The 52,447-nt window shown below is 44.5% G+C and overlaps 1 protein-coding gene across 1 annotated transcript; it reads right to left on the reverse strand.

Moving 5' to 3' along the window:
- Positions 1 to 5,450: 5,450 nt before the first annotated feature.
- SMS (spermine synthase) lies at positions 5,451 to 51,562 on the reverse strand. The gene is made up of 11 exons (XM_081126846.1): positions 51,453 to 51,562; positions 29,941 to 30,061; positions 26,413 to 26,503; positions 25,607 to 25,671; positions 21,040 to 21,215; positions 20,138 to 20,292; positions 19,371 to 19,460; positions 12,606 to 12,720; positions 11,742 to 11,821; positions 7,864 to 7,979; positions 5,451 to 6,001 (listed from the first exon to the last, which is right to left on the reverse strand). Exons 1-11 carry the CDS (start codon positions 51,499 to 51,501, stop codon positions 5,962 to 5,964), a joined length of 1,098 nt encoding a protein of 365 aa, XP_080982972.1. The 5' UTR covers positions 51,502 to 51,562; the 3' UTR covers positions 5,451 to 5,961.
- Positions 51,563 to 52,447: the final 885 nt, after the last annotated feature.

The raw sequence follows: 52,447 nt of genomic DNA on the forward strand, positions 1-52,447 counted from the left end.
CCTCCCTTTTTCTTTTTTTCTTTCTTACTGAATTTATTGGAGTGACACTAGCTAACTTCCCTTATTTTTCTTAATGCTTTCCTTGGAAATAATTTCAAACTAAAAAAAGTTGCAATAAAAATCTCAGTATATTTAATATTAATACTTGTATCTAAACTCCTGTCCCTGTCCCAATTTGTCAGTCTATATGACGATGCCTTTTACAGCATTGTCCCTCCAATGCAGGGTCCAGGGTAGGGTCAGGTATTGCATTTCGTTGCCGGGACTCCCCAGCACCCTTACAGGCCTTTTCTTACTAGAGCGTCTTCCACTTGGTGCCTAATGTCCCCTCCCCATCACGTCCAGGTGACACATTCTCACCCAAGACTGCACAGGCGGCGCCGGACGCCCGAGTCCTGGAGGCACGGCTGCACGATTTCTCCGCAGTAAGTTTGCTTCTTCCAGTGGGGCCTGGGCTGGATAACGGCCCCCAGAGGATGGCCACACCGCACTGTAATCCCAGAACCCTGTTACCTTATATCACAAAAGGGACTTTGCAGCTGTAGCGTGGGTCACCAGGTGGGCCCAGCGGAATCTCCAGGGGGCCTTACAGCAGGGACGCGGAGGGCTCAGAGAGAGGGCAACGTGACAGCGGAGGCAGAGATCTGAAGATGGCATGCTGCTGGCTCTGAGGCTGAAGGCAAGAGCAAAGAACGCCGCAGGCTCTAGAAGCTAGAAGAGGCAGGAAACGAATTCTCCCTAGAGCCTCTGGAAGGAACCAGCCCCAGAGACACCGTGATTTGAGCCCTGTAAGACTCATTTCAGACTCCTGACCTCCTGAACTGTAAGAGAATGCGTGATTTTAAGGAACTGTTTGCAGTAAACTTGTTTGAGCAGCAATAAGAAACAGATACACAACTCATAAGCAATCTGTGGGAGACTTAAAACCACATCAATATGCTCCTTGTCAAAATTCTCAAGATTTTTCACCAGTGGGTGATTCTTGCCTGGTTCAGTCTTCACTGTGACAACAAAATGCTATTTCTTCAAATCCAGCACTCCCTTCCCCTTGGCTAGTTGGTAACCAGCATTCTATGGTAAGCATCTTATCAATTTTGTGTCCCCCATTTATTTGTATATTTGTTTTTCATACACCCTCATGACTCACAATTTTTTTTCAAAGGTTTATAATTCATTACTATGCTTAAATATTTTATTGCACAAACCATCCTGGATATACCCAGTTAGATCCAAGGGTCAGGCTCAAACTGAGCACAAGCAGCCAGGATCAGCGGCCTTGCTGTCTGACCTGCGTGGGCTGGTACGGGAACCCAAGCCACAGGCCTCTGTAGGCTGGCGGGGACCAAACTGGAGGTCGTGTGCAGGCATCTGTCCAATGGGTGGGGCATCACCAAGGGTGGACACACCCAAGAGTGATGTAGTTGACAGTGGGGCGCAAACAGGAAAGAAATGGCCGACACCAAAATGCCTAGAGATCCTATGCTTTTGGTTTTCTGGTCTGAACATTGTACACCCGAGTTTCTGCTGCTCTTGAGCCCTTAGGGGCATCAAGAAGGAACCTAAAAGACGTAAACCCTGGTGAAGAGGACCCCTTCACCAGCACAGGGGGCACATTCTTGCTCCTTGATGCATAAAGATGCAGGCATGTCTCCCCTTTATCGTCATAGACTATTTCTTTTCTTGAACATGCCCAACAGTGTGTAACTTTTTCACAGCAGCCTGTTTCCTCCATGTTCCACTTGGAAAATATAATTCTCAGAATTGCCTTTTACAGTGCACTTTAACTCCTAAGTGCCTACTACACACGCAAAGCCTTAGACAAACAATCCTGGGCTTTCATCTCTAGGCTACCTCTCTGCAGATATTGGAGGGCTTCTGTCAAAACAGACCAGGCTTGTTCAGCTTCCTGTACCTGGGAGAGCCCTTGACTCACTTATTCGGTTACATTCCTGTGCAAAGCTGCAGAGGGGCCTGGTCCCTAATGCTTCACCATAAAGGACTCACTCACTGAAATGACTACGTCGTTGGGTCTGTCCGGGGACACCATCTGCATTAATGAGCTGGCCAGGGTGTCTCCAGGACCCCAGTTCAGGAGATGAGCCCACCTGTCCAGTCACATTTATCATCTGATTTTCCAGGGAAATCACATCCAAGAGTACTCAAATTGCTTTTCAAAAGCACTGGACTATTTTTTGCCCATGATCTATTTCTCATTTTTGAAATAATGAGTAAAGCAGAAATCGGTGGAATGACTACACCAAGTAATTGAGATTTTAAATGGTCCTGGCCGAAGAGAACTGATCTGCCAGTACTGATTTGAGGTTCTGACATCAGGGTGGGAAGGACCCAGCTACCATTCCCCACCGCCTAAATACGATGAAAGCAAAAACTGTAGGTCAGGGGTTCTTAACCTGGGGTCTATGGACAGAATTCTGTGTGTCCCTAAACTTGGATGGGAAAACATTTCTACCTTCATTTTCACTAACCACTAACTGAAATTCTGCATTTCCTTTAAACATGAACGTAGGTGGTCAACCATGTCAGTATTGGCAGCACCTATGACTCTGCCAACAGAAATCAGATGCGTGATTACATTTCAGTTGCTGCAGATCTTACAAATATTTGTGCTCATTACTACTTCAAAATTACGGTATTCAACGCACCACTAGTCCAGCTGCGTAACAAGTTCTTAAAGCACAAATACTAAATCATAAAGTTTTGAAAAACAATGTAACTTGTTTCCTTGTAATTACTTCTTCTTTATGTACTGAATAAGCTGTTTCTGAGGAGGGGCTCACAGGTTTTACCAGGGTGTCAAAGGAGTCCAAGGTGCAGGTAACGATAAGCCCCTGGTGTCGGCTTCCAGATAGCAAATTCCAAATGCTAGAATCTAGACTCAAGTGGTAACCAGCCATTGGACCCAGGAATACTTTACATTTTCACTGCTCGCCTACTCTATGATATTAACACTGAATTCACAAAGATATCTTAAGGCTGAGCAAGATAATGTAAAGGAAAGTAGTTTATTAACCCAAAGCAGAGCAATGTAAAAGATTATCTGCTACAAAAAGACACTCAGCAATAGGGTGATAGAAGGAGATTAAGGGTTTCCTGAAGGCCACACTGCAGCTAATGTGGCCCAACAGCAAAGTGTTGTTCCAAGACTGGGGAAGGAATTTGAGCCACAGTATCAATGAACTGCTTCCTTCACAGAGAAAGCCTTGTCAGGAACAAAACAGTTCAGCAGAAGGAAAAAAAAAAAAGTGCTTAGGGCCCGGCTGGCGTGGCTCAGCGGTTGAGCATCACCCTATAAACGAGAAGGTCAAGGTTCAATACTGGTCAGGGCACATGCCCAGGTTGCGGGCACATGCCCAGTAGGGGGCTTGCAGGAGGCAGCCGATCAATGACTCTCTCATCATTGATGTTTCTCTCTCTCTCTTTCCCTTCCTCTGAAATCAACAGACATTTTTTTTTTTTAAAGTGCTTAGAAAACCACCGAAGGACTTCACTTTCAGCAGCACTGCTCTAGAACCTCAAATATAGGCCAATGGTATATAACACCACTCACACCCTTCCTTCACCCTGCCCCACGCATCGTGGGGGCAGAACGAAATTTATCAATGTATCAAGACAAATGTGAACTCTTATGTCAGCAATAGCTAATGCAAACTAGGAGGGGACTATTCAACTGCATGGGAAACTAGCACATTTTTATTATGAAACCAGCACTACTCCAGCCCAGTAAAAGCACCATCAACCCAGCCTTCCTCCAGCCCAGTCACACTATGATTAATCACATTTTTAAAATATTCAATCACATTTTCAGAAGAAAACACCATTTTCTTTTTTTAATAAACCAATTTTTTATATTTGCTGATGAGTTGGATGGAATTTAAACTACAGCCATATTTGTCTTGTCTTTTAAAAAGGGGCTACATGATACTACAGCATATTCGATTTTAGATTATAAAGGAGACTATAACACTATAGCCATTAAAATGTAATACAAGTGCTTAGATCTTATCACATTTCCTTAAAAATGCAGCAAAAGTAGAGGTGGTTTCTAATGGTCAGAATTTGCCTGTTTTTCTTTTAAAAATAATTACAAAAATGTTCAAAAACAATCAGGTATCATCCTTTCTCCAATATGAAGAAATGGGTAGGGTGAGAATTTACTTCTCACCCAAAATAAAAATCTCTCTTTCCATTCCTTCCTCCCACACATTCCTTCTCTCTCCCTGAATGCATCTTCCATGGTCTGGTACAACCTGATCAACCTCATTTCTAACTCTCAGCTCCTGCTTGGCAGGACTTGTGTGTCGCCAGATATATCAGTGGATTTAGCCTTGGCCTCAAGCTAGTCTTGAAGCACAAAGCCATGCCCACATATTAGTAACCACTCTATCCAGACACCAGATATACTTGGTTTCTTTTCTAAAATGGGAACCATCCCATTCTATTAACCCAAAACAAAACTCTAACAGTAACAGCACCGTTATTTTTTAATTTTACAGTTCACAGAGCCTTTGCAAAGCATATAGAAGCATTTGAGGGGTGAGTAGGATTCTTAATGTCTACCAATGCCATTTTTAACTTCTATACACAAGAAAAATATTTGCTGAAAGCCAATCTAGTTCCAACATGATTTTAACTCCTCTTATTACACTATTGTTTCTTCTTCCATGCCAATCTATTAAGAAAGGAAAAAAGTAGGCATACGCTCATTTTTAAAAACCATCTGCCAGATACCATGAACCTGTCTTGGGAGGAAGAATGTTCTAGGTTGTCACTAATTCTATCTCAAAAGGGACACCGGATATTTCATTTTTAATGCTTTGCTTACTGCAAATTCACCATAAATGAACTTTTCCATTGATAAAGCATAAACCTTTTATATAAAAAAAAAAACACAACAGAATAACCCGGTGATGTCTAACAATCCAAGTCAATATACTGTCACCTCTGATGTGGGTTGTTTCCCACAAATACACTACCAAGCTAGGCACTTCCTTAGGGGAGTTTAAGTTGCTTTTGTTGCAGGCTCTCTACAAACTATCATCTATTTGTGCATCGAAAAATCTTCTCAAAGCTTCAAAGCAGCGACCCAAAATGATCTTTGTTTCCACACCTAATACACAAGCAAGAGGGGGAACAGAAATAAGCTTTGACTTTCAACTTCACAGTAAGGCCAAATCTTTTCCTATCCTCAGGTCAATTTTATAATGAAGAACTGGTGGATGTAATAGGTTGTGTGTATCATTTACCACAATGGTAAATGGAAGTCATTACTACTGTTCAAAAAAGGCCCTAAGGCCATCCTATTGTAAAGAGATAAATGACACCGGAGTGATATAAGGGAACTAAAAAAAGACCAGCGGACACCTTTGTTCTGTGCAGTCAGAAGTGAGAAAAAGGGGACCTAACTGAAATAAAAGAACAGACACATTAAATTTCTCATTTGTAATTTTAATCAAAGCCTTGCTAATTCATTTCTTTTAACTTTCATATCAGCACCAAATTTTAATCATGTAAGTCAATTCACTTTTTGGGAAAGAAACACCATCAAGAACTCCCGTCCAGAAAAAAACAAAAAACAAAAAAAACAACAAACAATGATGTTCATTCCTCCAAACAACCAAATTCAAAGTCTACCAAAACAAAACAAAAACAGCCCACAGAGAAGGAAAAAAAAGTAACGAAAATCACATTCTAGGGGTTCAGTGCATGTAGCAGCCTTTGCTATGCTAGCTAATCATCCTTCAGCTGACTTTCAAAAAATAACACCCTAGTTCATCAAAATATACATTTTCCATTTGCTTTTTTAAGTTAAAAAAATAATAATTAAAAAAAGAAAACTTGAAGGAATTCGTGATCAATTGCCTGACTCGTTTTGATGGCATGTACAGCACATGAAGGTCAGGAAGGCTATTTGTAGCACGCGTAATTGGGGGATACTGATCTTCACGGTCCAGCTTTCTTCCAAACAGTGTAAAAGACCCACCTGGACAAGGAGTCAAGGAATGAGAGCGGGTAATTCAAAGAACAGGTATCACTTAAAATTAGTTTGCTGGCCTACAAATTGGAAGATGAAGGTTTCATAGCTTAGAGCAACGATTTTCAACCTTTTCCATCGCCTGGCACACATAAATTACTAAAATTCTTCAGCACACACAAAAATATATTTTTACTGATCTGACCAAAAAAAATAGTATAATTCTGATTCATTCACACCAGATGGCTGTTGTTAGCTGTTGTCTTTTTTTTTTTTTTTTTGACAATCTAAGGGAGAAGAGGTCAGTACCCCTGACTAAACAGTCAGGTATTACAGGTTTTATAAATTCTTGGGGCGCACCAGTTGAAAATTGCTGGCTTAGAGCACTGTGGCAATGAGAACGAAGGCCCAATAAGCCACTTTGCAGCCTCAACACTCACTGCCTGGGACACTGGGAGGGGGGTGGATGAAAGGTGACAGTATTGCGCTCGAGATCTCTAAGATGTTTTAGGAAATTCATATAAAAAAGAAGGGTGGGAGGGAGGGACAAAAACAAGAGGGAGGTGAGAAATGGGGTGGGGGGGATGTGGGAGGTGGGAGGAAGAGAAGGGAAAAAAAAAGCTGCTGCCCGGCCAGCGTGGCTCAGCGGTTGAGCATCGACCTAGGATCCAGGAGATCGCGGTTCGATGCCCGGTCAGGGCACAGGCCCGGGTTGCGGGCTCCATCCCCAGCAGGGGGCGTGCGGGAGGCAGCCCATCAATGATGACTCTCTCATCACTGATGTTTCTCTCTCTCTCCCTCTCCCTTCCTCTCCCTGAAATCAAAAAGATTTAAAAAAAAAAAAAAAAAAGATGGAAGAAGGGAGAAGAGCCTGAGCCTTTTTCCCAAATGCTGTCAACTGATTTCTAAAGTCTTTCTACAGATAAATACAGACCTGACTGTAAAAATGCTCTGGAGAGGAACCCTGATGAAGGGAGACAGTTGGTAGGGGGAGAGGTGTCCAAGTTTGCCACAGACCAAGGAAGAACATGGCCGCCAAGCAAGCACAGAGCACTCAATGCACCCCAGGGAGGACCCTGGGGGGGGTCACGGCCTCCTCTCTGTCAGAACCTGCAGGGCCTGCACCCGGGGCCTCACTGCAGGCCAGCAGCAATGCCAGGAAACTGCCACCGCAAAAAAGGAAGCTTGTGTCTGCAGAAGGAAGAAACAGCATTGTAAATGTCCAGTGACAATGCTCTCATTCCGGTTTTTCCTAGGTCCTTTTCTTATTTCTCTGGACTAACTTTACTAAATGGCACTAAGGGTGAACACCGACATTAACTTTGAGATCCCCTGCTTTATTTTTAGCTCTAGATTTCTACTGCCAATCAGAATCAAGTGAAGTATGGAAACTAATTATTAAGGTAGGATAATCAGAAAATAAAAGTGGAATGCATGCCTTCAGTCTTTTTGCCTGCAACTGCTGCGGCAAGCTTTCAAGTGCACATGGATCCCCTGGAGGGCTGCTTTCGGCCAGTCAGCGGCCCCACCCCTGGCTCTCCTCACCGGGCAGCAGGCTGGGGGGTGCTTAACAATTTACATGGCTAACTAGTTCCCAGGTGACGCCAGGTCTGGGGACTGCCCGTGAGAATCAGTGGTGCCTGAACACCAAAACCACCTGGGCAGCTGTGGCAGGCCACACCCCAGAACCTGAGGGTGGGACCCAGGAATCTGTAGTTTTAAAGTTCCCAGGGGATTCCAATGTGCAGCCACATTTGAAAACTGGGGCCTTATATACTATGGTGCTAATAATGTTGATTTAAAATGTTAAACTCGCATGGGATTTACTTGGCCTTCTGATCTGGCAACACAATGATATGGTCAAAGGATACAATTCCAAGTATGAAGGGACACAGACGATCTCCTTTGAGAATTCCACAGGACAATACAGGTTTCCGAGCTGTTCTTCATAGAGTGACAGGGCTTCTGTCAAATTGACACAGTTCCCCTAAATTAAAGAGAGAAAAGCAAACAATGGGATGCTTAAGTCCACTGAGGGTCCCGCTCATTGGAAGGTCGCTAATAAATGGGAACAATTCTGGCTTCCATAAAGTTCACCTTTGAAAATGAGATAAGGTTTCTGTACTTTCACAAATTGCACTGAGCTCTATTTCTACATCCATTAGCTCAATATCCTTCTGCCTCATTTACCAAGCCATCTCAAATGACGAAAACATGAAGCAATAGAACACAGGGAGACCAATTTCTCATTAGTGACAGCCATTGTATCAACACCATGCAATAGCAAAGATTCACACACATAACCCATTCAAGGTAAATCTTCCCAGTAGTCGCCGCTGCATTGAGAATAATGTATAAAAAAGATAATATCAGAACGGCTTAAATTACGACCCTCATAAGAGTCTAAGATACTGGCACAGAACTATATTCACACCCCCCATGCTTTCCCCCAAATAAGACTTAAGGCATAAGAGAGCAAAAGTCTATTCAGGATATATACACTTAGGATAGTGCCCAGTTCCACTCTTATCAAACATTTTCTCGACTTCATTGTTCTAACTTTCCTCCCTTTCTTGCCACCACTGATCTACCTCCCCAGTAGATCAGGGTGGTCAATGAGATATAGCAGAACTGTCCCCCTTCTTGGGGGTGAGGGCTTCCTGGGGAAGAGCATGAGCTTGGAGCAGTATATGTTGGTCTGCAGGGACTCGGGGGACTTGTTCCACCTCCTTGTATCCACTGGGATCCCAATGGTCCAGGCCGCCCTTTTTATGTATGCTGGCCACCCTTACCTCCTCCAAGCTGAAGCCCCTGCGGACTCACACTTTGCTGTGGTACCTCACTGTGGGGCATCTCACTATGGGCCATATGGGTCTGGATGCAGGGCAGCTTTGGCTGGCCGGGCCTTGCACCTGCGGATCTTCTATGCGGACTGGTTCAACCACATGAAAATGCATAGCTGCCAGTTCTTGTGGAAGTGGGGTTTCAGGATCATGCCATTTGGGGCCTTCTCTGAAGGAGAACCACTATACTGGAAAACAGTGGTTCTCAATCTTTAACGTGCAAATGAATCATAGGTGATCTTGCTAAAATACAGATTTTCATCCACAAGGCTGGGGGAGAGTCTATCATTTTAGCACAATTTTCCCCCAAGCGCTTTCATAATGGATTTAGAAAAGAAGATGCGCATTTAGCACCACCTATTTTCTTTTTTTAATGTCACCTATTTTAACCACTGAAGTTCTTAACATTTGGAGGACTAATGAATGTAATGAATGAAATGATGCCATTTCTTCAAAAGAACTTCACTATCCATTTGCCTGAAAATAGCCAAGTACAATGTAAGATGAAAATTGTTCACAAACAAAGGCAGCCTGTGATGTAAGCATTTTTGAGGATGGCCTTGCAAAGCCAATCAACCAGCCAGCCCCGGGCAAGCGGGTAGACAGAACTATTCTGAGAGCCAGCCTTGGTGGTTTTAACTTAGCACATTCGCTCACCATGACGTCGTCCTTCAGCGCCAGCCAGTTTAGTAACCCATCATCTAGGGTCCTGCAGTGGGATTTGGCCGAAGCGTCCTTGGCCAGCATATAATTTGGTTTCAACATCAAGTTCAGCATGAGAGCATATAAACACCACATGTGTAATTTAAGACTCACAAATAGAAAACACTGCCTGGCTGTTTTTAGAGCACATCCCCCCTGGGGAAGCTGTAGAATGGAAATGCCACCAAGGCGCACAGTTCAATGGTTTCCCTTGCCATCCTAAAATTGACACCACGCTGTCTCTTGATAGAGGGTACATGGGAGGACCTCCTTACAGAGAATGCGGTAAGGAAATAGGATACTTTCAATTTGTTCTTCCCCAACACTGTCAAAAAGCAGTTTAAAAAAAGAAAAAAACTCACCACAAATAGAGACCTACCCAAAAAAGTAACATAATGCATTCCACTTTCCTGTGTATTTAAATAGAACTACTTTTTTTACCCTTTTCTTAAGACAGACACATGGGAGATATAGAACAAAAATCTAGTAGCAAAGAATTAAGCACCTATTAAGGACGAGAGAAAGGAAATAATGAGGCAATGGTGGGGGGGCACCCCCGGGGGTAAATCCCAACTCAGGAGCTTCGGTTCTAGCAAGTGCTCCTTGTCCCATGTTAGATGTGGGTAAGTGACGGTTGGTCTTTTACTTGAGATTCTGTATTGCTTGTGTCTTTCAAACCTAACAGTTAGCATGTATTGCTTCCATAATGTGGAAAGCAGGTGCAGAAGTATACATCCTTAAGCACACCATTCTTCTCTCAAGTTCAAAAGCAAGCAAAACTAAATACAATGACTGTATATCACGCATATGTGAAACATCTATAAAGAACAGCACAGGAATTTAAAAAATGCCCAACGACACTAAAGGCAGGTTACTTCTAGAAGGTGGGCACAGGTTAAGGAAGAATGGAGATGTGTCAACAGTACTAATTTACACGAATGTCACATACTTTATAAGAAAACCTAGTTTTAATGGGGAATGAATGGGAGAGGAGGGAGGAAGGGCAAGCCCCGGGATCTACCTCCTAGCCCTACGAAAGCAATTCTTCCCCAGGTTCAGACTCGAATCCCCCACCCAGCAGAGCCCAATCCCAGGCACTCCAGGATGCTTTCCTCCGCTTTGTGGCCCACTGACAAGGTGGTCCTCATGCAGCCACAGTGACATTATGAACTTGCTACTATGATGCAAGCAATTTTAGGCAGGAACATTTCGCTTTTGTCAATCACCAAGTAACAGGCCAAACAACACTTACATCCCATCTTTAACCTTACTCCAGTTCTAAGCGACACACTTAGGGAAGGGAGTTGGGTGTAAATCAAGAGTGTCTTCGGAGCTTATCACTTGGCAGTTCAAAAAATATTGCACTGTGGCAACTACATCAGTACGTCCAGAATCAAACCACCTTGCACTCTGACTCGACCACCGCTTCTTCCAAGGCCTGCGCCCCCTCAGTCCACAGGAATGTCACCTGTGCCATCAGACACTCAACCACCGAATGTACCGTGTGATCCTGGGTATGACGAAATGAGATCGCCTGGAGTCTCCAACTGTAATGAACGCAGGGACCAGAAACACGTCTTGATACATCTTTTGGACAACTCTTGGAAACTGGCACAGCGCTGAGCATATAATTCGACTTTTCGTAAAAGTCAGTTGGCAAAGGCAAGTTAGTGAAGCCTGGATCGCTAATATTTAACGAATGGGCTGTGCTCTGTTAAAGAAGTGTTTTCATTAATCCTCCATACTGAGGCAGCAGTTCCCCAAGAAGGCAGTCTACCGGACGAATACTCTCAACGAAAGAAAACAGTCGCACTTTCTTCCTAACTCCGCTTGTGAAAATCCCCCAGCTCACTGAATTTGGGCTGCTTCTACAAGAATAAGCTAACTTGGTTGAGCAGCTTTCGTGTCGAGTTCCTCTAAAGGGGGAAATCACAATCTGTGTCTCCATCTCGTGGCAGCAGCTCGTACTACAGCCAAAGCTCAAGGTTGACGAACACAGAAGGTTAAGGTAACAAGACACAATAGAACTGATCAATTCCCAGCAGATGCCAGGTCGGCTATTTACGAACGTACTGCTTCAAAGAACACAATCCAATTCTGCTGTTCTATCTTTAACAGACATAAATTTCATGAATGTGCGTTCACATTTCAAACTAGAAAATGCTTATTGGGAGTTTGAGAGAGGAAACGGTTAAGTAGCCTACCTGTGTGAAATATTTCCCATCCTGTTTCAGTACTTTCATGGACAGGTCAAGAATCAGTCTGAGAAACTCCCATGTGGAATCTGGACGTTAAAAAAATTTAGGTTTTATAAATATAGGTTTGCGTGCAGCTAAAGTCAAATGCATCAATACTCAAAGAAAGAGCCATGAGTTTAAGACCTAATATTCAAGAGCTTAGTAATAAATGAAAATGTATTGTCATTTATGAATATACAAATTGGGTGTCTTACACATATGTGCACCTACACAAGCAGGTCAAAAGCAAATGTGCACGTACTTAGCACTGCTCAGTCAACACCAATAAAGATTCGACACAGGGGCAGTGGTTGAAATCTGCAAGACGTCAGCTTTAAGGGGGATAGCAGCAGCATCCCAAGAGAGAAATTGCAAGGGCCATCAGGTAGGGACCCAGCCTGCAAGCTCAGCAGGTAGACAAGGTTACAGCAAAATCATTAACACTGAAACCCCAAGCCAGCAGCAATTTAGAGCGTGTGGTTTGAGAAGGGAATCGTCTCTGGTGCTGCTTAGGCAGGTCACCCGTTTGTCCCATCACCAAATGCAAATAAATTATCAAACAAGCTCATGTCTTAATGATGTAATTATGAGTTATTTTATTTCATGTTTGTTTCAAATGACTGAGTTAATTTGCTCATTTAGGGGCAGGACAGGATTTGACCAAAGCCAAATACAGCCATCTTTCCACTGTGGGCCTCAGTTTAACTACCTTGAAAAAAATGAAGGATCTTAACTAGATAATCTTTAAGATCCCTTCATTCTCATATGGTGCCAACAAAAACATTTCCATGAACATTATTTTGGTTAAAAACAGAACAAAATAAAATCTACCTTCTTCCGGAGCTGTGGAGATTGGAACAGCTGTCAAATCATTAATCACATAATCAAACTCTCTCCCTTCTTTGGCGTACCTCTTCAGTACTGGAATACAGTCCTCTACTAGAACCTTCCAGAAAGAACAGGAATAGACATGGGTGAGCCAACACATATGGAAGTAGTTAAACACTTGTAGAGGAAGGGCAAATGCGAGCTGGGGCTGACAACCACAGCACCTGCCACGCGAACACAAATGACTTCCACCCAGGCCTGTAAGTGCTTACTACTTGCTTCATGTGCCTTCTCGTTTAATCTAAACAGCTCTACAAGTACTACTATTATCCCTGGTTTTAAAAAATCCTCACCCAAGGACATGCTTTTTATTGCTTTTAGACAGAGAGGAAAAAGAGGGAGAAAGAGAAACATCGTTCGGCTGCCTACTGCGCCCGCCCTGGCCGAGACCCAAAGCCGGGACCCTCCGGTGCGTGGATGACCGCCAGTAAACTGAAGCACACCGGCCAGGGCTGTTATTCCTGCTCTCAAAATGGAGAAAACCAACCCGTGAGGTCATAAAGCTGCCCAAAGGCACCCAATAAGACAGAGCCAAGAAGTCCACCTACAGCCCTCTGAAAGCCAAGCTCATGCTTTTAACCCTCCATCACCTGCACTGCCTCTCCTACTAGCGGTGTATTTTCATCTACTTTTCGTTTTCTTTCACACAAGGACTGAATAACTTCGTTGTCTATTGGTGCTTTTTTTTTCACCTTACTCCAAACTCTTAACCTACGGTTTTTCAATTTCCTCTAACACTTTCGAGGGCTGCCAGTAATAAAGCCATGTAATAAATACCAGCTCCCAAACCAGAATTATTAATGAGGGGAGAACAGCAGGTAAGAGCTGGGATTCTCATACAGATGCTTTACAGTCAACTCAGGAACTAAGTTTGGGCTTTGCCTTTTTTTGAAGCACTGAAGCTGGGAACACATCTGCTTCTAGGCAACATCCTGAACTAGACAGGGGTTATTCTCTTTGTCTTTTATTTTTCTAGTTACAAAATACATATGTAAAAAAATTCACATATAACAGATAAATCAGAAATCAAGCTTGCCACAATACCCTTAAATAATCTATTCCAGGTTTTTTCCTATGAATGTTCTCACACATATCCTCAAAGTCGCATTTGTTAAGTAACTGAATCTTACTGGCCTAATGTTTTGTACTGTGCTTCACTTAATATATAATTCAAGTACAACCATGCAAAGTCAGAGAAGGCGCTGACACCCCAGCTGCCTTCAATCTACTTATCAATCCCAGTTGACACGCTCAGATTTTCCCCCATGCTCATGCAGGTTCTTATAAACACCCGCAAATAAACACAAGCGCTTGTTTTTTTGTAAAACTGGGATCACACACACTGTTCTGAACTTGGAAATATTTACCTAACACCATTCTAGGTAATGATGTTTGTAAAAACTGTATCATTCCACTAAAAATGTTCTACACTTAATCATCTTCGAGCTTGGCCTCTACAAACAGCCACCACGGACCTCCCCGTATAGATGCCTGTCCGTCTGCGGGCCGGATGCTCAAACACTGGATTGCTGACATAAAGGCACGTGTATTTAAGTTTTTACGGCAATTCACACTCCAACCAGCAACGTATGCGAGCAACTGTTTCCTTTCATTCTTCCCAGCACTGGTCGTTGTCCCTCTTCTTATACTGTTGTCAAGTCTCTTGCTAATATTTTCACACGAACTTCCTGGGCCACCAACAGGGGTAAGCACCTTGCCCTAAGTTTATAGATTATTTGACTTCTGTCTTCTGAGAAGCACCAGTCCACACCCTTTATACCATTTTTATTTAATTTTTAAATTTAAGTTGCAGGGGCTCTTTGTGCTATGAAAGGAATTAGCTCCCTGTCCTGTTTGTTGGCAATATTGTTTTCAGCCTGCCTCTTGACTTTGTTTACAGTATTATGTTGTCATTACAGTTTCGGAGGCTCTTGTCCTTTTTAAAAAAGGTTTCCCAACTCCTATATTTTCCTATATGTATTAGTTTTTATATCTAGAGCTTAAATCATCTGAAGTTAATTTTTCTATGGCTTCTAAGGTTAGTTAGCTTTGTTCTCATGCAGATGGACAGCCCATTATGTCAGCATCACTTATTAAATCAACTAAATCTCCTCTTCCCAAGCAAAATGATGACTAGTGTAAAGGAATAGTGAATACATAAAATGGAGTCACTATGGTCAAGCTGCTAAATTAAAATAAAGTAGGCTGAGACACGAAGAAACAATTCTACTCTTGCCTTAACTGGCCTGGGAACTAAAGCTTCTGAACTTCCCAGTCCCGCGCCGATGCCTGGATACACGTCTGTTGGTTGTGCATCAACGCCGGGGCGCACATCACACCCTCAGCTGACCGCCTGAGCGACCTCAAGAAGAAATTGTTCCACTGTCCAGATCACCGGACATGTGAAGCTTCCCATCCTGGACCAATTCATGGACTAAGAGTGCAGGACTGATTCTCCTTAAGAACATACTTTTTATTATAAAAACTCAGCTTTTCTTTCCGCTTTGGAAAAGTTTCGGTATTGCCTACTTGAATTTCTGGTTTGCAAACCCTAATACCCTTGAACACATCTGTCATTTATTACTGGCCAGAACCTTCTGACTCTTTTGAGCTGAGTCAACACACCTTAGGCCACACTTTAGCTGTATGTGTTCAAGCCTCTGTGACATTCTTATCTGTCTTTTCCTGTGTCAACATCATACTTCCTATTTGATTACAAGAGGGCAAATCTCCCTTCACTATGACTGTTTTAAACTTTTTTCTTGGCTAGTTTTAGAAATGCTGTTACAAGTGAACTTCCAAATCACTTAGTCTAATTCTAAAACCTCCTTTGGGATTCTGATTAGAATTATCATTAGGAAGAAAGATATTGTTCTGATATTTTCATCTGCGAAATGTAATCTCTCTCCATGGATTCAAACTTCAGTTGACGTCTTTCAATAGATCTTAACATAATTCTTACAAGTCTCACAATACTCATGATTCTTGTTCAACGTATTCCTAGGTATTTAATAACTGGTCATTACTCTGAATAGAATTTCAGACCTACCCTCCACTCCCAAATTCCATTCAAACAGTTTTGCATTTAGTATAGCAGAAGAAATTTGTAGTCGGCCTTTATCCAATCACTTTACCAAATTCTCATGAATTCAACTAGATTTCTAGATGAGTTTCCCGGATCTTCTAAGCATTCATATAATCTGAAAATAATTTCCTTCTATATTTATATTCTTTTCATTTTCCAACCTCGCTGAGTTAATTCGGTAATGCCTCAAAAACAATGCTGAATCAAGGTGATAAGCATCCTCACCTTGTTCCTAGTTTTAGAGAAAATGCTTTAAGTATTTTGCCTTGTGGGCGAAAAGGGGCCACACACCAAACCTGCCAAGCTCAGGGGAGGCCTGCAAGGTGGCCTTACAAACCCAGAGACTGAAAGTAACCACAGAGCGGGGTCTGAAATGAAAGCCTCCTAGGGAAAAGGGAATCATGGTGGGTAGTCATGTCCTAGGCCAGCATCTTCCCTGACAAAGGTCAATCTTTACCTTAACTGAGCCTGTTTTCTTTTTGCACCTCATAACATACCTTTGGAATGTCAGGGTAATATCTTTTTTTTCTGGACCTCTCACCTTACCAGAGCAGAGACCACAAACCCCCTCATTGTTACTGTTATGTTAGCAGTTAACTATCCCATGCCCACCAATGTAAAAGAAGAATGGTCTACTTTTTATCCAGGCTCAGAGATCGCCCCCTCTGCTTCCTCCCGCCTCCCTGATCTACCACCAATGGATTTCATGTAACCCTCCTATCGCCTCCTCTTTTCATTGTAATGTATAAAATAAGCTGCAAAACTGCCCTATCTCTGGAGCAGTTTCTCAATCCACTGATATTTTGCTTCCCAGCAATTGTTGTTCAGTTTGGCTCAAATAAACTCATAAAAATTCACTACAGGTTTGACTATTTTTTGTGTCGACACCATTTAATACCATATTATCTTTAGGTTTCTGATAGTTTCTATTATATTTAGGTAGTTTCCCTTCTTTGCCATTTTATTTTACTACAGAGGTTCCCTTACCCTTTGTGACAGCACGGATGGGCCTGGGGAACATTGTGCTAAGTGAAATAAGCGAGTCAGAGAAAGACAAGTGCCATATGATTTCACACATATGTGGAATCTAATGAACACACTGAACTACCAAGCAAGAGAGAGACTCATAGATAGAGAGCAGACAGACAGCTCTGGTAGGGGGAGGAGTGTTTGAGGGGTAGAAAGATTGAGCAAAAAAGAAAGAAAAAGGGAAAGAACTCATGGAAATGGACATGGACAACAGTGTGGTGATTGCAGGTGGGGGTGGGGATGGAAGAGGGCAGAGGAAATAAATGGAAAAAATAAAAATAAAATAAAATGAATACTTTTCAGCCAACTGGAGCATGTCATAATACAAATATCTTTATTTAAAAAAAGAATGACTAAATATTCCCAAATGCTTTATCATCTATTAAATTATTTTCTCCTTTAAATTATTTATATAATAAATTATGTTGATTTCTTAAGGTTCATATTTTTACATTTATGAACTAAAACTTTCTTGTGCATAGTATATAATTCTTTAAACAAAGTGCCAGATTTAATTTGCTACTATTTTATTGGAAACCTTGCACATACACAGAAATCGACTTTTAGTATTCTTTTAGTACTATTTTAATGATTTCAGTAGAGTGCTTTGGAACACTTTCTATTTTCTAAAACAGGTTAACAGAGTAATCATCTGTTTTTCAAATGATAAACAGTTGCAAAGACCTGGTGATCTGTTAATGGAAGTAGAATTTTAATGCCTAAAGGGCTTGTCTGCCGCTGCCCAGGAGAGCAGGCACTCGCACACCTTGAGAGCTGGGAAAAACTCTGTGCCTCAGAAGAATTTTCTGGGCTCCCCCTGGTGGTTGTTCTGTTCCAGAAAGGTGGTAGGGGAAAAAAGGATACGTTCAGGCAACCGACTTCCTCAAGAGCCCGGCCATTTCAAATAAAATACTACTTTTCCCTTCCCTAAAATGTCTGACTATGTCACCTTCTGCCTTTGGTGCTCTGCCCTCAGATGGACACTCAAGTGGAAAGGTTTTTTTCCAGGGCCATTAGTAAATCTTCCCACTTATATATGGCCTTTAATTATAACAGTGCACAGCTGCACAGTACTGCAGGTTTAGGCTGGGGTTCTGTTTATGTATTTTTCTTAATCCATATAAGGAAGCCATATAAGGAACTACGAATCTGAATCACTCCTCTAAAGTTACCCTGCAACCTTGAATAAATGTCCTTTAAACTCTAAGCTTAATCTTCTTCATCCATAAAATAGAAATAATACCCACTTGGTACAGGTGTGAGCATTAAATGTTAAAACACCCTGGGCAATGTAAGCATTATTTGTAAACAATGGTAACATTTAGCTCATTGTGAAAAAAATCTGTCATGCTCTGAAGAACCCAACCTCCCCTCCCACTTTAAACTTCCTTTTGCCCACAAAACAGTCGTATTTTAATGTAGAAATAATTCCTCTCTCAGCTTAAAAAATTAACATGCATGTACCATGAAATCAAACTTAGATGCACACATTTTAGGAAGGATGGGGTAGGGGTGAGTAACTGACATATCAACAAACTGAAGCTCTCACCTAAACTGTCTATACATCTGGAGATACACAAGATTCTGTTCAAATAAAATAAGTACTTGCTTGATTATCTCGTTGTAACAAGTACTATCGGTGTGGACATCAAACATATGCATCCTAAAATGCAATACAAAATGTAACCTATATACTAACGATTGGTGAACTTGCAAGTACAGTAGAATTAGCACAGAAACCAGTTTGCTTAGCGAATTCCGTCTGAAAGACCCAGACACAGAGAGATTATACAGGGTAGAGAGACAGAAGTGGTGGTTGCCAGGTCATAAAAAGGTACATGACATCTTTTAAACAAGAATGAATGAATGTTATTAAATTCAGAGTTTATAGAGTTCTTTATTATAAGTACACATCTGCCCTAAATATGAATCTACACATAAGTCACAGAGAGAACCAAGGGGAGCAGAACATGCCACCTCAAAATATGCTGCACTGGCATATTGACTATTTCAAGCTGAAGGCACTTGAAAAACAGCAAATGTAGAGAGAAGCTTTCTCTGAACTCCCCTTATCTGCCTCAACACAGATCCTCCAAAAGGAACTCAGCTGTCATCCGTTCCCCGCCCCGGAGGATTCAACCAGGGAAGATCACCTCTTATCACAGGAGAGAAGACTGACACTACGCGGACTCAGACAAACTGTCACAAACTATCATGGCTCCTCTTCTAAGGGCCCATCCATGTTTTCTAAAAGTTATTTACTCACCCCTAAAACACCTACATCCACTTTCCCTATTAAGATGATATTTAAGCCTAAATTCTAAAGCTACTCTGTTATTCACTTTTTTCTGCGTATCTCCCCCGTATAATGAGGTATACATGCTAATAAACATCTGCTTTTCTCGTTAATCCGTCTCTGATTACAGGAGGCTCAGCCAAGAACTAGAAAGGTAGAGAGAATTTTTTTTCCTCCCCTACAAGATGATCTATTTATCTTCTTAACCAATTATACTTAAAGTTGTTTTAGGAAGGCACAATTCAGATCAATTCTTTTATCAGTTCACTTAAAAACATTATCTGGAAAACATAATTACCTGATAGCAGTCTCCTTTAAGATTGTCTAAGACATCACCACACGTTTTTCGCATGTATTTCTTACATCCATCAATCACCATTTGGTCAATGTTCAGAATAGGTTAAGGAGAAATTTACCCTGAATTTAAACATATCAAAGAATTCTGAAATAGTAATAGTTTAAAAAAAAAGGTTAATGCCCGGCCAGGCGTGGCTCAGCGGTTGAGGATCGACCTAGGATCCAGGCGATCCGGGTTCGATTCCTGGTCAGGGCACATGCCCGGGTTGCGGGCTCCATCCCCAGCGGGGGGCGTGCAGGAGGCAGCCGATCAATGACTCTCTCATCATTGATGTTTCTATCCCTCTCTCCCTTCCTCTCTCTGAAATCAATAAAGATATATTTTTTTAAAAAAAGGTTAAGACAAACGAAAGTTTTATAACACTAATTTGGGTATCAAGTTAGAAAAGATAAGACAAAGATTTTACTTTTGCACCAAGGACACTCGAAAGGAAGTAAATTGTTCCTTCTCATGAAGACTCTTATTTCGGCAACTGCTGAGCAACAGATATGGTGCCAAAGTCGCTTGCTCTTTAATTTGCAACTAGATTGTCTCTGCTTCTTTGTCAGCGGCCTCATAAAAGAGGCCATTGGTACTAAATTGAAATGTTTGTTCGAGGCACTAGTTATCACACATTTACCTCATAACATTAACTGGAGTCATAAGACAAAAAGGGAGGGAGAAAGGAAAGCAGCCCAGTGAACTTGATTTCCTCTAACAAAGGATATCTCTACCATAGTGACCATCTTTGGTTTCAGTTTGACTATTTCACATAAAATGCCCCCGTCTCCGCCTCCCAGAATCAGCACGTCCTTGCCAGTGTAGTCCTCTTTGCCACTGCCCATGATGGCCCGGGTATACGCCACATCACTCTCCGCCAGATCTAGGGAGGAAACAGACCCCGAATGACGACCCTACCCAAACCCACACACCACCCGACTCATGGCACTGGGAAGGGCTGGGTTCCAGCCTAAGATGTTTCCCTTTCGACCTTTAAACACTGTCGACAATGGAGGAAGGTATACTTCTGGATAGTGGAGTTTTCATCAACTCCAATACAATAGATTACACACATGGGTGACATAAGTGTGTACATTAAGTCATTTGGAAGAAAACCTGGTCTTAAGGATGTACTGATGTGAATAATTAAAAGCAATTATGTCTTTCCAGATGAACTAATACAACATCTGAGAGGTGCTCCAAAATATGAGGAACAAAGCGGACAGGGGTTTCGGAGAAACAAGACTGGCCAGGAGTCGGGAACTACTGACACTCAATGGTGAGTATATGAGGGTTCACCACACTATTCTGTCTACTTAGATGTGAGGTTTTCCATAACAAAAAGATCTTTTAATGAGCAGTTTATATACTTTTTGAAATATAACCCAAATACTCACCACTAAGAAACTAAGAGAAAAGAATATCAAGACAGAGGTTTCCTGGCTCTGCTATAAAACATGAAGGCCCACACAATCCGCAGGTTACTATGGCAGAAACGCTCATTTCTAAAAACAGCAGGGCCAAGGACAACCTTGGGCAAATCTACAGCGATGCTACTTGTCGGGAAAGCCATGTAACTCAGCACATCCATCGCTCTGTTCTGCAACTGGGGCAGGGCTGGAATACTCACTAACGTCCCCACTAAGGATGAGAATATTTCCGAACTGCTTCGAGTGCAGGATCTTAATGTTCTGGTAAGGCGAATCTTCATCATACACCACCTCGTCTATGTCGTACTCGACCAGGCGGCCGTCGGCAGTGGGCCAGTACCTGTCGACGGCCCCTCCTCGAACGATGGGTGGTAATCTGGGGGGGGAAGGAAACTGGAATGAGCCTTGTAAGAATGCCGCTGACGGTGAGCCTGCCTTAAGGTGCACCCGGGAGCAGTGTGCAGGAGCAAGCCGCTTGACCCTGGGCCGGCTCCTAAAGAGCGCCCGCAAATGGAACGCTCGGCCTTTCAGGTTTAACCTGCACGGCTGCGCCAAATCTCAGCAACTGCTGGGCACAGGACTTTGCTTTTTAAACACCTTCCTGGCAGGCTCTAAGTTTTCCTAATAAAAAACTGAAGGAGAAAATGGCACTGCAGACATCACACGCCACCCGACACTCTTAAGGCTGCCTACATAACCACACGGTCGTCTATCACATTCCTGCAGGTACACGTGGACATGGTACCATTATGTTGTTCAGAATCCGTCTTCGAGTGTTTCCGGTTGTACCAATAATGTCCCTTATAGCTGTTCGGCTTTTGAACAAACGATCACACACTGTAATTTGCTGTTTTGTTTTTTTCTTTCCTTTTCTTACCCCCATTTATTCTAGAATAGGTTTTTTTCTCCCTTGTGCATTTCATGGCATTGACATCTTGGAAAAGTCCAGACCAGGTGTTCTGTAGAAAACCCCCGTTGGGTTTGCCTGATGATCTTCATTACAGTCAGGCTGACATATATCACACGGGCATCACATCAGGGACACGAGATGTGTGCTTGTCTATTATTGATGATGCTACTGTCCTATTATTGGTTGAAGTAGATGGCACCGGATCTCTCCATGTGCAAAAGTACCTTTCTTTCTCTTTGAACTGACTAAGCAAGCTGTGGGGTGGTCCTCCGAAACTGGGTGAAGGTCCTGACCTCCCGACAAGCCTTCACCAGTAGCTTTGGCATCTAAAAGATTCTTGCCTGATCCAATATTACTGGAGTGGCTGCAAACTGATAATTTTCTGATTCCATTCTTTCAAAAGTGCTCAGTATTTTAGATAGGGTGAATATACTAGAAACTACCAGCAGAGGACACTAAATGACAGGGAAAAACAGACCTGGAAAAGGGGCTTGGCAAATCTAACTGGAACACAAACGAGAACTCATTGCACACAGGGCACAACCCGTCTCCAAGTCACGTGTTCTCAGACACAGTGGTGTACGATAGCAGAACAGCCGCAGAGACCTCAAAGTGGGAGACGCGACCTCTGATTTATCTGATGAGTTTCTTTCCCCTCCCAGCTCACCTGCTTCCCAGAGTCCAGTCTGGACCTGTTACAAGTTAATGAGGCTTCCTGTGTGGAAACAGTACTAACATCCGTAAAGAACACAGATTTACAGAGCAAGTTCCCATAAACTCTCATTTAATGCTAACAGCTTCTGATTTAACCAATTCATCTTTCAGGTAAACAAATTCAGCTGCTGCAATGTTAGGCAGACCAGAGGTTTTTCTTGTAAAATGTGGAGCCCGAGTCAGGACACTTCTCCCCATCTCAAGATAAACAGGACTTGGGGGAAGCCTCTTTCCACCCCTGGCCAGTGGTGGGGAGTGGAGTGAGGTGGGAAGGTGACATGTATCAATTCCCAGCTTTCAGGGGCAGCAACCTACCTCCTGGTCGATAGCCAGCCAGCCAGCCAGCCAGCAAAAGGCTTTTACTGAACTATGCACAAACCCACTGAAAAGAAACAATGCCCAATCTCAGTTGTGTCAACACTACCTTGGCTAAGGTTGGGCTCTTTCCTCAGGTGCAACACAGTGGTTTGTAAAGACTGGCAAGGAAACAACAAGGATCTCCAACAGGATGGGGAAGACGATACCTTGACAAAGTACTCATCCTACCAGGCCACGCATCTATTTCCCTGTGATGGGCTATGGGAAACATTCTGGAGCCCTACACAACTCGTTTCAACCACCACTGCTGAAAATCAAAACTGCATGGTAGAAGGTCAGGCAGACCCTGGCCAATGTCACTCCATTGGCTGACATTATCCTGTGCATCAAAGGGTCAATGGTGCCCGGCCAGGCGTGGCTCAGCGGCTGAGCGTCGACCTAGGATCCAGGCGATCGGGGTTGGATTCCCGGTCAGGGCACATGCCCGGGTGGCGGGCCCAATCCCCAGTCGGGGGTGTGCTGGAGGCAGCCGATCAATGACTCTCTCATCGTTGATGTTTCCCTCTCTCCTCCTCTCCCTTCCTCTCTCTGAAATCAATAAAAATTAAAAAAAAAAAAAAAAGTCAATGGTTTGATTTCCAGTCAGGGCACAAGCCCAGGCTGTGGGTTCGATTCCCAGTCGGGGTACATGCAGGAGGCAACCAATCGATGTTTCCCTCTCTCTCTCTCTCTCTTCCTCTCTCTTTCTAAAAATCAATAAAAGTTTTCTGTTTCTTTAAAGAAAAGAAAGGCAGAATATGCCCTGGGCCTCAGTACAGTGTGTAAATTTCAAGAATTGTTTGCAACAAAACTGATGGGAGCTTGTTTTCCCATACCTTTTCTTTTGAAAAGTAGAATACAAAAATACATTTTTTTAAGAAACCCCATGGCTTCGTAGATGAAAAATCACATTTACTTCATTGGCCACAGGGGAGTAATTATTTCAGATGGTACTGAGTTATTTGTTAATGATTGACTCTAATAATGTCATTCCCGGGGGAGAAAGTGGCACCATCCTTGTCCTTTTGAAGCCAATAACAAAGGGCCTACCACAATGTATTTCTAAGCACTTCTCATCTCCTCCACCCTGATTTTATGAAAACATGTAAAAAGAGTGACAAGCAAAACCAAGGTCTGCGTTTTGAACTGAACATTTAAAGCCTAACTTCACTGTCCCTTCAGAAACTCCTAGACCAGAAAGACACAAACAAACCAGACTTCTCACAAATGCTGAGGCCCATAACTGCATTCCATCTGTTTCCTCCTTCCCAGAATTAACTCCGATAAAAATCAGACCAATAAAACTCAGAGGCATTTTGAAGTTGGCCAATTCATCATCTCCAAGTTCAGACATTTTACAACACAGTGGGAACCCGTTCAATTCGAACGGGTGTAGATAAGGAAAACTCTCAGAAGTAGGAAAAGATGAAAAGTCCAGAAAGCAGTGTGGGTGTGGATGTGTTTTTTAAGGATGGGGAAGGAGCTGAGAATACATAAACTGAACTTGGACAAAGTAAACAAATATGGGAGCTCTGATCAAAAAAAAAAAATGGGCAAGTTCCACACTGAGCCATGTTTTTTTCACTTGCAGTTTCCTGCTCTCTGCCCCCACCAGAGGGATTAAACACCTTCCTAGTTCTGGTACATGGCCCTGGAGCTTTCCTATGGACTGAGCAAACTTAGCATGCTGAGCCATGAAGTACTTACACATCCTAGCTCTTGCCAAAAAGGATTCCCTCTTCTGGAAAGGGCCATGAACTAGAGAAATCTGCATTCCAGATGCTTCCATCAGTGATGGTGTGACGTTGGTAAAGTCCCTCTGAGCCTCTACATCTATGTGTTTGCCTTTATGAGCAAGGAACAAGCCTCCTAACTTTTGGGGGCCTGATAAGGAGGCACCCAGGCAGGCAGGCAGGCAGGCAGGCAGGCAGGCAGGCAGGCAAGAGCAAACTGATGAGAATTACTTGCTGTGAATCCATTAATTCCCATTCTTAATTCCCAAGACCTACCAGACTCTATTCCTTCCAACAAATGTTAACACTGTTACTTCTGTCAAGCTCTTAACATCTGACACCACTGGCAAATACTTCTGTGCTGTCCAATATGGCAGTCATTAGCCATTAGCTATTGACATGAGGGTAGTGAGGTGAGACTGAAGAACTGTTTATTTTTATTAACAATTTTAAATAGCCACGTGTGGCATAGTGGCTATATACCTGGACAGGGAAAGCTTAATTGTCTTCATTTACCGTTTGAAGAGAACCTACCTGTGGCTACTCCAAGTGGGTGGCCTCTTGATTCTTAGCACCTTGCAAAGTCTTCTTACTTATAAACTTTGAGGCAAATTTTCTACCACCCTGTCCTGTCATAAATCTCTTAACTGCTTAGCTCTATTCTAGAGCCCAGAACTCTGAGCAGAGACATGTGACCTTCTCTCTTTACTGGACAGGAAGGGGGAAGTTGTTTAGCTCCCCTTTGACTGAGGTGGCAGCCTCGCCCGGCTCTCTGCTTTCCAGAGTTCCCAGCTCCTGGGAATCACTCCACATCTCCTTTCTGCCTGTCTCATTTTATCCAGCATGTCTCTCTCGGTCAGCGTGTGTGTTCTCACACGTCTTGTCTTGTTGCGCGGTGAGGGGCCCACGAGCTCAGTCTACCATGTTGCCAAAAGCAGAAGCTGACTTTGATCTTGGCTGCATCTTCGGCAGACACAGCTCAGGGACACCACCACCGTTCCGATTATTTTATCACTTAACCAAACATCAAAGGACATCCAGGAGTGGACTTACCGCTTCACCCGCCCAGTACTGTCCTGACTCAATTCTTTCATTCTTTCTTCTACTTTGTTCAAAAGCTACAATTAAAAGAAAAGAAATCAATGGGCTTCTAGAATAGGCTGAGTGGAACAGCTAAATTACAGACCAGGAGCTTGAGACCATGTTGGCAGAGCTGTATGAACTGGCAGATACCCAAATACACACATCTTCCCCATCCCCACAGCAGCCTCCGGACAGGCCCAGTTCTCCACTCCCACACCAACTAGTCCTCATGGTGCTGACCGAACCTCAGTCTAAGTTACCAATAATGGGAAAGGGGAATGCTCAAGGGGAATGCAGATACACCATCTTGGCTAATGCTTTATATTCCATTCCCTCCAGTGGAAAGTAAAATCAGTCTTCATGAGGTCAAGGGAAAGATGGCAGCCAGGTTGCTAAAAACAAATATTTCTCTTCTAAAACCACATACTGTGGCCCAACTGGTGTGGCCTGGCTGGTTGAGTGTCGTCTCATGCACCAGGACGTTGTCAGTTTGATTCCTGGTCAGGGCATATGCCCAGGTTTCGGGCTCGATCCCCAGGAGGCAGCCGATCGATGTTTCTCTCTCATCAGTGTTTCTCTCTCATCAATGTTTCTCTCTCATCAATGTTAATCTCTCTCTCTCTCTCACCCTTTCCCTTCCTCTCTCTGAAATCGATAAAAACATATTTTTAAAATAACACTTATTGTGGAGGGAGGAACATCTAGTTAACTGGGAAGTTAAATGGAGCTGGTTCTGTGATCCTCAAACACTTGAATAAATAACAGTAAAAACCAACACTGTCAACTTCTTTGCCTTCCTCATCGCCGTCGTAGCTCTGAAGGTCCAGCAACACCAATCCATGTGGGTAAATTCTCAAATTGGCAAAGCTATAAAAGAAAAGCATAATTTTAAGGTTAGGAATTGTATCATGGCACTCAAAAGGAAGAAAATATGCCAACCCAATTCAAAGGAAAGACCACTTCTCTTTTTCCCCTAAGTTACATACTTAACCCTATTGCTTTCTTATTAGAACTACTCCTTAGTGGCAGGGAAGCAACCAATCACTCAGGGAAGATTAAAGTCTCCAAATGCTAAGGTTTTCAGAACAGGTTCTTGGGCCCAGAAAGTCATTCAGTAGTCAGTCCTTTGAATCTGATTTTTAAGAAGCTTGCCCAGCAGGTGATTCAGCCAAGTTTAGTGACCACTGGGAGGGATGGTGGCAGGGGCCGACTGGGTTGTCCCCATTAACAGTCACAATTCAAAACAGAGCCAAAAAACATATATACGTAACATACAGACACAGACACAGACCACAGTGTGGTGAGAGCCGGAGGGAAGGGCATGGGGGGGGGGCTCGGGGGGGGGGGGAAGGAGGGCTGAAAGAGACCTTGCTTGGGGCAATGGACGCACGATGCGGTGCGCAGATGATGTTTTGTTGAGCTGTACATTTAAAACCTGTATGGCTTTGAGAACTAATCTCACTCCAATAAATTCAATTTAAAAAACAAAAAAAACAAAAACCAGCCGGGTTTTTCCGACTGCAGGCAGGTGGTGATTAAATTCACTGAGTTCAGGGTCAGCACGCTCCCTCCAGCCTGCAAACCAGACCTGGCCCACAGCAGGTTTTGTAAAGCCTGCACTCTAAAAATGGTTTTTATGTTTTTAAAGAGCTCTTTTTTAATAAAAGGAGAGTATGTGACAGACAGGGACCTTATGTGGCTCCTTACAGAAAAATCTTTCTGACCCCTAATTTAGTGGATCTGACCAGCATTTTTCATGACATAAAATATGACAGTATCACATGCAATAAGAGTTAATTATTTGAGGGAGCGCTTTTTTCCCCCCAGTTATATTGAGTAATTGTATTGTACATACACAGATGTGTACGCGACGATATAAAGTTACTTCTTACTGCCCTGGCCAGTGTGGCTCAGTTGGTTAGGCATCAGCCCGTGCACAGAAGAGTTGCCGGTTTGATTCCCAGTCAGGACACATGCCCAGGTTATGGGCTTGATCCCCGATCAGGGGTATGCAGGAGGCAGCCAATCGATGTTTCACTCTCACATCAATGTTTCTCTCTCTCTCTCTAAAAAAAAATCTTTTAAAAATACAATAAAAAAATAGTTACCTCTTACTATAAGTCATGGTTAAATAAAGATTTGAAATATACTAAATTAGATGATTAATTCTATTCAGAGAATACAGGCAGTGTGCCTGGATGTAAAAATAAATGTAACTAGTTAATTTTCACCTTCAGCCCTTAGATGGCCTCAAAATCAAGTTCAAGTCCAGGACACCACACACTCATCTGCCTCTGAATGAGCGGATCATCTTTCCTTCCCCCTCCACCACCGCCAGCAGCACAAAGGAAGGGGACCCCTTAACCACCTGGGTGGTTCTAGCAAAGAGTCCTCTGCCAGAGAACCAGGGGGACACAGAGAATGCTGGAAGGTGGGGTGTCAAGCACCCATCTGAAGGGATTAAAACCAGAAACAAAAAGAAGTTACCAGGGGGGAATATGGAAAATGCATAAAAAGGTGGCTGAGGAACAGGACCTTGGCATGACCAAGGGGCCATTAACCAGGAGCCAGGCCAGAAGCAGGGTGTGTCGCTGCAGTGCATCCCCAGAGCAGGTGCTGGGGCAGGAAAAGTGAGGTTTAGGGACAGGCACCATGGTCAGGCACCACAGGATGGGTCCCAACTGACCATGTAGAGAAATAAGATCAATGGAGAAAATAAGATTTTTAACTAAGCACGCTCGTTTCTATTTGTTTTGCTTATAGAAGCATTTCCAAACAGTTCTTCTCACTCAAAAATTCTCTCCCAGGAAGAATTCTAAGCCCTCTGGATGGCTGGAATTGGTGTCTGGGGTAGAAGATTCAAGAACTGCAGTAGCGAGGGAGGCGGGGCTGGGCTGCAAAGGCCCTGGGGAGATGGTCGGAGATGCAGGGCTTCACCTGGAGTGCAGGAGGAGCTTACCGAGGTGGCAGAGTGTCAAGATCCGATTTGCTGTGGTCCCCCAAGGATGGACCGCAGCGAGGACAGTGAGAGAGGCAGCAGGGAGGGCAGAGAAGAGAGGCTGGGGCAGAGGGGGGCTGAATGGGAGCCTGGAGGAGCTGGAGGGCCCACAGACAGCTCAGCCTGCTGCTTCCAGGAGCCTCGCTGGTAGCCGGGCCAGACCATGGAGGGCGGAAGGGGATCGATTCTGGATCACCCTTGAGGAAGAACTAACTCTAGACATACACTCCAGGTATCTGCTACACACATACATGGACACTGCTACATAGTTAGAAACACAAATCTGGGCTTGGGGAGAGAAGGGGGAAGATGTCTCTGAGAGGCATCAGGAGAGGAAATGCCAAGTTCCGCCATAAGGGTGGGCCAAGTAGACTTATAAAAAGAGTAATGGAAGGGGAGATGGCCCCAAAAGTAAGTTTCCCTCTTCTCACAGCACTGTTTTCTGGGCCTCTGCAAGCCGGGGGGAGGGGTTCTTTTAATAGAAAAACGAGGGAGAGAATGTGGGACATTAAGAAAGCCGCGTGGGATTCTAGGACTTTGTACCCATTGGGGGAATAGAGTGAAAGCTATAAAAAATACCCAGGAGTTCACCTTTTTAAATTAATAGTGCAAATGACTAAGAATCTTAATAGCATCCTAAACCAGTCTGGGTACAGGGGAACACAAAAGCTCAATGCACTAGCACCTTCTGTTATCGATCATTTGTTAGTTTAGGTTTCCTTTCCTGTTCTCAGAGTACATCGACTTTCATCTACATTTTTTAATCGTCTAGATAGTCTGTAAGTGTTAAGGGAAAAAACTTGAACTCTTGGGTCTCCCCAGCTTCCTGGCAAGCTACTCGTCGGCATTCTCATCTCACAGTGGGGTCAAGCCACCATCAGCGTCCCCTGGGAGCTTGCTGGAAATGCTGTATGGGGTGCTGCCCCAGGCCTACCACATCAGACACTCTTGGACAGGGGCCCAGGAGCCTGTTTTAACCAAGTCCGGATCACCACCTACCAGTTCACACTGCTTACGCTGCCCAGGGGTTCTGGGTCACACAGTAGATCCACCTTTGGGGTTTTGGAGAAATACTGACGCTCAGTGGCCTCAGTCTCTGGGGGGAGTGCCTGGGCATGGCATTTCGTGGAAATGCTCCCAGGCGATGCTACTGTGCAGCTAAGGCAGAGAAGCACTGAATTCTAGCCTCCTCCTAGAAGTTGTCAAAGGGGGGGGGATCCCTAGACACCACCCCCCACTGCCCTTTGCACCCCTCCCCACTCCTGAAGTCCTCCAGGGTAAAGAGAAGCGCTCAAGGCCGTCTCACCTGCCGTTTTTGTTTATGTAGGTCGCTAAATAGCCGTGGTCCTGCCAGGTGTGCACCGACTCGGTCATCCCCTGCTCCTGGAAAATGGACTGGAGGCCTTTCAGAATGGTCTCGCTGTCAGCTAGAGGGGAAAGAAGGCGAGATGGTCAGATGACTCACGTTCAGAAGGAAAGCCAGTGGGACACAGTTTAATGACTGAACTTCATGAGAAAATCTGAACAAAGAGTAGCCAGAGTCACTCACTTATCCCCTTTGTCATGAGCTTTATATAGACTCTGGACCCTGCAATGAGAGGCTACACCAAAAACCAGGTAACACAATAGAATAAAGTGCATTTAAGGATCTAGAAATGAAATCATTTTGGATTATCTAGGTGGGTCCTAAATCCAATGACAAGTGTCTTTATAAGTGACAGAAGAGAAGACACAGGGAGAAAGCACAGGTGATGTGGTGGCAAAGGTAGACTGGAGTGATACACCGCGGGCCAAGGATACCTGGTGCCACCAGAAGCTGAATGGGAGAGCAACGACCCTCCCCTAGAGGCTTCACAATGAGCGTGGCCCTGCCTATACTTTGTTTTCAGACTTCTGTTTTTAACCACCCATTTTTAATACTTGATTGCAGCAGCCCCTAGCAGACTAATACACCCACCAAAATTCCTATTTTCAACTGCACTTTAAACAGGAGCAAATGGAGTAGCAAAAATGGCAGTGAGCGCATGACTTTGTAATCCTCTGAAGCCCCAAACACAGAGCAATTAGGGACCACAACCCAAACTCACGAACAACATTTAGAACAAAACTAGATGACAGAACACACCCCCAAAACCCCAAGCCCCCAAACTGGTGTAGATGGAGACGAGCGGGACACAGCCCAGAGACCTGTGTAGTACTAGCAATTTCAGAGAGGAAGAAGTTGAGAAAACAAAGGGCCTTCAACACCCTCCCCCCATTAAAACACCAACAGCAGTTCACCCACAAGAAAGGGGGCTGCTCCTCCTTTTGAGAAGGCAGCACCAGGCAGGCCACAGGAGGGACAGCAGGGGACCTGGGCAGGGCCAGAGAATGTCCGGGTGGTCCCCTGGACAACCAAACAGAACTGAGCTCCACATCGGGGAGAGACTAGTGGAGCAGAAGCCATGCCACACAGCCATGGGAACACAAGCACCGACTAACATGAGTCTCACTCATTCCCAGCAAAACTGCCTCTGGGGAACTCATTTGGCAGAAAATGATCTAGCTGGCTTCACTTTTCTGAAATTGGGTTTGGGACATTAAAAGGGGAGGCGTGAATTATATCCCCAGAACAGAGTCCCAACCCCCCCCCCCCCTAAAAAATTCTGCTTTCAAGCTTGATGAAAAGAGCTGAGCTTGTTCAGCTGGTGGTGTCAAGGAAGCTTGGTGAGGTCAGGCCACCATGGCAGTGCCTGGAGGGCAGAGTGGTAAATACGAGCGAGCCCAGCACGCGGAGCCCACACGCCCAGTGGTGCTGCCCTGAGGAAAGCTGCTGGGTAATCAGTCAGTCCTCCTTGGCCAGGACAGGTGTTTTCTGTTTTGAAAGTGTATAAAACAAGTCATCACTCCTGGTAAATGGCCTCAAGACTGGGTTCTGTTGGCACATTATGAAACAGACCACAAACCCCTAGGCTGGTGAAGGGGACAATCCAGGCAGGGCTACCTTGTGTGTCACCAGCCAGGCTGTGCAGCGAATGAAGACCCCAGCCCAGAGGCTGAGCTGGGGCAAACTCTGTCCCTTGGGCCAGAGAAAGGGGTTGTCTTTGTGTGATACACGCAAAGCCCTTGACTGCTGGCCAAGCCCAGGATGACAACCGGCCCCTTTTTTTAACTGGCACAGTTAGCAAAGGTACCATGTGGGCTAATGGAGGCCCTCCTGCCAGGGTTCAAACTGAAAAGAAAAAAAAAACACAATACAAAAGAAATCCAATTTGATATGCTACTTACTTCTATACTTTGGCTTTACCCCCCAGTTCAGAAGAAATATACCAGGTCTGAATGTTATTTATGGCTGTTGCCACCGCCTGGTCCCCATGGGCACTGAGTGTGGCCAGCCCTGCCACTAACACGAAGACCAGGCCATTTTGCCCACTGTCTACTTCACTTCACATTCACCTTATTGCTGATCTGGGGACTCCCTTGTCACCCACCCTGCTCCCAGCCTTTGCCTTGGAGAAGATTCCAGAAAGGGGAGCCAGAAATAACTGCCCAGCATCTCTTTTCCAGAATCATGGTTTTAAAGTGAAAAGAGAAAGCCAAAGACATGAGCTCCACTTTGCAGAGTTTCTAGAACATCTAGACCAGTGGTTTTCAATCCTAGCCACGCATTAAAATCACCAGGGGAGTTTTAAAAATTCTGAAGGCACAACCTAGACCAATTAAATGAAAATCTGGGGGGTGGGACCCAGGTGTATTTTTTAAAGATCCCTGGGAAATTCCAATATGCAGATACAGTTGAGAACCACTGATCTAAACCACTAGATACAAAAAAGAAAAAGAAATCCCCACGATCTCCAACCAATTACACTCAAGTCACCAAAAGGTTATTTCAACCTTCATGCCTCTCCAGTAAGGAGCATGTAACACGGCCACGCAAAATGTACTTGGTTCTATCAGGGTTCCTCAAATGAGGTTCACAATATGGTTTAAATGACTATCCTGTCCTTCAAAGGACTTTGGTAAATCCAGCCATACCCACAAAATGTTAGTCCCCCATCTTACGGAAAAAAGACCCTATATCCCAAATGCCCAGGGACAAAATCCCTTGAAAACTACTAGATGCTCTACAAATGAGTGAAAATAAGCCTGGGGTCCTGGCCGGAGTGGCTCAGTGGTTAGAGTGTCAGCCCAGGGACCACAGGATCTTGGGTTCGATTCCCAGTCAAGGGCAGGTACCTGGGTTGCAGGTTCAGTCCAAGGCCCCAGTCAGGGCGTATGCGGGAGGCAACCAATCTATGTGTCTCTCTTACATCAATGTCTGTCTGTCTGTCTGTCTGTCCCCCCTCCCCACTCTCCCTTCCCTCCACTCTCTCTAAAAAGCAATGGAAAAAATATCCTCCGGTAAAGTAAGAAAGAAAATGAGCCTGGGGTCAGAGCATCCCCAACTTTGGGAATACAAGATAACAATGTCATAAATGCCTGCAAATCAGAAAATTCCAAAGGAGACTCAAATGCTAAAAGAGACATAACCACACTGCTTTCAAGTAGACATAGAAATCCAAACTATGCTAATAAAATGTTGTTTGGCAAAAGTTCTTAGAAAACTCTGGCCAGGCAAGAATGATGTGTAATAACTAGCATACTACTCAGAGCCTTCCAAAGTGCTCAGAACCACAGCGGCCTTGTCCCAGGGCAAAATGTGTCCTTTGTCCACCGGAAAACGCAGTGCCCCCATTTCCAGATCACTGCCTACTTTGTGTGTGTTTACTCAACAATAACTTAAAAGGAATCAATGTGGGGGAGGGAGGGGGGGCCAAGGCCCAAGTTTCAGTTTCCTTCCTCATTTTCACCCGGGGATCCATTTACGGGCCTGTCTTAGAGAATGAATCTCACTCGTCTGACCCTGACCATCAGCTCCAGGTGGCCGAATCCCAAATCTGTGCATCCAGCTGGAACCTGCATCCTGCCCAACCGCCCACCCCACTGATCTCTAAGGAAGCCGGTGCCAGTGTTCATTCCCTCCATCCCTTGTGGTCCGGTGCTGCCATTTCATCACCGATCTATCAGACAGGCGTAAATTAAGAGTAGCTGTACCCACCAAACTTTAGTGGCCCAACATATTGAGGGATTCTTGTTGAATAAAAACCTAAGACGCCAGGCACCCTGGCAAAAAGGCAGGAAAACAGGTTTCAGTTGTATTCCCACTTCTTCAGCTTTAAGAGGCTAAAATACTGTAGCCCCCTTAACAAAGTGAATTCCATTAGAGGCTGCCTGTGGGAAATAAGCAACCGAGAAAAACTCCTGACTCTCTCCACCAATGACCTTGACTTGCACCTTGAAGTCTTTTTCAACCTCAAAAACTTCAATTAAGCCCTGGCCGGGTAGCTCAGCTGGTTAGAGAATCATCCACATATGCCAAGGTTGCGGGCACATACAAGAATCAACCAATGAATGCAGAAATAAGTGGAGCAACAAATCTCTCCCCCCCACCCACTTCCTCTCTCTCTGCCTCAAATCAATAAATAAGAATTTCAAAAAAACTTCAACTAAGACAACTTAGGACAAATGGTGCGGACTTTCTTTAAGCTACCCAATCCCGAGTCTCTGCTGTGCTGGGATGCCCCCCCTTCCTCAGGGCAATCAGACAGCACCAGCCTGCCACCAGCCCGCCGGGCCAGGGGCCAGAGGCCAGAGCTGCACTAGTCTCATCTGCGAAATTAGGGGGTAGAAGAGGCAATTTGTGGCCATGTTCCTTTCTGCTCTCTCTCTCATACGTTCAAGCAGCTTATGAAATTAGGAGATGAATTCCTATTCTTGCCAAGCTTATCTTTAATTATGCGGGCTGGAAATTCCACCATCAAGCCCCCGCCTCCATTTCTTTGTCTCCTAGGTGTCTCTCCCACAACAGCTCAGGTGTTTAAGCTCCAACAGGTGGTTAATTATCCCATCACTGCACCATGCCCAAGCGGGGAGCCCAAAGCCCAGCCTCCTCCCAGCTCATCTCCTACTCCCCAGACCCTGATGTTTCCAGAGCCCTGTGCCTTCCTCCTACCTGATTCTCCACTCCCTCTGGTCGGCCTCCCCCACCCACACTTCCCCTTTAAGTCCAGGCCAGAGGGCCCATCTGTGGGCAGGGCCCACCCCCACTCCGTCTCACCTGCATGAGCAGCTCACTACAAGAGGATGCAGAGATGCAGGTATCCTTTCCTCCAAACCCGAGACTCAAATATCAGAGCACCTAAAAGCCACAGTTGGGCTGTGCAGTTTCCCTTCCCACACAAACCAGCTTTCTGGTTTTCTTGCTAGACCTCTGGACTCCAACACAGTTTGAAGTCATTGGAGTATCTGCTTTAAAAATCCGCTCAGAGGTCCTACTCTTGACAGTGGGTGGTGGTTACATGACCACTGCATTGATCAAACTCAAGCGAACTGTACACTAAAACGCACTCCAGGTAAATTACATCAAGTTAAAGCATGTCTGTTCCAGGGTTACCACCACCACTGGCTTAACGCCTCTGAGACTAAAAAAAGAGCACAGCATTCCTCATGGGCTCCCTCTCGCACAAGCAGCTTGCTCACAACTGCCCAAGGCTTAGAGAATATCTTTTGAACTTACCCGGGATATGCTAGGTGTAACCAAAAACTTGAATGATGACCGGCAGCAAGTACAGATCACTAAAATCAAGTGATATACAGAAATGGTCTTCATATTTCACAAAAGAGCTTACATTTAAAATGACATTAAGCCCAAGCGGCATGGCTCAGCGGTTGAGCAGAGTTTCAATTCCCAGTCACCGGCAGGGGGCGTGCAGGAGGCAGCTGATCAATGACTCAACATTGATGTTTCTATCTCTCTCCCTTCCTCTCTCTGAAATCAATAAAAATATTTTAAAAAATAAATAAAATGACATTAAGATTGTTTTAATTTCTAAATTTTAATCTAGTGTCTGTGCATCAGGAGACTTCTCACACATTCAGAGGCCTACTGAATTTCCAGGGACTAAAAAAAGGTTAAGTAGGTGGTTTCCGCAGGCCAGTCTTCAGCAGCTTACTCCTACATTCCCATGTCCAGTTGTTTATGTAACAGCAGCAAGATGGTTAATCTCCTCACACAAAACCCAAGCCAACAGGAATGTTCAGAGCATGATTCATAATGATAAAAAAGTGCAAATCCGCCCAGTGGATAAATGGATAAGTAAAGTATGGTATACACATACCCTGAACTACTGTGCAGCCACAGAAGAAACGCAGCACTGACACACGCTCCAATGTGGCTGGCCCCTGAAGACACGATGCTGAGTGACAGAAGCCAGGCACAAAGGACAACATGTTGTATAATTCCATTTATATGACACAGCCATTAAAGGCAAATCCCTAAACAGGAAGAGCAACTTAGTGGGTGTCAGGGCTGGGAGGAATGGGGCTGATGCCTAAGGGGTACAAGTTTCTGTGCGGGGTGATGAAAATATTCTAAAATTGTGGTGATGGTCACACAACTCTGAACATGCAATGGTCCCTTGGTATCCAAGGGAGATTGGTTCCAGGACCCCCCATGGATACCAAAATCCAGGAATGCTCAAGTCACTTATACAAAGTGGTGTAGCATTTGCATATAACCTATGCATATCCTCCCATGTGCTTTAAATCATCTCTAGGTTACCTATAATATCAGTATAATGTAAGTGCTATGTGAACAGTTGTTATATTGTTTAATTTAGGGCAGCAATTTTCACCTGGTGTGCCATGGCACACCGGTGTGCCAGGAGAATTTTTAAAACATGCCATACCTGACTATTTAGTCAGGGGCACTAACCTCTTTTCCCTTAGGTTGTCAAATAAAAAAAATGACAGCAGCCAAGACAATAGTCATCCATCATGAATGAATCAAAATTATACCATTTTTTTTATCAGATCTGCAAAAAATGTATTTTTTGGCATGCAGCAGAATTTTAGTAATTAATTTATGTGTGCCATGAGATGAAAAAGGTTGAAAATCACTCGTTTAGGGAATAAGTCCAAGAAAAAAAGTCTATCTGTGTTAAGTCAGCAACAATGGAACTTTTTTCAAATATTTTCTATCTGCAGTTGGCTGAATCTGCAGATGGGTAGGGCTGACTGCAGTGAAAATCACTGAAATGTATACTTCAAATAGAGGAATTGTATGACATTTGAGTCACATCTCAGTAAAGCTGTCCCCTCAAAACTTGAAATGCACAGCCTGGCCAGTGTGACTCGGTTGGGTGTCATCCCCTGCACCAGGAAGTTGCTGGCTGGATTCCCAGTCAAGGGCACATGCCCAGGTTGAGGGCTCCATTCCCCAGAGGGGGCATGCAGGAGGCAGCCGATCCATGTTGTACTCTCACATTGATTTTCTCCCTCTCTCCCTCTCTCTTCCCGCTCTCTAAAAATCAATAAACTATTTTTTGTGCCCGGCCAGGTGTGGTTCAGCGGTTGAGCGTCGACCCAGGATCCAGGAGATCGGGGTTCAATTTCTGGTCAGGCCACATGCCCGGGTTGCGGGCTCGATCCCCAGCAGGGGGCGTGCGGGAGGCAGCCGATCAGTGACTCATCATTGATGTTTCTCTCTTCCTCTCCTTTCCTCTCTCTGAAATCAATAAAGATATATTTTTTTAAAAAGAAATAAACTATTTTTTTAAAAAACCCAAATACACAAGCTGAACTTTTAGATTCTCAGTTACTATGAAGTAAGCAACAGTGTGTTCCAGAAGTGGGTTTCTCCCCTTCAATCAACCATAAGCCAGGCCTAAGTGCCAGTCTAAAGAGATTTCAAGGGGTGATCTTCCTACCCATCCCCACCAGTCACAACCCATCTCCAAATAGCAAGTGTCTGAGTGGCTCCTGTGTGCAGGCACTGTCCCAGGTGCTGGAGATGGCTTTCCTGCCAATAATGTGCACTTGCAGCCAATCTCAATGCATCGGTTCAACCACAGCAGCGACATACAGCGTAGTGACTAGTTAATAAGAGTGTATTGTATATTTGAAAGTTGCTGGGGAAAGTGGGTGTTAAAAGTTCTCATCACAAGAAAAGAATTTTAACTTTCTGTGTGATGATAGATGTTAACTAGACTTATTGTGGTGATCATTTTGCAATATATACAAATAGCAAATTATGTTATACACCTGAAGTTAATATAATGTTAAATGTCAATTATAAGTGAAAAAATAAATGAAAATTACAACATTGAGGTGGGGCTGCAAAATGCAGAAAGGGACATACAGAAAGGAAGAAAAAGACGTATGTAAATTAGATTGGGAGCCATACAGCACAACACAGAAGTAGCCAAGCTCTTTTTAGGCAGAGGTGCATTAAGGAGAACCATATGGGACTGTTTACATTACCAGCCACAATGACTACTTCTTAAAACTCACATTCCAGTACACTTGGCATATGGTAAATGTGCTGCTAATTATTTCATTGCCAGGCACTCCCCTTCCAGCTGCAGGAGGGCAGTTAAAGGGGAATTTCCCATCACCCCCAACACCTACTGGAAAGGGGGCAGGAGCCTCGCTGTACTTCAAAATAACACCAACCCAGGTCCTCCAGGAGCCAATCTCCTTATGAAATAAAAGGAGGGTTTATAAAAAATGTAATTTATGAGACACAATCCTAATGTGTCTTTAATTTGGAACCCAAACACTAATACAGTGTTATACCCTCTTCGTCCTGCCAAACCCATTTCCCTCACAAGACTCAATCGGCACAGAGAGGGTGGCACCTCCACGCAGTTAGTTGTCAAGTGGCTGAAACTCTCCAGTCCTCACATTCTTATGTAGCCCACGTGAGAGGCTAACCAAGATTTATAAAATAAGGCACAGAAAGGGGAGATTATGAAAAAGCCTGGCTTTCATTTGGGAGGCAGGTAACACTTAGTTTGTGATCATGAGATGCTAAACACTGGGCCACCTGCCCTCCCCCAGAAGAATCACTTGAGCAACATAAGGCATCCTCGGACTCCATGGGCTCAAGGAACGTCTTTTCAGAGACAGGGGGGAGGAAACTCGGCTAGAGCTGTGGAAAAGGGGAAGATCACCAAGGCAGGGGACACAGAAGAGCCCTCCTCTCTGGGGACCACACTCAACCCAACAGGAAGAAGTTCAAGGAGTGACACAAAAGCAGGCCCAGTAGCATCATAAAAGGGACATGGCAGATGGCAAGAGGGGATTTGTAGGGTTTGAGGTTAGAGGACAGGAGACTTAAGGCACCTGAACCAGAAAAAATGACCAGCCCTTAGCTTTAGTTCCAAACTGCCATCCGCAGTCCACCAAGAGGAGTGAAAGGGGTCCCAGCTGCCACCTGCCACCTTCCCCTTGCCTTCATGTCACAGAGCTTCAGGAAACATTCTTCCAGGCTGGGTTGAGGTCGGAAAGCAATGGTTTCCTTCAGCTCAACCCAGGAGAACACGCTTTCTTTCCCAAAGCAGTAACTGTGGGGTTGGCACTTAACTGGTAGCAGGAATATCCAGCTCTCTTCCCACTAACTTTAGGTGGGCAGAATCCTTTACAGGGCAGACCTATTTCCATTTGAGTTTCCATAAACAATTCTAGGGTTTCCGCCCAAGTTTCTATGCCAGGCTGTGAATCAAAAATAAAACAGCATTTCCAGAGATGAAGGAGTTTGGATTTTGTGATGTCAGAAATCACCTTTATATCAGAGCTGTTCCCGGGGTGGCCCCGGCACTTTCCCCTCTTCTGACTTTTACCAGCAAATACATTCAGGTGTGCCTCCTTCAGAATGGACCTCCAAGGAGATTACACAGCATCTAGAAGGTGCTGGAAAACGAAGCGTGACCACAGAATAGCACAGAAATCAAAGACAAAGGACACAAGTCAAAACACCCAGATGCAGAGAAAGGGGTGTGCGATGATGGGTTCCAGATGAGACAAAGGCCATGCGGGGCCTGGGAATCTGTACCGGTAAATTTTTCCAGATGGCTCTGAAGCAAGACTTAGTGTAAAGACAGCGGGGGCGGGGGGGCAAACTTGTTCCGTAAAGGGCCACAGAGAATAGGTTTCAGGCTTTGCAGGCCAACTCAGGTCTCGGTGACAAATGTGTGTGTTTATGTACGTTATGCCACCCTTTAAAAATGCAAAACTTGCCAGGCCGGGTGTGGCTCAACGGTTGAGCATCGACCTAGGATCCAGGAGATCGGGGTTGGATTCCTGGTCGGGGCACATGCCCGGGTTGCGGGCTCCATCCCCAGCAGGGGCGTGCAGGAGGCAGCCGATCAATGATTGATGTTTCTATCTCTCTCTCCCTCTCCTTTCCTCTCTCTGAAATCAATAAAGATATATTTTTAAAAATAAAAATAAATAAAACGCAAAACTTATTCTCGCCTGGAGGGCTACACAAAAATAGGCTCAAGAACAGGAATTGGCCCAAGGGCCTTAGTTTGTTGACTCCTGGTCTAAGGTGTTTTCAACTCTAAATTCCTAACTGACAGGCAAACTCAACCTGAATTTCCAGAAGTGATGTTCTTAAAATTTGAGACTAGAATAATCTCAGGAATATTTCCTACATTCAAGTTAGCAACTTATTAAATGTGGGGGGGAACCCAGCTGATAACCTACATAATTAGGACCCGTGCTTTTTTTTTTAAGAATACATGGAAGTGATATTAGCAGCTAACAGAATCCCACACTACAGAGTGAGAATATTTAAAGTCTCTATACTCCCACTTCAAGAACCTAGAAAAAGGAAAGTAAACCCAACACAAGGAAGGAAGTAATAAGGATAACAGCAGAAATCAATGAAATTGAAAAAAAATAATAATAATAAAAAAACCAACAATGAAGCAAAAAGGTATTTCTTTGAAGGAAAAAAAAAATCAATAAAATCGACAAACCTGAGCAAAACGGACAAAGAAAACAGAGAGAAGACACAATCACCAGTATTAGGGATAAACAAGAGATATCACTACAAACACCAAAAGCATAATAAGGGAAACAACTCTACACAAATAAACCTGACAAGCTGAGAAGGAAATGGGCCAATTCCTCAATTCCCCAATATGAAAGAGATAATCTGAACAGCCCTCTAACTACTAAAGAAATTGAATGTATAATTTTTAAAACTAAAAAAAAAAAAAATCCTGAGGCCAGATGGTCTCACGGGAGAATTCTACTAAACATTTAAAGAAGAATTAACACCAATTCTACATAATCTCTTCCAGAAAATCAGAAGGGAAAACTCTTCCCAATTCACTGTAATGAATCTATTATCCTAACGTAAAACCACAAACAGCCCGAAAAGAAACCTACAAACCAGACCAATACCCATCATGAATATAAACACAAAAAACCCGTAACAAATCCCCAGCAAGTCCTTGGAATCCTCAGCAAGTAAAAACTCCACAATGTAATACTACCCAAAGCAATTTATAAATTTAATGCAATTCCTATGAAAATACCAACAGCATATTTCACAGACCTAGAACAAACATTTCGAAAATTTATATGGAACCAAAAAAGACCCCGAATAGCTGCAGCCATCTTGAGAAAAAAGAACAGAGTGGGAGGCATCACATTACCAGACTTCAAACTATATTACAAAGCCACTGTAATCAAAACGGCCTGGTATTGGTACAATAACAGGCTTATAGATCAATGGAACAGAATCAAGACCCCAGAAATAGACCCACACCACTATGGTCAGTTAATATTTGGCAAAGGAGGCAAGAGTATACAATGGAGTAAAGACAGTCTCTTCAGTAAGTGGTGCTGGGAAAATTGGACAGATACATGCATAAGAATGAAACTAGACCACCAACTTTCACTATACACAAAAATAAACTCAAAATGGATAAAAGACTTAAATGTAAGTCACAAAACCATAAAAATCCTGGAAGAAAACATAGGCAGTAAAGTCACAGACATCCCACGTAGTGGACTTTTCACTGATACATCTCCTAGGGCAAGAGAAACAAAGGAAAAAATAAACATATGGGACTACATCAAACTAAAAAGCTTCTGTACAGCAAAAGAAAACAGCCTCAAAATACGAAGGAACCCCCCCGGTCTGGGAAAACTTATTTGCCAAGGATGAATCTGATAAGGGGCTAACTTCCAAAGTGTACAAAGAGCTCATAGCACTCAGCAAGAGGAAGACAAACAGCCCAATTAAGAAATGGGCAAAGGACTTAAATAGACACTTCTCCAAAGAGGACATACGGATGGCCAAGAGACACATGAGAAAATGCTCGACGTCGCTAATCATCAGAGATGCAAATTAAAACCACAATGAGGTATCACTTCACATCTGTCAGAATGGCACCATCAACAAATCAACAAACGACATGTGCTGGCGAGGGTGTGGAGAAAGGGGACCCTGGTGCACTGCTGGAGGGAATGCAGACTGGGGCAGCCACTATGGAAAACAGTATGGAGGTTCCTCAAATAATTAAAAATGGAGCTGCCTTTTGACCCAGTGATTCCACTCCTAGGAATGTATCCTAAGAATCCTGAAACATTCATCAGAAAGGATATATGTACCCCGATGTTCATAGCAGCACAGTTTACAATAGCTAAGATCTGGAAACAGCCCAAGTGCCCATCCGTAGATGAGTGGGTAAAAAAGCTGTGGGACATTTACATCATGGAATACTACGCAGCTGTAAAGAAGAAGAAGCTCGTACCCTTTGGGACAGTACGGATGGACCTGGAGAATATTATGCTGAGTGAAATAAGCCAGGCAGCGAAAGACAAATATCACATGATCTCACTTATACGTGGAATCTAAAGAACTTAATAAACTGATGAACAGCATAGATTCAATGACATGGAAGCATAGATGAGACTGACGAATGTCAGAGGGATGGAGGAGGGCGGGTGGGTGGAGGGGGAGAGAGTAACCAAAGAATTTATGTGCATATATACACAACCCAAGGACATGGACAATGGTGGGCAGAGGGACTGGGGAGGGGGAAGGAACGGGGTGGAACGGGTCATTGGGGAGAAAAAGGGACATCTGTAATATTTTAAACAATAAAACTTAAAAAATAAATAAATAAATAAAATAAAAAACAAACAAAAACAAAAAAACTCCACAATATAAAAAAAGTTCTCTCTGGCCAGTGTGGCTCAGTGGTTAGAGCGCTGGCCTGCCCACCGAAGGGTCATGGGTTCGATTCCTAGTCAAGAGCACATACCTGGTTTGCAGGTCCGATCCCTGGCCCCGGTTGACGTGCTATGCGGGAGGCAACCAATCGATGTGTCTCTCGCACATAGATGTCTCTGTCTCTCTATCCCTCCCTCCCTTCCACTCTCTCTAAAAATCAATGGAAAAAATGTCCTCGAGTGAGGATTAACAAAAATAACAATAATTATTATTACTATTATATACCACGACCCAGCAGGATTTATTCCAGGTATACAAGGGTGGTACAGTATTTTTTTAAAAATCAGTGTAATGCACCATATTAATAGGCTACAGAAGAAAAATCACATGGTATTAATTGATGCAAGAAAAGTATTTGACATTCAAAATAAAAACTCACAGAAAAATAGAAATAGAGGAGAACTTCCACAACTTGATAAAGAGCATCAACAAAAAACCTACAGCTGGCACTGGTCCCATATATCAAAACATCAACAGTGGGCAGCTAGTGGTGACAGGATTCCAGATCTGGGTGCCCTCTTTCTTTATATTTCCCTACACCCTCTACATAATCTAAAATGAGCAAAGAGCTTTTAAAGAGAAAATTATGTAAAAAGACAAATGCATAAACCATTACTTGAACAGCTTCTGCAGTTTCTTTAAGTTGCCAGATCTTTATTCAAAAAAAAAGAAAAACCACACAGGAAATCCACTAACAATTTAACATTCACAAAATGCTTTCTTAAAAAAAAAATTCCTATCATATTCTTGCATTTCATACCAAAGGGAATCAGTCGATGGTAAGCTCTTTTCTCTGTCTCCAACCTAGACTAACTCCACTTAGGAACATCAAACACTTGGACAAACACGCCTACAACCCTCTTCCTCAAAACACCAAAACGAATGGGGCCACATAAACCAGCTGCAGCATTATGTAGTTCAAAAATTCAGTATTAAACTATTTCTAAAACCAACGCCATTACTGTTTCCCAAAGCATGATCCAAGGCACTGGTCCTGAAAACTACTCTAAGGAAAAGAGTTCCATGCTGAACCAAGTTTGAGATACAGCCTACAGGGTGTCCCTCCAAATGTGTACACACTTTAACAGCTGATAACTCACTTAACTTTCACTCCTTTTCAGGTTTAACTGATTTGAAATAATGGGCGAAGCCAAACTAAGCTTTAAAGAAAATTTATCCTAAAGAGCCACTAGACTTTTTTTTATGGGGATACATAAAAGATAAAGTTTACAGTACAAACTGACGAACTGAGGGCACACAAATACTGAAATGATTCCTTCATTTGCGATTCCATTGCTTTGCATTATCAGCAGGGCCTGGACCAGACAGTCATCAGTTTGAAAACAGGCATTGACAAAAATTATTCATTTCTGTAGATTCTTTTAAATTTTGAAAATGAACTGTATGTTAATAAACACTGACTTTACAATAACTCAAAGTGTGTATGCACTTTTGGGGGACACCCTGTATATTCACTTATAGAAATTCAGAAGTCCCCTTAGCCTATCAGTGTGGCTTGACCACTATGATCTGCAGTCCTTTGGAAGAAACAACTTGGTGAAATATAACAATATTCTAAAAACTCGTCAAGATTCTCACTGCAAAAATTCCTATTCTAGGAAAACAGAATCACGCAACACAAATCCATGGAATTAATATTTTAAAAAATCAAAGCACCTTTTAAAAATCCTGTTTTACTAACTCAAGGAGGTCTTTTATATATGTAGACCAACATTCAAATCACATGCCCACCCTTATCTTCTGCTTCTCCCTTTGCCAATAGAACTTTCCTTATATTTCAGTATCTTAAATTCACACCTCTTCATAACTGAGCATCTTTATCCACTGGCACAATTTCAAAGTACTCAACCCTAAGTATTGCAATTAGTGTTAAGTATTCTATGTATCATTTGATACTCTTCCAAACATTTTATTGGACATCCCACCCAACAACACAGTGTGTGGGATTTGGGTATCATTAGCACCTTCAGGCAAAGAGAGAAATTAAGGTGCAAGTGAAACTACCCGGAGGGTCAAGTCAGCTCAGGAATCTAGAATATACTACCTGCTGCCGGCTCTTACCAGCTCCTATAGCGTTTGAGGCTTAGCATGTAAATACATTTGATCACAAGTATGCACCAGTTCAGTGGCTCCTTCCGGAACACAGATGACAGTATCGGTTTAATGAAATCCAGGCCCACCACAACCTGGGGCCCCAGAGTTGTTTTTTCTGGGGTGTGGAAAAGTGCCCAGTTGTAAGGGTTTAAAAGAGCATTTGTGCAATGGTTTACATACTTGGTTTGCAGATTCAATTGAGGAGGTTTCCCAACTTCTCAAAAGAACTGAGCCTGTAATTAAACTACCATGAAATGGTGGTTGCAGCCACAGGGCACACCAGCAGGCTTGGGTTACAACTGCAGTGAAATGGTGGATTAAAATGCCCGGAAGATCCATGACTCCAAAAACTAAACTGAGTAATAGCTTTACTGAACACGTTTTAAAACAGACGCCCAACCACAATCCAGTAACTTTCTAGCTAATCCTTACCTACCGAGGATTAGTATAACCGTGGTGGTCTCAATTCCAATCATAAAGCCTTACTCGGTATCAAGTGTGATGCCAGAAGCTCTAACTTTTCAAAGCTATGGGAACCCACAGCTACCAAGAAGGTAGCAAAGGCCTGCGAGTGCCCATTCACACATAGCCAACTTCATGATACAATTAAGGGGATGCAAAAAAGATTCCAAATTGATAACTTCTCCGTTGCAAAATAAAACTGCCCCCTGCCCCCCCCAAAAAACCCTACAAGACGAATTATCTACGGGTTGGTCACTGAATTGGAAAACCAGTCTCCTTCAAAAACATCACATGCAGGGCTTCAGATTAATTGAAAAAGTACTTCTCTTTTGTTAGCAGGGATCATTCCAAATGCCTGGATTATGGAGTCAATTCTTAAACAGCTGTTATCCCCTCCATGTAAAACAAGGGAGAATGAGCAAACATGGACTTTACCATACTCCAACTCTCCAGGGGCTGGGTGGAGGTGGGCAAAGGGTGGGGAATAAGGGGACACCTGCAATTATGTCAACATTAAAAATTTTCAGTACAAAAGGAACCTATTGCAAAGTTGGCGGAAAGGAGTTTTTAAAAAATTTGAAGCTAAAAAGCATGCCAAAGACATTTTCAAACACAAATAAGTTACCAGAGAATACCTAAAGGTGAAACAATGCCTCCCCCAAAGCTGTTCACTTCTGAGCCCAGGCTGCTTGGAAGCACAAGGAGTGTGAGACCTAAGTATGTGTCCAGGCCTGAGGAGTCCAGGTAGAAATGGACCTTGTAAATGCTGCCAAGGAGTCCGACTTTTTCCAGAGGGCACTGAGGATACTAAGGAGGGTTTTAAAATAGGTAAAGAAAAAATGATCTGTTGAGTTCCTCATGATCAAGCCCTTCCCCAAAATGGAGACAAAAAGGGAGACTGTAGCCAAGAACTGCAGCCAGGAAAAAGGTGAGCAAAGGATTTGAGAGAGTGTAGTGGGACCTCATGACTTGCTGATTGGGGTGGCGGCCGGTGGGTGCTCCAAAGCCATCTGATACAAGGGGGTTTTCTTTAGGGTTGTTTTTTTTAATTGATTTTAGAGACAGAAAAGGAGGGGGAGGGAGGAAAGGAGGGGGGGGAGGGGGAGAGTGGGGAGGGGAGGGGAAGAGAGGGGGAGGGAAGAGAGGGGGAGAGGAGAGAGGGGGAGGGGAGAGAGGGGAGAGGGAGAGGAGGGAGGGGGAGAGAGAGAGAAACAGAAACTTCGATGTCAGAGAGAAGCACCAATCGGTTGCCTCCCAAACGTGCCCTGACCGGGAATGAACAACCCTCCACCTTTCGGTGCATAGGACAGCACTCCACCCAACCAAGCCACACTGGCCAGGGCAAGGTTTTTTCCGGGGGTTTTGTTTGTTTTTAATGAGGATCTTTTTATAGTAGTTATGATACTTAATCAGCATCAGAATTACTGGAAGAAAAGGGGTTAAAAAATGCAAATTCCAGGATCTCTGTCCCCTCCCAGACTGTGATTCAGTCAATCTAGAGTGGGGCCCAAGCAGGCATTTTCCCACTTAGTCATCCCCCACAATGGTGGACAAGGGTTAATGGTAATGCTGAGAGGATAAGTGGAAAGCTTTTTCTACTCTTGAACAAAAAAAAACACACGCGATGCACTTAAAACTGGATTGTTGAGGGATTTAACTTATCGTTATAGCTATTTAAGACACCAGAAGATGATATGCTTCCACCAGAAAGCAGCTAAACAAATGCACAGGAGAGGGAGCCCGGTGGATGGGCTGAAGGTACAGGAAATCAGGGAGGGTCACCTGAAGCCACAGGCTAAGTTGGGTAGGAAGTGGCAGCCACCTGCTCCTAACCAACTCCAGTGCAAACCCTGCAGGAAGCCATTCTCCCTTCATGCCTATCCATTTGTGCATAATGGAGACTCCAAAAAGAACCAGGGGAATTTTGCTGATGGTGTGTCATCCCATTTACTGCAACAGCCTAGTTAGACTTACACCAGGGTTTCTCTACTCCAGCACTATTATTTTGGGCTGCCAATGCTGTGCAGGGAGGGGGGGGGGGGTCCTGAGCACTGTAGGATGTTTAACAGCATCCCTGGTCTACGAGATGCTAGTAGCATCTCCCCAGTTGTGACAACCAAAAATGTCTCTGGATACCACCAAATGTCCCTGGGGGTGGGTGAAGAGGGAGACAGGGCTGCTGAGAATCACTGCCTTAAACTGAGAGGCTTTGCAGTTGTTGAATTAGCGAAGGGTACCTTGGTTGCAGGCTCGATCCCAATCCCTGGCCCTGGTCAGGGCACATGCAATAGGCAACTAATACATCTCTCACACCAATGTTTCTCTTTCTCTCCCTCTCTCCCCTTCACTCCCTCCCTTCCTCTCTCACTTCCACTCTCTGAGAAGCAATGGAAAAATATCCTCGGGTGAGGATTGAAAAAAAAGAAAGAAAAGGCAGTCCAGTTCTCTCTCTAGCTCCTAAAGGTCTGAACCTCAGAGTCCATGGGCTTCCAAGCGGCCAGGGGATACAATTCAGGGGGTCTGTAAACTTGATGGGAAAAAATACACATCCTTATTTTTATGAATTGAAATTTAGCATTTTCTTCAATTATACTTGTAAAAACACACATTATCAACTATATCTGGCCATTGTCACCGATAAAATCACAGCTTTTCCTATCACATCATAGCTTTTATAGATTTTCTCTGTTCTACTTCAAAATTACGGAAGTTACTAGGCCGTGTTATTTGATATTTTACTAAAGCAGCACACATCACTATGCCACATATTTGGGGTTTTATAATTTGCAAATTGCATTTTAAAGAATTGGGTTATTTTTATACATTTAAAATTCTTATTTTAAGAGCTCCAAAGGCTTTCCTGATGAGGGTCAAAGGCACAAGTTGTTAAGAACCCCTAGCCTAAACCTTCTATTCTTAATTTATTATAAACAAGATTTTAATTATGAAACTAATTCATGAATTGGAGTGACAGTCACTTTTCTCCCCTGCTATATATAGATCAGTGGTCCAAAAGACAAAAAGCATTAGCCAGGATTCTCCACTCAGGACCCATCCTCAATTCTAAATGTAAATGTGGGCCTTGTTTTCCCTAGTGGACTTGAACTAGCTTTCCACTTTTACCATAACATCAATCTGGCCCATTTAACCAGCACTTATCAAACATCTATGATGTTCCAGAACTGTTTCCAAGAGACAGACCCTGGAGTTCTGCCTTCAAAGATGCTCCAGGCCTAGAGGAACATGAACATCAAAAGGATCGCTAGGCCCTCCAGGGCTAATTGGCCAGCTAGAGACTGTGCTCTGAAAGGGCAGGCAGAAGCCATGGGCACCTCACCCACCTCTGTATACCCCGCACACTCACTGTCTAGCACGTCCGACTACAAACAAAGCAGGTGTCCTCCACCGGTTCAGAGATGCTTAAACTATACAAACACGGGACATGTTTATTCTTGTTAGCCTCTCAGGTTGAGAAATCACAAAATGCTTTCTGCGCTCAAGAGGCCTCAGAGTCCAATACTTCACTTACAAGATGACCAAAAATGAGACTTTTTTTGAAGCAAACATTAAAATTTCCCGGGTTACCTCATCAGCCAGCACACTAAACAGACACCACCAGGCCCAACTTAAAATTTCCCTTAGTGCCCAGTGGCTGCTGTGCACTCCTGGCTTGCACTGGTAACCAAGCTATTTGGAATCACAGTAACATAACTAAATGTTTTAAGCTTAATTCCATTAAAATCACATCATAGAACTGCAGCATTAGGAAAAATTACTGACAAATGGGAAAAAGAACATAAATCCAGTCTCCACAGGCATTTGACTCATCCTTGAGTCACATCCAATACTCATGCCAAGAGTAGTGTTTTTTGACTCATTATTATCAATTAAAATAAATGTTTTTGGAGAAGACCTCACAGGTGGTAGATCTCTAAGTGCCCCTGAATGAAAACCAAAAGAACTCAGAAGAGCCTAGTCTAGCCAGAGCCCCTTATTTTACTAGTGTGGCTACCTACTGACAAGCAAAGGTGACATGCCTCCCCCCCATAATAAATGAGGGGGGGAATACTATAAGAATCAGACTTCTCTTACTGCCAAAACACTCTTCTAGGGAATTCGATCTAACATAGATGCATGCATGCACACTCACACCCTTCCTTAGTATTCTTTCTTTCTAGAATGTTCTTCACTTTGCCATCAAAACTTTCTCACCTTTAAGATTAACGGGCTGGGAATTAAGAATAACTGGCTGGGAATACTCCACCTTTTTTACTTTCTCTTTGCACAACTAAATTATTTAGATGTCACTTCCATACCTCGCCAACTCTGAACCTGCCAGTTTCTCCTGCTCCCTTCCAAACTGCCAGCCCATGGTTCTCTCCCCCTCTCTGGCCAGTGTCAGCCCAAAGTGGTCAAGTTCTCTCACTTTTTCTTCATAGTTATGTGAAGGTTTCCCCCCACTTTCACAACAGAACACAGAAGCGGCCATCATTTCAACAGGCAACACCTGAATTATGCTGAAAGCTGGTACAGATTCAGGCGGGGCCGCTTAAACCGAGTCAAGCGCCGGAATCTTCGGGCCTCGCCAGAGAGTACCCTCGTTAGGGCCCAGAAATTCATGCCAAGCGCAGGCAAGTGCTCTCAGGTGCTTACCACCAGGGTCACGTCGGACTCACCTCTGAGCAGCCAGGTGACCTTAAACCACACTCTTCCTTCCTCAAGCCTCACTCACCCTCCTCGCCTCCTGGTTGAGTGCTAGAACCTTCTCTAACCACTACCAGCTTTAGCTGGCAGGGTAATTATTCAACAAAACCTTAGCTATCTAAGCTACACGCCCCAATCACCATTTTATCTATGGATTCTTCCCAGCTGTCTCCTTTCCCTCCATCCTCACCTAAGAAACGTGGGAACTAAAAAACGCTTTGTTTTCTCCAAGGCACTTCCCAGCCACCCAAATACGAGACTACTTAACAACCTTGTAGTGTTTTACCGCAACTCTCTTAATATTAAAAGCCTTATGAAGCCCGCGCTGTTCCCCCCCACACCCCACTTATTTTTATTTATTTGTGTGTTTTTTCCAAGGGGAACATGAGACTCAGGCTGAGAACCAAGGCCAAAGTCACATAAAGAGCCCATCACGAGGGGCAGGGCTCAAACCTAGACCTTGCTCCAGTCCTCAGTGATTTTATTAAGTCTTGTGCCTTCGGAGATCCTTTAAGTTTGGGGGAGAAAATGCAAAGTAAGTACTGAGAAGTTCAAAAAACGGGAAGAGAAAGTGAGAAAGTCAATGTCTTCAATGGTAACAAAAAGGACTGATCCATCCAATTCAAGGAAAACACTGAAAGAGCAGGATATGGACGAGATGCTCCCAGGGGGCGTTCGGGAAGCGCAGACGCAGGTCTACAGCTCTCAGAGGTTTAAAAGCCACGGAAAACAAGACCCGCAGTCCTACCCCTCCCCCCATGTTAGAAGCACCCAGAGAAAAGCCTACAAAGCACCACTCCCCCTCATAATTCCCGCACACAGCTCCGACTTCCCCAGCCCTGGGTTCTGGTCGCCTCCCAGTCGTCCGAGCCTCCCGGATTCGGGGAGTTCGGGCTCCCGCGCCCAGACCTCAAGCCCCCCGCCCAATAAATAATGATCGTTTCCTTTTCCCGTCCCCGGTCCCTTTCCGGGGGATCCATCTCCTACGCAGTCGCCCAAGAATTCTGCAAGCGCGGAGCGGTCCTTCCCCAGCCCGAGCTCCCGCGAGGGGAGTCCCCATCCCCGGGGGGGAATTTACCCCCTGCGGAAAACAGGAAAAGGTCACGCGGGCGGCTCTGCGCCGTCCACCCCTCGCTCCGCCGCCGCCCCTGCACCCCCGCCCCACGGGTGTCCCGCCTGGGGGGCTGGGGGACCACCCAGCCCCGAAGGGCGGCTCGGCTAGGAGGGGGCGCCCGGCACGGCCCCTCCAGGCCCCGCGCAGCGACCAGGACGGAGCGCGGCGCGAGCCGCAGCGCGGCCTCCGCCGGCCGCCGGTGCACATGGTCCCGCAGCGCGCATTGTTCGGCCCGCGGCGTGCGCTCCGCCCGGCCCCAGCCCTCCGGGCGGCGGGGGCGACCGGGCAGGTGGCGGCCGCGCGCCCTCACCTCTGGCGCCGAGCTTGAAGTCGAGTGTGCTGTGCCGTGCTGCTGCCATAGTGCGGCGAGGCCCTGGGCCATGCCTGGGGGACGCGGCCGCGGGAAACTGGGGGACCGCGCGACGGGTCAGCCTGCGGCCGGCGGGGACTGCGCCGCGCCGGGGAGGCCGAGGGTAGGAGGTGGGCGGGGCCGCCGGGAGCCACCCGGGGCGCAGGGGCGGGGTCGGGCCCGCCTCCGGGAGGGAGGAAGCGCGGCCGCCCGCAGCCCCGAACTCGGAGCGCGGGGGGTGAGGCCTCGCCGCGGCAGCGGGGGAAACGTGGGCGCCGCGCTCCCCGGCGTGCGTCACCAATGGCCGCGCCCCGCGCCCAGGATCGGGCGGCGCTCCCGCCATCCGTTAGGTCACCTTAGGTTTAAACGGCGCAGCACGACTTCCGGGGGGCCCACCCCCTGTACTTCTCCCAGGCCAGCCCCCAGCCCAAGGCCCCTCTTATTTCCCGGCCAAGTATAGAAAATAAAATGCCAGGATCCGCTCTGTAGCCTTAAAGTACTGCACTGCCGCCTTTTTCCTTAACTCTTCAAATACTCCAGTTAAAGCCACTAGACTGTGATCGCCATCCTTATTAGCAAGGGTCAGCTTGGCATTGCAGGACCCAATAGAGAGAATGCTTTGGGCATTTAAGTTACCTACGTTTTCATGCAAAATGGGAATGGGGGGGGGAAGCACGCGAGGGGGTAACGTTGACTTTCGAGCTGCGCCTCCATCACTGGTGCCTCGATCCCTGGCAGTGAAGCTTTCGGCTCTGGGCTTGCCTTTGACTTTGGGGTTATGGCTCGTGTTCAACAAGATGTGGTAAGGGAAAGAACACCAGTGGCTGAGCATTAAAGCCTCCATCCTGCCATCAGTCCTCTGAGCCTCTCCTGGCGCTCAGAAGCTCCACGTGAATCGCTGTACTGGCTGGACACGTTTTCGATCAGGGAAGTCGCATACCTCCAGGAAAGCAGAA

This window comes from Miniopterus schreibersii (genome assembly GCF_964146895.1).
Source record: "Miniopterus schreibersii genome assembly, chromosome: X".
Lineage (NCBI taxonomy): Eukaryota > Metazoa > Chordata > Mammalia > Chiroptera > Miniopteridae > Miniopterus > Miniopterus schreibersii.

What these genes read in the sequence shown, in the direction of transcription:
- SMS (XM_081126846.1), bottom strand. Translation starts at nt 51,501, where the DNA reads ATGGCAGCAGCACGGCACAGCACACTCGACTTCAAGCTCGGCGCCAGA. An exon ending in AAGGCAAAGAAGTTGACAGT is followed by an intron (nt 25,672 to 26,412) that starts GTTGGTTTTTAC and finishes TTTTAATTGTAG; the next exon opens with CTTTTGAACAAAGTAGAAGA. An exon ending in ATGGGAAATATTTCACACAG is followed by an intron (nt 7,980 to 11,741) that starts GTAGGCTACTTA and finishes TCTTTAATTTAG; the next exon opens with GGGAACTGTGTCAATTTGAC.